Source organism: Arachis hypogaea, chromosome 7 (genome assembly GCF_003086295.3).
Source record: "Arachis hypogaea cultivar Tifrunner chromosome 7, arahy.Tifrunner.gnm2.J5K5, whole genome shotgun sequence".
Classification (NCBI taxonomy): Eukaryota; Viridiplantae; Streptophyta; class Magnoliopsida; order Fabales; family Fabaceae; genus Arachis; species Arachis hypogaea.
The window spans coordinates 38074792-38146880 of record NC_092042.1 but is presented as its reverse complement, the minus strand read 5'-3'; the positions used below and the strand labels follow the sequence as shown (position 1 = coordinate 38146880).

Sequence of the window (72089 nt, the reverse complement as noted above, 5' to 3'; positions counted from 1 at the left end):
CATAGCTCAATAGCCAGCCAACTTTAGGATATAAATCAGACATACAACAGCTGATATTTCAATTAACTTGCCTCTATGCTGATGATTGGAAGCCTCAGTCCAAAAGAATTAAACATGGCTTTACAGCCAGCTAGGCTTCAATATGCTTCAAGAAACACTAGAATTCATTCTTAAAAATTTAGAATAATTTTCGAAAACAGATGAGAAAAAAAATTTTGAAAGACTTTTTTTTGAAAAAATTTTTGAAGATAAAACAGAAAGAAAATTACCTAATCTGAGCAACAAGATGAACCGTCAGTTGTCCAAACTCAAACAATCCCCGGTAACGGCGCCAAAAACTTGATAGGCAAAATTGTGATTTCTGATAATGGCATTCATGTTCGTTCTCTCCCTGGTAATGGCGCCAAAAACTTGGTGCATGATACCATGGTCCAAACATGACTTCACAACTTCGCACAACTAACCAGCAAGTGCACTAGATCGTCCAAGTAATAAACCTTACGTGAGTATGGGTCGATCCCACAGAGATTGTTGGCATGAAGCAAGCTATGGTCATCTTGTAAATCTCAGTTAGGCAGATAATAAATGATTACGGAGTTTTCGAATAATAATAATAAACAAACAGAAAATAAAGATAGAAATACTTATGTAGATCATCGATGGGAATTTCAGATAGGCGTATGAAGATGCTATGCTCCTTCTGAATCTCTGCTTTCCTACTGCCTTCATCCAATCATTCTTACTCCTTTCCATGGCAAGCTGTATGTAAGGCATCACTGTTGTCAATGGCTACTTCCCATCCTCTCAGTGAAAAAGGTCTAAATGCTTTGTCACGGCACGGCTAATCATCTGTCAGTTCTCGATCATATCGGAATAGAATCCATTAATTCTTTTGCGTTTGTCATCACGCCCAACAATCGCGAGTTTGAAGCTCGTCACAGTCATTCAATCCCTGAATCCTACTCGGAATACCACAGACAAGGTTTAGACTTTCTGGATTCTCATGAATGCTGCCATCAATTCTAGTTTATACCACGAAGATTCTGATTAAGGAATCCAAGAGATATGCATTCGGTCTAAGGTAGAACGGAGGTGGTTGTTAGTCACGCGTTCATAGGTGAGAATGATGATGAGTGTCACGGATCATCACATTCATCATGGTGAAGTGCAACGAATATCTTAGAACAGGAATAAACTGAATTGAATAGAAAATAGTAGTAATTGCATTAAAACTTGAGGTATAGCAGAGCTCCAAACCCTTAATCTATGGTGTGTAGAAACTCCACCGTTGAAAATACTTAAGTGATGGTCCAGGCATGGCCGAATGGCCAACCCCCAAAACGTGATCAATAGTCTCCTAAGATGAATAATGGAGTAAAACCGAGACCAAAGATGTCTAATACAATAGTAAAATGTCCTATTTATAGGGGTGGGCATGGTTTGGATTTTTAAAATTTCAAACTGGATCCACTTCAGAACCAGTTTTATGGTTCAGAAAACCAAACCAGAACTGGATTGAAGAGCGAAATCGGTTCTAAACCAGCTTGAAAAAATAAAAACCGATTCTAAACTGGTTTAAAAATTTAAATCCGGTTTTATTTATAGACTGGTTTTAAATCCGATTTTACTTGGAAACCGGTTTTAAATCCGGTTTTTTTTAATCCAAATTTAAAATTCGATTTTTTTTTATAAAATCCAGTTTTAAAACCAGATTTTTTAACCAAAAATCCAATTTTAAAACCAGTTTTTGAAAATCCAGTTTTAAAACCAGTTTCTTCAACCAAAAATTCAATTTTAAAACTAGTTTTTAAAAATTCAATTTTTAAACCTGATATTTTAACAAAAAATCCACTTTTAAAACAAGTTTTTAGAAATTTAATTTTTAAACCATAATTTTTTTAAAAAATAAAATTAATACTTAAGTCATTTTAAAGTGTATAGGTTAATTACAACTAGAATTTGGTTCTTTATAAATCTAATGACAATAGCTAATCTATATAACATTTAATCATTCTCAAGACATCAAAAAAATACCACCAAAAAATCTCTCTAACCAAATACTACTACTATGCATGCCACCTTCATCTATCTCTATAAAACACTTTAATTTGAGCCTTCTTAATACTTCTAATTTATTTATATTTTGTGGCTGCACCTAATACACATGCACCCACCTAGCTAGGCTTATTATATATATCTGGGTTATTGCTGTATCGTGTATATATAATCTGGGATGTTGCTGTATCGTGTATATATAATTTCACTCAAGTAGTGCTACTGCTACATACTCTACAATTTTATATCTATAAATTACAATACTAGCCCAATTAGGATAGTTTCAATGAACTAAATAATTTACTGCATTGCTTCATCAATGGGCTACAGATCCAGATTCACAGAGAAGTTCTCATTGAAAATCCAAAATCTCTTTTCTGTGTTGTATCTTTGGCAAAATTTTATGAAAAACAATTTGCAAATCAAGGTTCAGGTTCATCAGGGACTGCAACAACAAACTGCTCAACAACAACCACTTTTGATTTTCATGTTCAGCCACAGCAACAACAAGAAGACTCAACAGAATCTATAGAGCAAATAGAATTTCAAATCTCAGATCTAGAAATCCAATCAAAAGAAAGAAAATTATAGAATAAAATGGAAAAAGAAACATTAGCATTTTGAAGGGTTGTTCACTTCCACCAGAAGGCAAAGATATGATAACCTAAACAAGATTCCAACGAAGGTCATGGAAGAAATGAACAGAAGGCTAATCTCTGAGGTCTCAGAAGAGGAAATAAGGAAAGTAATTTTCAGTTTGGGGGAGAGTTATGGAATCAAAAATCCCATAATTAATCCCAACATGCACTTCACTAATTTCATTGAATAAATTGGTTAACTAACCACAGCCAACACATTCACTAAATCACTGTCCTAAACCTCAAAACAGCAGAACAAGACAGCAGCAGTATTTCCTATCAACAAAATTAAGGTGGGGACTAGTGAAAGCAAGCACTCCTAAGTCCTAAGATCTTAAGTTGTTTCCATTGCCTATATTATTTGCTACTTGCTAGAGCGAGAGATTCAAGGCAGTAAATAATGATAAGAAAAAGAAGGCCAAGGCAGAACACAGTTAATGATTTTTCAGAACAAAATTCTATTTACAACAAAAATTAGAACAACAAAGCCAGAAACATGTATAAGATATGTTAGTTTTCTTCAACTAAATAATGATTTTTCATATGATTGCTAATTGAACCATAATTAATACACTTCTTACTAAAGTTCTTGAATCAATGTCAACATTTGAAATGTTCTTACTATCCCTCTTATGCAGCATTGTTCAAATTCATCATTCATCCCTGCAACTTCAACTACTAGTCTATCTAATTCTAATTTCTATAAGAGATTAGGAGATTGGTTGTTGGTTTATATATATATATATATATATATATATATATATATATATATATATATATATATATATAAACCAAGTAGCACAATACATATAGCACAAGCACAATATATAGAGATTAGGAGATTGGTTGTTGGCTTAAATCAGTAAGTAGATTTTTTATGAAATCAAGTTTTAGGGGGGTTCAATTTGAAATTCATACACCGTATATAAGCAACTAGCGCTATATATATATATACTGTATATATTATGGTACATGCATGAACCAACAAAATAATAAATGAGCATGGCAATCAGTTCATCAAGGATTCAACAAAATAGAACAAATAAGTATACTGATGAAGGAACAAAACAGAACAAATCAACAAAATAGAAAAAACCTAAATAAAACTCAGAACTCAGAACCAAGGGCAAGGAGGAGGCCTACCTCAATTGATGAGCATGAGCTCCGGCGAGCCACCAACGAAAGAAGAAAAGAACCGAAAAAGAGAGAAGATAGAGTCGCGAATGGGAGGTTGAGGCAGAGAGACAGAGTCTCGAATCAAAGTACCAGTAAAGGGTAGAAGAATGCGACCTATTATGGGACATACAATGCATTACAGACGTATGATCATTACGCTTCAACCGGGTTATTCTATTCCACCTCTTAGAAAGAAATGAACTTAAATCAAAATACTTAATAGCATGGCGATACATTTATACAAAACTTCTACCCCGAGCACACGCAATGGAGTCGTAGACAGTCAAGACTGAATACTCGAAGAGGTAGAGGCCGACGAACCACCGGCGAGCTCCGATGAGAGGCAGAGAGGAAGAAATGTTGACAGTGGCGAAGAGTGGATTTGGTTTTGTTGAATGGATTTGTCAAAGAGAGGAAGAAATTAGGGTTTTTTTGGATCTGGATCTTAATTTGGATCTGGATCTAGATCCGGATTTAAAACCATTTAAATGGATTGGATCAAAAACCAAATTATAAAATAAATGTAATTTGGTTTGGATATTTTTTTTTGGTTTAAAATTGGTTTTTTTTTAATGGTTTGGTTTAGATTTGGTCTAAAATCCAAAATTTGGATTTTTTTGCCCACCCCTACCTATTTATACTAGACTAGCTACTAGGGTTTACAGAAGTAAGTAATTGATGCAGAAACCCACTTCCAGAGCCCACTTGGTGTGTGCTTGGGCTGAGCTTGAGCTTTACACGTGCAGAGGCTTCTTTTGGAGTTGAACGCCAAGTTGTTACGTGTTTTTGGTGTTCAACTCTGGTTCGTGACGTGTTTCTGGCGTTTGATTCCAGAATGCAACATGGAACTGGCGTTGAGCGCCAGTTTACATCGTCTAATCTCAAATAAAATATGGACTATTATATATTCCTGGAAAGCTCTGGATGTCTACTTTTCAACGCCGTTAAGAACGCGCCATTTGGAGTTCTGTAGCTCCAGAAAATCCATTTCGAGTGTAGGAAGGTCAGAATCCAACAGCATCAGTGATAAACCCCGTTTTGACGGTTTATCTTGCATTGATTTTAAGAGATTTTAATACCTTTTACCCTCATTTATTCAATGAATTAGCATAGTTTTGTGATTGTCTCCTTATTTGTGCTTATATGTGAAAACATGCTTTCTAGACCTTAAAGTAGCTAAATTTAATTCACCTTTGATTCCACTAGATGCCTTGATATGTTTGTTAGTGATTTCAGATTGAAAAGGCTAGGAATGGATCGAAGGAGTGAAGAGGAAAGCATGCAAAGTGGAGAAATTATGAAAAGTCAAAGAAGTTGAACTCGCCCATGGACGCACGCGCGCACCTTGCGAATCACCCCATGGACGCATACGCGTGCTGTGCGCATACGCGTCGATGATGGTTTATGATTTTTTAATGAAAACGTGACCAACGAATTCTCAAGGGTTGTGGGGCCCAATCCCAACCAACTTTGGTGCCAAAGATGCTATTTAAAGCCAAGGATTAAAGAGCAAAAGGAGATTAGTTCATTTTCACTCATTAGGATTAGTTTTAGAAGTAGTTTTTAGAGAGAGAAGCTCTCACCTCTCTCTAGAATTAGGATTAGGATTAGGATTAGGTTAGTTTTTAGATCTAGATTCTCATTCATTCATTCCTCTACTTCTACTCTTCAATTTCTTGTTGTTAGATTCATTCTTCTTCTATTCTTTTGTTGTAGTTTCCTTTATGTTGTTTCTATGTTTTGTTGTAGATCTACTTTTGTTCTTTCTATTCTCTTTCAATTCAATTAGAGGTAATTCATAATAATTGTATTCATTTGATTTGTTGTTGTTAATTCTTTGCAATTAGTTGTTGTTAGATTTCATTCTTGTTATCAATTTACTATGCTTTTCTTTTGTGTCTTCCAAGTGTTTGATGAAATGCTTGGTTTGGTTTTAGTGTAGCTTTTGTTCCTCTTGGCTTTGGAAGAGTAATTAGTGACTCTTGAGTTACCTAATTCCTTTGTTGATTGATAATTAGAAGTTGCTAATTGATTTGAATGCCTCTAAAGCTAGTCTTTCCTTTAGGAGTTGATTAGGACTTGAGGAATTAAATTGATTCATCCACTTGACTTTCCTCCATGGTTAGAGGTTAACTAAGTGGGAGTAATGGACAATTTGTCATCACAATTGAGGAGGATAACTAGGATAGGACTTCTAGTTCTCATATCTTGCCAAGAGCTTTGTTAGTTGTTAGTTTATTTTCTTTGCCATTTCTATTTCTTGTCTAAAATCTCAAAAAACCCCAAAATAACTCATAACCAATAACAAGACACTTTATTGTAATTCCTAGGGAGAACGACCCGAGGTTTGAATACTTTGGTTTATAAATTTTAGGGGTTTGTTTTAGTGACAAACAACTTTTTGTATGAAAGGATTATTGTTTGGTTCAGAAACTATACTTTACAACGAGAATTCATTAGTGAAATTCTAAACCGTCAAAAATCCAATCATCAAAATGGCGCCGTTGCCGGGGATCGAACCCGGGTCACCCGCGTGACAGGCGGGAATAGTCACCACTATCCAATCATCCATCAAGAGGTTGCCTAATCAAGGAAAAGGATTCAAATTACATGGTGGCCAAATCATGTAATTCAAGAAGAGTTACGAACTCGAAGGCAATTCCCATCACTTGGTATTTTTCAAAAGGTAAGCATGAAAAACTCAAAACCAAGTAGCAAAATATAACCTCAATTAAAGAGTCCAACAGAGATTATAAACATAATGATGTTAAGAGAACATCCCTGTTTAGTACTCAGCAGCAATTAATGGTAAACAAGAATATCAATCCAACACTTACAATGGAAAAAAAAAAGAAAATGAAATGAAAACTAACTATCAACTAAATGACTAACTAATTAGTTAACTAAAATAAATGGTTATCAATGGTTATCAATTTGGTTCCACACCAAACATTGCTCTTGAATTTTGAGCTTGCAACCGTCATGAGCTTAGAATGATGTTTCCAACCACTACACAACTCTCCTATACTTTTAACTCCACAAAGAGCTCTAAGTTGACCATCATTTTCAATTAAACCATATTCAAGTGAGAAAGTAAAGCTTAAGGATAAGAATTTTACCCACTTGAATGTTGTGTTGGATGGTGACTTGGGGAGGGAGACCTCCCCACACTTAGACAATGCAAGGTCTACTTCTTTAGGCTCTTTTTTAGTTATTTTCACCTCTTCACAAGCTTCTTCAATTTCAACCTTTTCCCCTTTTTCACTTGGCTTGGTGTTGTCTTCAAGAACTTCATCTTGCCCAATGGGAGATGAGTCAATTTTGGATAGGAATTCATTGATGAATGAATCCATCTCTTGATCAACCTCTTCATATTCTTCAATTTCAATATACACCATGCTAACTTTTTCCTCTTGGAAGCTCTCCTCCAATTCACTCTCTTTTTCATTGCTCACCAAGGGTATGGGAGGTTGTGCACATTCTTTTATAATTTCAACTTCATGTCCAATGAGAGAGGATTCCATTGTAGAGAGAAATTCATCCATGATTGAATCAATCTCTTGATAAGCCTCTTCCAAGTCTCCAACGATGATATGCCTTGGAGGTTGTGCACCCTCCTCAACATCGATATCAAGCTTCTTGGAAGAGTCCTCCATGATGCTACATTCCCATGGACTTTCAACATCTCCCAAATCTTCAACCACTTCTTCTTTTTCTTCAATGATCATAGGCTCCTCCAAATGTTCTAACACAAAATTTGACTCCTCCTTCTCCACCAAAATTTCCAATTTCTCCTTCATGCTTTGCTCTTCTTTTGACTTTTCACATGTGGTCACGGAAATACCTTGAGTATTTAAACATTGGTGGGCTAAAGTGTGCACCACCTTGGTCAAATTGGTCACAAACTCAAGTGTATCCCGCTTCATGGCTTCTTGTCCTTGGAGTAACAAAGTCTATTGGGGTTTGGGGTGAGTAAGAAGGTTCATTATTTTGGAGAGAGGGTTCATAGTAGGAAGGTGGTTCTTCTTGGTAAGGGTATGGAGATGGTGAGTGTTGAGGTGGTTCATGGTAGTAATCTTGATAGGGTTGTGGTGATTCTAAAGGTTCTTGCTCATAATGGTCATAAGAATATGGTATGGGTGATTGGTCATATGATGGATATGGATCATAGGGCGGTGTTTGGTAATGAAAGGCTTGTGAGAATGGTTGAGGGCTATGTTGAGGTTCATGTTGAGGATGAGATTCATAGGCATATGATGGTGGTTGTTGAGTGTCACAAAAAGAGTCATCATAGCCGTTAAATTGACATGCATTAGGATGGGAATTATACCTATAAATATCCGGAGGTTGTTGCCAATAGGAGTGATCAATTCCTTGAGGCTCCTCCCATCTTTGTTGGTTCCATCCATGGTACATGTTGCCATTAAAGTCCACATTTCCTACAACACAATTAGAACCAAACTTAAAGCCAAAGTGAGAATTCATAATGAGAGAACAAAATAAAACTAACAAAAATTAAAAAACAAACAAAAGATAAACCTATTCACAATATTCACATATGTATAATAACCAATAACATAACACCATTGCAAATCCCCGGCAACGGCGCCATTTTGATGATTGGATTTTTGACGGTTTAGAATTTCACTAATGAATTCTCGTTGTAAAGTATAGTTTCTAAACCAAACAATAATCCTTTCATACAAAAAGTTGTTTGTCACTAAAACAAACCCCTAAAATTTATAAACTGAAGTATTCAAACCTCGGGTCGTTCTCTCTAGGAATTACAATAAAGTGTCTTGTTATTGGTTATGAGTTATTTTGGGGTTTTTTAAGATTTTAGACAAGAAATAGAAATGGCAAAGAAAATAAACTAACAACTAACAAAGCTCTTGGCAAGATATGAGAACTAGAAGTCCTATCCTAGTTATCCTCCTCAATTGTGATGACAAATTGTCCATTACTCCCACTTAGTTAACCTCTAACCATGGAGGAAAGTCAAGTGGATGAATCAATTTGATTCCTCAAGTCCTAATCAACTCCTAAAGGAAAGACTAGCTTTAGAGGCATTCAAATCAATCAACAACTTCTAATTATCAATCAATAAAGGAATTAGATAACTCAAGAGTCACTAATTACTCTTCCAAAGCCAAGAGGAACAAAAGCTACACTAAAACCAAACCAAGTATTTCATCAAACACTTGGAAGGCACAAAAGAAAAGCATAGTAAATTGATAACAAGAATGAAATCTAACAACAACTAATTGCAAAGAATTAACAACAACAAATCAAATGAACACAATTATTATGAATTACCTCTAATTGAATTGAAAGAGAATAGAAAGAACAAAAGTAGATCTACAACAAAACATAGAAACAACATAAAGGAAATTACAACAAAAGAATAGAAGAATAATGAATCTAACAACAAGAAATTGAAGAGTAGAAGTAGAGGAATGAATGAATGAGAATTTAGATCTAAGAACTAACCTAATCCTAATCCTAATCCTAATTCTAGAGAGAGGTGAGAGCTTCTCTCTCTAGAAACTACTTCTAAAACTAATCCTAATGAGTGAAAATGAACTAATCTTCCTTTGCTCTTTAATCCTTGGCTTTAAATAGCATCTTTGGCACCAAAGTTGGTTGGGATTAGGCCCCACAACCCTTGAGAATTCGTTGGTCACGTTTTCATTAAAAAATCATAAACCAGCATCGACGCGTACGCACACAGCACGCGTATGCGTCCATGGGGTGATTCGCAAGGTGCGCGCAAGCGCCAGGTGCGCGCGCGTCCATGGGCGAGTTCAACTTCTTTGACTTTTCATGATTTCTCCACTTTGCATGCTTTCCTCTTCACTCCTTTGATCCATTCCTAGCCTTTTCAATCTGAAATCACTAACAAACATATTAAGGCATCTAGTGGAATCAAAGGTGAATTAAATTTAGCTACTTTAAGGTCTAGAAAGCATGTTTTCACATATAAGCACAAATAAGGAGACAATCACAAAACTATGCTAATTCATTGAATAAATGAGGGTAAAAGGTATTAAAATCTCTTAAAATCAATGCAAGATAAACCGTCAAAACGGGGTTTATCAACCTCCCCACACTTAAACCAAGCATTTCCTCATGCTTAAACCAAGAATGAAGTTAAGGGTATGGCATTTATTCAATGGAACTAACTAAATGCAATCTACCTATATGCAACTATCTAAATGAATGCAATTGCTTGGTCAAAATAAACCAATTCCCAAGAAGCATATATGCACAAGGGCTAAGGATTAGCAAGTCTAATCCACAGTTGAATTGAGCTATTAAATATTTTTACAAACTTGCATGAAAAGTGATGATTGTAGGTGGAAACATGTAGTCGAGCAACGAACCCTCACCGGATGTGTTTGCACTCTATTCGCTCAAGTGTTTAAGGTTCATTCTCTCAATTCTCTCCTAATCATGCTTTCTAAGATTTGTTTTTCTTCTAACAATCAACAAATATTTCATGCATACATACATATATCATGAGGTCTTTTCTTTGGTTGTAATGGGGCTAGGGTCAAGGTAGGATGCATATTTGGTTAAGTGAGCTTGAAATTTGAATCTTTGATAGGCTTAAACTTCCCACCTCACCTATGACATCCTATCCAATTTCAAAGCTAACCTAACTACCTATTTCTCACTTTTTCACATACTCATGCAATTTCTTTTCATTTCACAACACATATGCATTGATCTTATTGAGCTTCGCTTTGGGACATTTTGTCCCCTTTTTATTACTTTTCTTTTTCTTCTTTTTCTTTCTTTTTCTATATATTTTTTTTCTTTTCCATATTATTTTTTTCTTTTCTTTTTCTTTTGTTTTTCTCATTTTTTTCTTTCTATATACAAGAACATCAACGCATAAGGTTTTACATTTGATCAATACATGAGTATGTACCCAATTCCCAATATTTCCAATAATAATACAAAACTACCCTTTTATTCACCCAATGTCCCAAGATTCCCACACTTGAATGATACTCACACACACTAGCCTAAGCCAATCAAAGATCCAAATTAAGGACATTTATTATTTTTTGCTTTAAGGCTTGTAATGTGCTAAATTAAGAACAAAGTGGGTTAATCGTAGGCTCAAATTTGGCTAACAAAGGAAGATAAAAGGTAAAGCCATTTGGGTAAGTGAGCTAATGAAGTAATGGCCTCAATCATATAAATGCATGAATACACAAAATAATGGACATAAAGAATCAAACAAATAAAAGATTACAATCATAGAAAGAGAATAATGCACACAAGAAGGAAAAATAAGTGGTTATAAGATGTAACCACACCATTAGGCTCAAATCTCACTTGCTTGTGTTCTTAGCTCAAAACATGATCCACAAGATATATAATTCAAGCAAGTTCTATGAAAAGTTTTCACTCAAATCAATTGGTGCCCTATAGATAGAAATCCTTGAAAAATTTCATTATTTTGACTAAGCTTATTGTGTTTACATATGCAAAAATTAAGAAAATGCAAGTAAAAAAAATCCTAAAATCCTAGAATGAAATGCAAAAGTGTTGGGATTAGAAATTTGTCACCCAAAATCGCCGACCGGTCGGACGACCTCCCCACACTTAAAAGTTTGCACCGTCCTCGGTGCACTCAAAGATGAGCGAGGGGGTACGGCGACTCTCCGGATTGCTACCTTCAGCTGGTAGGTCAACCGGTGCTACGTGTTCTTAGTCTTGCTTCCGTATTGCTTGTAGTGCTTTGTCATGAAAAACAAAAATATAACACCATAAGATGAGAAGATACAAAAGCAAGGAAGCATACAATGTTGGAATGAGGTAAATCACTAGAAATGAGTGAGTGAATTAGTGTGACATTAATGACAAATAAGTGTGTGAATTCTAAATTAAGCACCTTTTAGAACACACATTAGCATAAAAGCTATGTCACAAAAGAAACATGCACTTTACTTATCCTAGTGTGCTTGAGATGCTTTAAGTAAACTTGTAAGGTAAAACAAGCATTAAAGAAGCATGAAAGCATTCAAGTAAAACATATATGGATGCATATGATCATAAAATACAATACATTAAGGTAAATACACAACATCATCCATCAATCAACAGTCCTTTGTCAGCCTTCTATCAGAGTTTTTCTCAGGTACCTCAATTTCAGCCAGAAATTACCTAAAATTGCAGAAAAAACACACAAACTCATAGTAAAGTCTAGAAATATAAATTTAGCATAAAAACTAATGAAAACATCCCTAAAAGTAGCTAGATCCTACTAAAAACTAGCTAAAAATAGTGCCAAAAAGCGTATAAATTATCCGCTCATCACATATACAACAATATGTCGACATATCAATTCATTCAACCATTCAACAATTCTCATCATTAATCACTAATCATCAACAATTTACATAGTTTAACTTATCCTACGGTCATCTAGCCTAAGTTTTCACGCGACATTATATATTATTTACTAGAAACAAAAACCATACCTTGGCCGATTCTACCCTAAGCTCAAAACCACTAAAGTTCAAGCTTTAAGATTTTCAATCAACTCTAATAAATTCCAACAACCAAAGGTTTGTTCCAAGAGCTCCAATTTGATATTTCAACTCCAATTCAATACAATATCAATCTAATTCATATAATTCCTCAAGATTAGTACTAAGGCACATAAAATTGGATAAACCACAATGATTTAGAGTTTTTTTACCTTATCCATTGATGATTGGAGTAAAAGTTAACAATTATCCAATGTTAGATTGCACTTAAACTACCAAAATTATCAAAATCACTCAAAACTCAAACCAAATTTGTGGAAAAAGGGTGAATAGAAAACTGAGCATAAGATTCAAGGATACTCATTACTTTGTTTAAATAGAATTGAAGAGGACTCCGATACGAACGTGTGGCAAAAAACGATTCGTTAATCGGAGCTCCGGATTGAAAAGTTATAAGGATTTGAATATTTGGGGAAAAGGATTTTGTGTTTCTTCAAGCTCTCCTCTTTCTTCAATGTGAAATGCAGAATGGGAACAAAAGGATGGCTGATTGCAAGCTTATATGGGTTAGGATTCGGCCCAATATGAGTCAGGTTCAATTGGTTTAGCCTGTTGGCCCAATTTTGAGCCAAAACCTTTAAAATTAGTGTTAAAATTCGTATTTTTAATATTTCTAGTTCCCTAAACCATAAAATTTAATTTTCTAATTTCTTTGAAAAATAATTAATTTATATTCCAATTATTTATTAATTTTTTGGAGTTTACAAGGACCCTCTCTCTTGCTGCGACAGACAACTTGAGGTTGAGAATTCCCTCTCTTGTGTTATGATTATAATTGAAAAGACATTATGATTGACATTGTGAGGATGATGGTTGATCTCGTGCACGGATAGACAAGTTGAGGTTGAGGATTCTCTCTCTTGTTGCGGTGGACAAGCTTGAGATTGAGAATTCCCTCTCTTGTCACATCGGGGAGTTAGATAGAAAGTTGAGGATTCCCTTTGATTCAATTCTATATTATTAATTCGATTTTTGGTTATGATTAATATTATGTTTGATTGAAATGAGATTTAGATTGATGTGGTGAGGACGATGGCTTTATCCAACTCATGAATAGGCAAGTTGAGATTGATGATTCTCTCTATTGCTGCTATAGATAAGTTGAGGTTGAGAATTTCCTCTCATGTTATAGTGAGCAAGTGGGATTGAGGATTCCCTCTCTTATTACATTGAGAAATTAAAATGGAAAAGGTTGAGAATTTTCTTCGATTCAATTTCTGGCTGTGGTATGAACGAGTTAGTTTGAAGATTCCTTATCGTTATATCACAGTCTCTCTCTGATTGGAAGGTTGTGGATTTCGTTCGTTTTGAGAGACAATATCCGGGTTAGCTACCGGATGTGTCGGATTCTGACAGTTTAACCGACACGTGAGCTCATGGCCAGTAGGACAGATATGCATAATTTATATTTTTGTGTATTGAGTGTGCATCTTGTATTTGTCTTGTCTTGTTAAATAATTGTATCTATATGCTATTTGAACTAATTACTTTATCTGTTCTCTCTGTTTGTGTATTCTTTGGGATAAAATCTGCAATAGATTAAAAAAATATAATTCAATCAACAAGAATAAAATACTTAATTTAACATGAAGTTTAGAAAAAATTAATTAACAAGAACATATTATCAAAAATAAACAAGAATAACACAAAATTTAAAACAAAGTTTAACAAAACAAGAACAAATCCATCCAGAACAACACAAAATTAAACAAAACAAATAAAAACATACCGAGAAGAGGAAGTGGCAGCGGCGTCACCGAAAAGAGGATGTCGCAACAGGGTCACTCAGAAGAGGAGGTGGCGGACGGACTGTAACGATGAGAGTGAGTGAGTGAGATACAAATACGAAAGAGGGGTTTCTTTTTTGGGTTAGGGTTTGTGTTTGTGGGGACTGGGGTGTGTGTGCAGCGCTGCTAAGTGCTAAGGATATTATTATTATTATTATTATTATTATTATTATTATTATTATTATTATTATTTACACAATATGCGGTTCGATACGGTTGTGCATAGTAAAATCGCAAATCAAATTGAACCACAATAAAATTGATCCAAAACCAAAAGACATTTAAAATTGAACGGTTTATTTTGGTTTTTGGTTTAAATTGGTACGGTTTTTCCATTTTTTGAATCGGTTTGAATATAAATACCCCTACTAATACCGTTTAAGGTAAATAAAGAACCGACACAAATAGGTCAAACTCGATAAAAACCAAACCAATCGAACTATTTGTATATTGCATGTTCGTTTAGTGCTCTGCCATTCCGTAAGTCCACCGTGTTCCAGCGTTTATGATTTTGGATCTTTTTATCAAAATGAAATGAATGGAGTTCAAACCCCTTTTCTTAGGAATTCTAGCATGCATGAACAACCACCAAGCTATTATGTTTCTTATTAATATATACACAAATTATAATGCATATAGAAAATTTTCATCAAATAGTTTACTTTTTTAATTTATTTTAATTTTAATTATAAAAATACAAATTAAAAATAATTACTCTAATATAAAATAAAATTTTATATAATTATTTAGTAATAATCGAATTATAACTTGTTAATTATAATTTGTTAAAACTTGATTATTCTTAAAATTTAGTGAAGATATATATTTTAAATTTTAATTTTAAATTGAGGTAAATACCAAATCGGTACCTGAAAGATTTTGGCGCTGACAAAATGATACCTAACTTTTGTTATTAACAAAATAATCCCTAAAAAATTTTAAAATTTGACAAGCGTGTCTCCGAGCTCGCTGGAGCAAATCTCCGGCAAGCAAGATCCTGACATGGCCACCATATTTTGATGACCTGGCAAATCACCCCCCAAACCCTAATCCCTCCCTCCCATCGCAGCCCCTCTTTTCTCTCCCTCCCCATCGCAGCCCCCAACGCCACTCTCCCCTTCTCTTTTCCTCACCATCGCAGCCCCCTTCCCTCTCCTTCCTTCTCATATCATCTCATCTCATCTCATCTCATTTCTAGAACGAAGAAGAACAAAAATTTGATACCTCAAAATCTCATCCCTTCAAAGCAATCACAAACCAAAACGAGAATCTGAGAAAAAGAAGAAGAAAGAATAATGGATCTAGCACCAGAGGAGTTGCAATTCCTAAACATCCCAAAAATTTTGAGAGAATCAATCTCAATTCTAAAGAGATCACCGAGGACGTTCTACCTCATAACCCTAACCCTAATTTTTCCTCCCTCATTCGCAATCCTCGCACACTCACTCTTCACACACCCACTCCTCGCTCAGTTTCAGAACCCTTATTAGGACTCTTCCCAAGCTAACCATGAATGGACTCTTCTCCTCACAATACAGTTCTGCTACCTTCTCTTCCTCTTCGCCTTCTCTCTCATCTCCACTACCGCCGTCGTCTTCATCGTCGCTTCCCATATACCAACAAAGTTGTTTCCTTTTCCTCTAATGTCTTTGCAATTCCCAAAGTCTTCAAGCGTTTGTTCATCACTTATATCTGGGTCACACTTTTGATGTTCATCTATAATTTTGTCTTCATGATTTCCTTGGTTTTGCTTATTATAGCAATTAATATCCTTCTCTTCCTCTTTTGTTTTTTGCTGTTATTGTAGGTGTGTTTGTCATTGTGAATTTGGTGGAATTGTGAATTTGTTCATCTACTATGTTGGTGCAGAGTGTATGTGCCCCTCAAGAGCAGCATTCAAATGGAGAATCTGGATGTATGATCAAAGAGAAAGAAATTTGGGGGGTTTGTAACTAAATTTTTTTTCTTCTTTTTTTAATGTAATTGATGGAATAGTATAATACATTTGGAAAGAAATACAAATGGTATTGGTAGATTGTAATTTGAATTGTGATATTGTGTTTTATTATGCGTGCTTCTATTTGTATCTTTATATGATCTACGATGAAAAGGAGAGGGAAGAAGGCTACGATGGGGAGGGAAAGGGAAGGGAGAGTGTGTGTTGAGGGGCTGCGATGGGAAGGGAGAGGAAAAGGGGCTGCGATGGGGAGGGAGGGGGAGGGGGTTGCGTTGGGTAGGGGGTGGGCTGCGATAGAGAAGGAGATGGAGGGGGAGTCTGCGTTGGGGAGAGAAGGATTAGGGTTTAGGGATGGTTTGCCAGGTCACCAAAATACAGTGGCCATGTCAGCATTGTGCTTGCCGGAGATTTGCTCCGGCGAGATTGGGGACACGCTTGTCAAATTTTAAAATCTTTTAAGGACTATTTTGTCAATAACAAAAGTCAGATACCATTTTGTCAGCGCCAAAATCTTTCGGATACCGATTTGGTATTTACCTCTTTTAAATTTTTAAATATTTTATATTTTTATTTACGTAAAACCGAATTAACTTATTCAATTAGTAACCTACCAGTTGAACTAATAAACTAATAAACTAATAGTTTAATTGATTTAATTACTAATTTAGTTATGACAACTATGCCAAAATCTAAACTCATAAATGAAAAAAAAATATTACATATAACATTTAGTCTTACACACATATATAGAAATTAATATCAATGTATATGCTATTAATATATATACATATATAATTTATTAATATAAATATTATATAAATATTAATTATGTATGATTAATAATTATATTAGAATAATTAATAATTAGTATGAATACAATTATTAACAATTAGTAAAGAAGTTACTTTTTTAATTTTTGAGAAAAAAAAAAGGCATGCATATTGACAACAAAACACGTCGCCTATTTATAACAATGATATTATGCTATTTGCTATTAAGGTCGTTGGGCTTTTCTAGAAAGTTTTACTTCTTAAAAAAAATTAAGACAAGACTTTCCCATCATATTTGATTATTGAAGGCGTGTGCAACTGATAAAACTCCTCAGTTGTATCGTTGAAGTCTTCTCGTATTTCCTTTTGAGTTTTGACTCTTCCTCCCTTGGCGGCACCCTTCTTCTTCTTCTTCTTCTTCACTTTCTTCTCTGTTTCCTCTTCCATTTCACGCGTTCTTCTACGACCCTTACCATCGTTTTATTAAAGCCAGAAACGAAAAGCTGATCCCTCTGTTCTCCTCCGCAATCAATCAATCAATCGCGCGCTTTTCCCCCAATTTCCTGTTCCGAGGGTTTTTCACTTTCAATTCAATTGAATCCCTAAAAAGGTCTTGTCTTTGACCGATTCCGATTCTCATTCGGGAAATGTCATCTTCGAGCGCAGCGGCTTTTGGATCCGCTGATTCCACAGCTGCAAGAAGAAACACCAAGCGACCTAAGTGTAGTTTTACTCTTCTCTTTCCTCAATCTTCGTTTTACTTCTTTCCTTTTACCCATTTTCAGCTAAATTTTCAGTGACACTTGTTTTTTTATTTCCTTGTTGAAATTGTTGGTTTATCATGCAAATATATCTTTTTTTTTGTTATAAAATAAGAAGAAAATTTTGGGGTTTTTTAAATTGTGTACGTTGGGTAGGGAATGGATACTGGGTTAGTGGGCTTTCTTGTGGTTGCGGTTCATTTCTGAAGGGTTTGTATGTGTTGTTTGGTGGTTTTCCTGTGTTAAAATTTAGTTCAAAATAATACCTACAGAGTTAGTTATCTCTTGTAGTAGTTGTTTCTATGAAATTTAATGGTTTATATGAAGGTGATAAATTTTGATGCACTGTCATCCATCAAACCTTATACTGTTATATGAGGGAGAGGCAAATCCTTAGGCTGATATGGCAATATATGATCAAATGTTTGTCTTTTACATTAATAGAGGATCAAAATTAAATCTAAACAGAAATATAGACCTGATTTTTTGAAAAAGTTGTTTCCAGAGTTGGTATTTCTGTTGACTAGTGTTTTTCATGCTTGTTCGTCCTTGTTTTGGCTTAATCAAGGAGTTCTATGCAGTTTCGTAGTTGGTCTTTTCTGATTTAGTGAATTGCTTTTGTGGTTTGTCCCTTTGGGTACTGGCAGAAGACTAAACTGACAACATTTCTCTGTGGAAATTTAATATCTTACAGATTCGAAGTTTACGCAGCAAGAACTTCCTGCTTGCAAGCCGATTCTTACGCCACGAGCTGTAAGACTACCTGTTTCGTGTTTACACATTGCTAGCCTCATGATTATATGTGTAAATGTACATGCATCTCAAGCCACTATTTATTTTGTAGAAACTTAATTTAAGCTCTCCCCTGCAGGTTATTTCCGTATTCTTGCTTGTTAGTGTTGTATTTGTTCCAGTTGGAGTTGCTTCGCTACTTGCTTCACGAAAGGTTTGATTGAATGATATAATGTTTTTAATGTATTCTGAAGTTGTATCTTCATGGTACTTACCTTCCTTTCCTTGGATTTATTAGGTTGTTGAAATTATTCATAGGTATGATGCAGAGTGCATACCGCAGTCAAATTCTTCAGACAAGGTAGCCTACATTCAGAATCCTTCTGCAGATAAAACATGCAACATAACACTAAATGTAAGTCTCCATGACACCAATTTGTCTTATTCATTTCTTATTATTATTGTTTGTATGTTCCCATTATTGATAATTAACTGAGTTCTTATCATGCTGATATCATCTTTCTTAAACTTTGCTCTTATAAAAGGTTCACAAGCATATGAAATCACCTATTCATGTTTACTACCAGCTTGACAACTTCTACCAGAATCATCGTCGGTAATATTAATAATCATTTTTCCTTTATGCTTATTGCTCATATCTTGGTTTGTTTTCAAGTATTATCTGTGCCACAGGTCACATATGCAATTGTAGGAACTATGGGTAGCATTTTGGTCATTGTCAAATAGCAATACAATTTAAACATTTACTTCATACTAATAGAATTTAGTTGTCTGCCCTAAGTTATAAGAGGTATAAGTCTACATGTGCACAATAAAGTTATAATGAAAGAACAAATGGTTTGACAACTGGTATGAAGTTCATGTACCAGCTATATTCTTTGTCACCAAAGAAATTATTCTTTAATTAGAAAAAAAAGGTACATGCTATTATTTAACTGACTGAAATATTCTTTTACGGTAAGAAAGTGTTATCATAGATTGTTTGATTGTAACTTGGATTCTGTTATCCATCTCTTGGAACTTTGGAGAACTATTGGAGATAACATATAATTTTTCATATGGGATGGGATTTTAGGAGGGATTGCTACTTGTACCTTCATATTTCATGCATTCATCTTATCTCTTCATTTGTTTCTGTTTGGTTTTTTTGTCTCGGTGGTTAATTTTATTTAATGCATACAGTTTATTATGCAGGATTGTTTATTACAAATAATTATCATGTTTCTCTATAATTCAGGTATGTTAAGAGCCGAAATGATGAGCAGTTGAGAGATAGCGAGAAATGGGACTCAACAAGTGGTTGTAAGCCGGAAGATATGGCAAATGGAAAGCCAATTGTACCTTGTGGTCTTATAGCTTGGAGTTTATTCAATGACACATACATCTTCTCCCGTAACAACAAAAATTTGACAGTGAACAAGAAAGGCATTTCCTGGAAGAGTGATAGGGATCATAAATTTGGAAAAGATGTTTTTCCTAAAAATTTCCAGAATGGTTCTATTATTGGTGGTGCACGGCTCAATGATTCCATACCAGTAAGTATTTATGTGAAGTCATGTTTCGATTGAATTAAGCATACACACACTCAAATACAAACACAAACATGCACATATTATCCATGTAATATAGAGGCTGTTTTGAACTTTTGATGGGTTTTGAGTTATGGCATTGTCTATCACTGCATGTGCTTTTGTGTTAAACTTGCATCTTTACTTTTGCATCCACAAAGAGGATTGTCTTTGATAAATATTTCTCTCCAAAATATATAAATTGAGTTCCATAAGCATTTATAATTAATATTTATACATATTACATTCACTTTAAAACTACACATCAACTGCTGTAAACCACCAAAACATTTATTGTCTCTGAATTTAAGTTTATTTTTTCAACAAATAAATTAAAGAGAAAATTCCCAAAAATGGTCTTTAAGGAACTTTGCATTGGACTAATTTGTCTTTTTATTTTTATTAGGGACAAATATGTTTGATTCTTAAAAGTTTAGGGATTAACTCCTGTCGTTTTTTCAGGCGCTTATTTGTCCAATGCAAAATTCTTTTAAGGATCATTCTGGGGTTTACTCTAAATAATAATTGATTTTAAAATTTACACAACTTTTTAAAAAAATTATGGATAGTATATTGATGATACAATTACAACTAATTTACTGTTAATATTAGTTCTACCAATCCTGCTATTCCACAATTTTTAATTTATTTCGTTAAAATCGAACAAGGTTTAATACAAATTTGGTAAATTATAACCACGAAATATGCAATAAGCCGCTGAAGAGGTTGAATATAGTTATAATATTTGCAGTTATATTGTTCTGTTGTTATCCTTAAAATTGTATCACTTGAGTAACGCAACCCCATATATAGTTGTATACATTGTAGATTGTCGTTGGAGTTGTGTTGCCACACCGCTCAAATCTGTATTTCAGACTTAATATACTTCTCTTTCATTTCAGTAACTATTATATTCTAATTGTCATCTTATGTAAGTTTGCTGTTAGCAATAACTATCAGTGCATGTATGAGATATATGGCTCACCCTTGTTCTTTTATGAGCAGCTGAGTCAGCAGGAGGATCTTATTGTTTGGATGCGAACTGCTGCACTTCCAACTTTCAGGAAGTTGTATGGCAAGATAGAGGTGGATCTGAATGAAGGTGATACAATTAGTGTGATACTGAAAAATAACTACAACACTTACAGCTTTAGTGGCAAGAAAAAGCTTGTACTGTCAACCACCGGTTGGTTGGGTGGGAAGAATGACTTCCTTGGCATTGCTTATCTCACTGTTGGAGGATTGTGCTTCTTTTTGGCTATGGCCTTCACCATTATCTACTTTGTCAAGCCAAGGTAATATTTGAATTTCTCAGCTGCTTTTAGCCATGGAATTAAAGTTACTTTCAAGAAAGGGTTGTTTATGGGGTGACATGGGCTTTCTTATTTTCTTGCTTGATTTCTTACACATGTTTTCGCCAAAATGATGTTAGATGCATCTGATCATTGCATGCGATAGTGTTTCACAAATCCCTGGTAATGCATTTGTCTAGTGGCTCCCTACTGACAGATGCAGAATATTACTATTAGGTTTTAGCATTCAACTTCAACCACTTTCTTCTAATACTGTAACTGGTGAATACATGGAACCTATATAATGTTTTAGTGACTTGTATGGTAAGGTGTTGCAAATTTTCTGCACTTTCTATTTTCTTCTATGGGAATAAGACCTCTGACTTGTGGAAAGAAAGGAAGAAAAATTCATCATTTCCAGTCCGCAGAAGGAAAAACCTCGTGATTAGTGATGAAAAAACACTGTTTAAAAGTTGTATTAATTAAAAAGTCGTCCGGTCTATTAAAATGCCCTGACAATTTTGCACGATTAATTCCTTGTTCAGTTGTTTCATCTACTTGGGTATGTATCCGTTGTACAAGTCAAAATTCATACCCGTTAGCTTTTTAGTTATTTATTAGATTAGATAAATTAAAGTGCAGTTTTAATTTTTGAATGTTGACCCTAACCTATGTATCTGCATATGTAGGCAACTTGGAGATCCATCGTATTTGTCATGGAATAGGAACCCAGGAGGGCACTGAGATTAAAGAACTAGTTATGCCGAATGATGCTTTGTTTTCATCCAAGAATGCAAAGATTTGTTATTAATACTGTAGTGCTTGTAATTTTTGTACATCTGTTACTAATTAATAGTGCAGCACTTGTTGAGTTAGGTATTGGTGCCACTCAAACTGAAGCCAAAATGTGTTATTTTATTATTTTATTTGTGGTGGTGTGTATCAAAATTGAAATATCATGCTCCCTAGCTAAATAGGGTCCAATATACTTGCTAGTTGATTTGCGTACAACTATACTTTACACCTGGCCGTCTAGGTCATATTGCTCTACTAGCGTTTTTTCGAAGAGTTCCTACCCCGTTTCGGTCAATGTTTGACTTTTGTCAAATTTTTTTTATTTTTTTTTAATTCGTTGTGAGAGTTTTTTTATGGAACTGTTGAGGTTTAGGAAAATCTTTGACAGTTTAAAACTTTAAAGGGATGTGTCAAACTTATTCTCTTGAAATTGTGTTTATATATGAAATAAAAAATTAATTTCATCTGATGAAAAGTAAGTTGAAATTTTGTCGGATTGGAGGATTGTTAGTCTAATGGATATAGTTGGTGGATTAGCTTTAGCACGTAAGGAGGGTATAACAGTTGAGATTCTTGTTAAAAAAGTTTAATAAGTTCTTAGGAGTTTATTGGGGTATATTTAAAGAATTTGGTTCCTCTAAATTGTGAATTTTTACTTTAGAAGGTAAAGTATAATCTTCTATTATTGAATGGTTTCTCTTTTATATTTACTTTTGGTCCCACTTATGAAATAGATGGTGAAAGATCACACTTTATTCTCTAAAGTGAAATTTAAAATTTAGAGAATCCAAATCCATGTTTAAATAGTTTGGATGGGATTCGATCTATCCAATATATAGAACTTTTTTCTTTTGTACGTTATCTTGGAAAGGTTGTAATTATGGGTGATTTTAATGCTATAATGAGTTTCGATAAGAAGGAATGAGGGGGGATTAAAATCAGCTTCATCTATTTCTGAATTTATGAATTTTATTGATGGTGGTGGATTGAAAGACTTGGGTATGATTGGGAGAAAGTTTACTTGAACTAATAGGCAATGAGGGCAGGATAAGATTAAGGAGCGACTTGACCGTACACTTGCAAACGGTAAGCGGATGGATTATTTTCCGCGGGTCTTGCTGTCTTGGCTTGCAGAAAATGATTCAGATCATGGGTCTATCCTCCTTGATACAAATCCGGAATCTAAACAGAGGTTTAAGTTTTAGGGGAGGTACGGGTAATTATCACTAAAGCTTGGAAGAAATGGGTGGATGGTTCAACAATGTTTGTTTTGGCTCAAAAATTAAAGTATTGTGGGCACCGTATTGTTCAATGGCAGCAACATAACAAATTTAATTCGAAGAAGAACATTGATGAACTCACATCTCAGCTTGAAATCCTCAAAGAGGAGGATATTACAGGAGGAGAACAGATTCAAGTCTTGGAAAATAAACTTGAGGATGCTTACTCTAGGGTAGAAAACTATTAGAAGTAGAAATCTCGTGTAAAGTGACTAAAAGAAGGGGACAAAAATACAAATTTCTTTCACTAATCATTCCAATCCAGAATGTAGAGAAATAAAATTTAGAAACTGAAAAAGAATGATGCTGCCATCCATGAGAAAATTGCACAAGTAGCTAAAACATACTTCAAGGATATCTTCATATTAATTGACCAAGCTAATGTAGCACATGCATTTGAAGATTTTGAAACTAAAAATTCAGCAACCATGAACAGAAAATTAACTAGACCGGTTAGTTTTGATGAGGTAAAACGTGCGATCTTTAGTGTTCACCCTCAGAGCGCTCCTGGTAATGATGGATTTATGACTAAATTCTTTCAATTCTATTGGAGTTTAATAGGGGAGAACGTTTTCAAGGTTGTCTGCAGTTTCTTTATCAGTGATAGACTACTCAAGAGCTTAAACCATACACAAATTTGTCTCATTCCTAAAATTCCTGATGCAAAGGATATGACACAGGTTAGACCCATCAACCTTTCCTCAATTGTGTATAAAATTATTTCTAAAGTACTAGTCCATCGGTTATAAGAATTTATGACTTCGTTGATTAGCCCTAATCAGAGTGCCTCTATTAAGGGTAGATTGATTTTAGACAATGTCTTAATCACTCATGAATTTATGCACTATCTAAAGACAAAGAAGAAGGGTCTATCGACTAAAATGGCTATTCAATTGGAATGAGCAAAGCCTATGATCATATTGAGTGGCATTTTTTTTGGTTCATTTTGGAGAAACTGGGATTTGAATTTAGGTGGATTGGTTGGATACAACAGGTGGTGACTATAATTTCTTACTCTGTCGTTGTTGAAGGTCAACCTTTTGGCTTTTTTAAACCAAATAGAAGTATCCATAAAGGAGACCCTCTATCTCCCTATTTTTTTCTTTTCTGTGCAAAAGAATTATTCTTTTTGCTAAACAAGGCAGAGAAAAACGGTCTCATTGAAGGTATTCAGATCAACTGAAGATGTCCTACTATTAATCATTTATTGTTTGCGGATGACTCAATATTTTTTTGCAAAGCATCAGAAAATAGTTGTGAAAATATTCTCAGTTTTCTTCAGTCATACGAGGGATTCAGTGACCAAAAAGTTAATTTGCATAAATAAGCTCTATTCTTTAGTAATAATACTTCTCCCGCTGCTCGATTACAACTGGCTTGAAAATTGAAAATTATTCATATTAGTGCACATGATAAATATTTGGGTCTTTCATCTACAGTCCAAAAATAAAAAAATGCCACATTTAGAGAAATAAAGGACAAGGTGAGGAAGCAAGTTGAAGAGTGGTAAAGAAAACTTCTCTCCTATGCAGGCATTCTAATAAAAACTATTGGGGAGGCTATCCCAATTTATTCATTATCATGTTTTCGTCTTCCTGACACTTTAATTAGGGAGATTCACAACATACTCTTCCAATTTTGGTGGGGTCAAAAAGGTATAGAGCGAAAAATGGCATGGATTTTGGGATACTATGACAAGACCGAAATTAGAAGGTGGACTAGGTTTTAAGGACTTAAGAGCTCGGAATTTGGCGCTATAGCAAAAGCTAGGGGTGAACACAGATCGGATCGGATATAGCCAAAACTTCAATCCGATCCGCACTAAATCATCGGATCGGATATCAGATATATCCGCAAAACACAAAAATATTTTTAAAATCTTATTTTTATTAAAAAATATCAATTCTATTCTTTTAAATATGTTTACTTTTAAAATAATATTAAATATACTTTTCTTAAATAATAAATTAAAATAATACAATATATATGATAATTATTAGCTGAAATAAAATATAAAAAGAATATTTTACTTAGTTATTTCTTTCTTTTTGCGGATATGCAGATACCTACACAAAATCCTCAATCCGATCCGATTACTGTGCAGATCGAATCTGATCCAATCCGATAGCCTTGCGGATCGGATCCATATTCGTAATTTTCGGATTGGATTCGGATAAACATCACGGATATGCAGATTGGATCCGATCCATGAACACTCCTAAGCAAAACAATGTTGGAAAGTTGTCTCTCAGCCACAATTACTCCTATCTAAACTCCTTAAAGGTAAATATTTTCGATACAGTTCTAGAATGAATGCAGATATCGAAGCAGTACCTTTGTGGGGGTGGCGTAGTATATTGGAAGGGGCGTAAGGTTGTTGAAAAAGGGATGATTTGGTGAGTTGGTACTAGGTCCAGTATTCAAATCTTCAACGATCCTTACCTTGCTCCTCCACATCCTTGTGTTGTCCCTCCATCTGAAACTTCCAATATGCAAAATTAACCACTATTAATAGTCAAGAACTTAATACTTTCTAATAGTTTGTGGAATCAAACTTTAATTAGAAGCATTTTTTCTAAAGATACTAGTAAGCATGGGCTAGCAACAACAATTGGGGGTAGAGAAGATAGAATTTATTGGACCCTTAAGAAAATTGATTTGTATAAAGTGAGTATTGGGTACCGTATGACTTATAAGTTCTCACATCTTCTCATTGAATTTTGTCCAGAGACTATGAGATAACTAACTCTGTGGTAGAACTGTGGTAATTGAAAATCTCAGCAAATATTAAAATTTTTCTCTTAAGGGACTTCGATGAAAAGTTTCCAGTGCTACAAAAGTTTTATGATCGCATCATATCGATTCAACCCACATGTCGAAGATGCTTATAATTCCGAGAACAATCAATCATTGCATCTTCCAAGGTGAGAAATCAAAGGAGATTTGGTCAAAAATGGGTTTACTAACTGCTAGAAGGGGCATCGAAGACTTGAATTTTTATGTTGAGTGAAACTTGAGAATGGGAGTTTTGCGTATCCAACCTAATAGAAAATTATTGAAAATCTTTTGACAAGAGTTCTAAAATTTGTATCATTTTGATGTTGGCCAATTCTATAGAATTTTTCATTTGATGTTTACTGTTATATTTTTAAATTTAAAATTAATTATTTAACTTTTTTTAACAATTAACCAGTAACTTATATGACTTGTAATAGAACTTATGCTTGATAGAAACATTATTATCATCCTATATAGTTGACGGATGAGATAAAGCCGAAGCTGAGTTCGTTCATTAGATAAAGACGAAAAATGGCAAAAAAGAAAGCATTCATTCCCCTTTGATATCTTACGGTTACTAATTGGTGGAATACTAAGCAACCTGAAATTTCATAGAATTCAAGGAACTATTCCTCTTGGATGAAATGCTAAAGGAATACCCGGAACTACGTTCACAAAATCTTCGTACCAAAATATACAAAGAAACCATCCAATTGATCACGACGCACAACGAGGATCGTATCCATGCAATTTTGCATTTCTCGACAAACATACTTAGTTTTGTTATTCTAAGTGGTTATTCCAATCTGGATAATCAAGAACTTCTTATTCTTAACTCATGGGTTAACATATCAAACACCTTAACTCATGGGTTAACATATCAAACACCATTGATGTTTTGGGTTACCAAACTTGTTTCTAGCTGGATTCTTCTTGATTCTTCCTAAGAAGAAGAATAATCTAGGAGATATATATATATGATCTGTTTTAAGCAAAATTTTGAATATTAGAGAACAAAAATATAATCTGCTTGGTGTTTGAAGAATTTGAATTTCTATACCATGTGTCCATGTACTACTACTTATCAATTTTAGCACTAGTATGACTTTCTTAATTTCGAGCAAGTTGTTTTCTATTAATCTAAATAAAACCAAAAAATAATAAAAGAAGCTATGGTTTCAAATTCATTAAAATCACAGACCAAAACTTAGATTCGAAGAAAATATATAAAATATAAGAACATCTGAATGCATAAGCCTGAGAGAATTCGAGGGCCAATGCCAGAATCTCAGCTCCAAATCGTTATCGGCAACGTACAGCACCGAAATCGCCACAGAAGTAGGCGAATCAGAGACTCTAATTTGTTGCCTTATGCTGTCTTCTTCTTCCTAACCTCCTCAGTCTATATTAACATACAAAATAAACAAGAAAAAAAAAGTTCCAAGATTAAAGAAAAGAAGCTAATGATAAATAGGCTCAGAAAGTGATAGATGGCATCGAAAAGCTCAAATTGGCTTTCAGAGTTTGATGGTACATGAATTTAATCATCACAGCCTCATAATTGCAATTCATATCAGAAAACCTAATAGATGGAACTAAAAGTTATAAGAGACGATTGACAAAAAATGAAAGAGCAGGGATTCGCTTGAAATCAGAATAACTGAAGATGAGTAATAACCCATAGAACGAGGGGGATTAAATAGGTGAAGAGGTGGGTAGCTGCGTAGGAATCAAAAGGAAACCATGAGCGAAACCCTAGTTTTAAGTTGTTGGCTGAAATTACGATTTTATCCTATTAACATTTGGGCCTGAAAGTCCATACGGTATTAACGGATCTTTCATTAACAAAAACAATAAAATAGAGTAAATAAAAAAAAATATTGGCAACCAATTTGGATTGGTCGAATAGTCAGCTCACTCGTCCACTTAAGAACCAATAAATAATACTTCTCATTTTTCATCATTCATTCAAGAGTCAACATTCATAAATTCCAACTTCAAATATGCATTGTTCATTCATACATTCAGAAAACAAAAACAATGCAACCACATCAAAATAATTGACTATTCTTATTATATAACTAAAAGTTTATGTATCTCTCAAGTCTTTTTCAATTAAATATTTTTCTTTTAAGTAAGGTGAGAGATATATGAAACATTTTATAGCCTTAAGACATAGATGATCATGCAACAAGAACAAGAAAACATACAATAAAACATAATAGAAAACAGAAAAATAACATAAGAAAGGGAATTAAGAGAACGAATCTACCTTAGTGATGGCGGCTACTACTCCTCCTTGGGGATCCAATGTAGTACTTGATCTCTTCAATGTCACGCCCTTGTCTCTGTTGTTCTTCCCTCATGGCCCTTTGATCTTCTCTCATGGCCCTTTGGTCTTCTCTTATTTCATTGAGGATGTTGGAATGCTCTTGATGCTTCAACCTCAATTGCTCAATATTAGTGTTTAATTCTCCAAGAGAATTATGCAATTGATCCCAATAATTTTGAGGAGAAAAATGCATCCCTTGAGGTATCTCAGGGATCTCATGTTGAGGCGGTTGCACAGGCTCTTGTGCATGCTTTCTAGTTTGCTCCATCCTTTTCTTAGTGGTGGGCTTGTCCTCCTCAATGAAGATGTCTCCTTTTATGACAATTTTAGCTGAATTACATAGGTGACATATGAGATGAGGAAAAGCTAGACTTGTTTTGGTGGAAGGATTCTCATCTATCTTGTACAGTTCTTGAGGAATCACCTCATGTACTTCCACCCCACTTCCAATCATGATGCAATGGATCATGATGGCTCGTTCTATGGTCACTTCTGACCGATTGCTAGTAAGGATGATGGAGCGTTGGATGAACTCCAACCATCCTCTAGCCACGGGCTTGAGGTCAACCCTTCTCAGTTGAATGGGCTTGCCTTGTGAATCCCTTTTCCACTATGCTCCCTCCACACAGATGTCTGAGAGCACTTGATCTAATCTTTGAACAAAGTTGACTCTTCTAGAGTAAGGATGTGGGTCTCCTTACATTAAAGGTAAGTTGAACGCCAACCTCACACTTTCCGAGCTATAATCTAAGATTTTCCCTCAGGCATGGTGCTCCAATTCTTAGGATTTGGATTCACACTAATGTCATAGTTTTTTGTGACCCATGCATTAGCATAGAACTCTTGCACCATTAAGATCCCAACTTCTTGAATGGGGTTGGTTAGGACTTCCCAACCTCTTCTTTGGATCTCTCTTCGGATCTTTGGATACTCATTCTTCTTGAGCCTAAAAGGGACCTCAGGGATCACCTTCTTCTCTTCCACTACTTCATAGAAGTGGTCTTGGTGGGCTTTAGTGATGAATCTCTCTATCTCTCAGGATTCAGAGGTGGCAGCTATGGCCTTTCCTTTCTTTTTCTAGAGGATTCTCCAACCTTGGGTGCCATAAGTGGTAATGGAAAGCAAAAAACAACGCTTTTCCCACACCAAACTTAAAAGCTTTGCTCGTCATCGAGCAAAAATAAACAGAGTAGAAGAAGAAGAAAATAGAAGGAGATAGAGGAAGAAAGCAATTCAGCCAAGGGGGCTTTAGAGTGTATGAAGTGTGTGTGTATGAAGGGTTAGTAAAAGGGGGTATTTATAAGAGTGGGCTAGGTTAGGTTTCGGTCATGGGTGCGTTAAATGGGAGGAAAATTTGATTTTGAAGTGGGTGGGGGTTCATGGTAGTTATGATGGTTTTGGGAAAGTGATATGGATATGATTGGCCTATGGTTTATAAGGAAGAATGTATGGGGAAGTGTGAAAGTAAGAAGAAAGAAGTGGGATAGGTAAAGATACTATGGGACCCACTAGTCCTGAGAGGCTAGAGAATTCAAATTCCCTGCCCTCAGCATGGGCGTTGAACGCCCAGCACTTGCCTATGGCTGGCGTTTAATGCCAGCAAGGCTGCCATTTGGGGCGTTGAACGCCCTGGCTCTACCCATCGCTGGCGTTTAATGATGAGCAGATAATTTATACGCTTTTTGGTATTGTTTTTAGGTAGTTTTTAGTAGGATCTAGCTACTTTTTGGGATATTTTTATTAGTTTTTATGCAAAATTCACATTTCTGGACTTTACTATGAGTTTGTCTATTTTTCTGTGATTTCAGGTATTTTCTGGTTGAAATTGAGGGACTTGAGCAAAAATCTGACTTAAGCTGAAAAAGGACTGCTGATGTTGTTGGATTCTGACCTCCCTGCACTCGAAATGGATTTCTAGAGCTACAAAACTCCAAATGGCGCGCTCGCAACTGCTTTGGAAAGTAGACATCTAGGGCTTTCCAGCAGTATATAATGGTTCATACTTTGTTCGAGCTTAGACAACGCAAACTGACGTTCAACTCCAGTTCCATGCTGCATTCTGGAGTAAAACGCCAGAAACACGTCACAAACCAGAGTTAAATGCCAAAAATACATTACAACTTGGCGTTTAACCCCAAGAGAAGCCTCTGCACATGTAAAGCTCAAGCTTAGCCCAAGCACACACCAAAGTGGGCCCCAGAAGTGGACTTCTGCACTTAGACTTATTTCTGTAAACCCTAGTAACTAGTCTAGTATAAATAGGACTTTTTACTATTGTAATTTCATCTTGGAATATATCTTGGTATCTATCTTTGGACGTTTAGTTCTTAAACTTTGGAGGCTGTCATTCGGCCATGCCTGGACCTTGATCACTTATGTATTTTCAACAGTGGAGTTTTTACACACCATATATCAAGGGTGTGGAGCTCTAATGTACCTCGAGTTTTAATGCAATTACTACTATTTTCTATTCAATTCAGCTTATTCCTGTTCTCAGATATTTGTTGCACTTCAACCTGATGGATGTGATGATCCGTGACACTCATCATCATCCATCTTTATGAACGCGTGCCTGACAACCACTCCCGTTCTATCTTAGATCGAGCGTGTATCTCTTGGATTCCTTAATCAGAATCTTCGTGGTATAAGCTAGAACACTTTGGTGGCCATTCTTGAGAATCCAGAAAATCTAAACCTTATCCGTGGTATTCCGAGTAGGATTCAGGGATTGAATGACTGTGACGAGCTTCAAACTCGCGATTGTTGGGCGTAGTGATAGACGCAAAAGAATTAATGGATTCCGTCATGATCGAGAATCGATAGATGATTAGCCGTGCTGTGACAAGAGCATTTGGACCATTTTCACTGAGAGGATGGGAAGTAGCCATTAACAACGGTGACACCTTACATACAGCTTGCCATAGAAAGGAGTAAGAATGATTGCATGATGGTAGTAGGAAAGTAGAGATTTAGAAGGAACACAGCATCTTCATGCACTTATCTGAAATTCCTACCAATGAGTTATATAATTATCTATATCTTTATTTTATGCTTTATTTATCTTTATTTTCAAAAACTGCATAACCATTTATTATCCGTCTAACTGAGACTTACAAGATGACCATAGCTTGCTTCATACCAACAATCTCCGTGGGATCGACCCTTACTCACGTAAGGTTTATTACTTGGACGACCCAGTGCACTTGCTGGTTAGTTGTGCGAAGTTGTGAAGAATGTGAGTGAACCATAGTAGTGTGCACCAAGTTTCTGGAGCCATTGCTAAGAATTGTTCAAGTTATGAAAAGTGTAAATCACAATTTTGCCTATCAAGTTTTTGGCGCCATTGCCGGAGATTGTTTGAGTTTGGACAACTGACTGTTCATCTTGTTCTTGACAAGTCTTCTTGTTTGATCTTTAAATTTTCTTGTTTTGTGTTTTTTGTTGTTTTTCATATGCATTTTTGCATTCATAGTGTCTAAGCATTAAAAATTTCTAAGTTTGGTGTCTTGCATGTCTTTTTTTTCTTGAAAATCTTTCAAAAATAGGTCTTGATGTTCATCTTGATCTTCAAAGTGTTCTTGGTGTTCATCTTGACATTCATAGTATTCTTGCATACATCATGTGTTTTGATTCATAATTTTCATGTTGTGAGTCATTTTTGTGTTTTTCTCTCTCATCATTAAAAATTCAAAAAAAAATAAAAAAATTATCTTTTCCTTATTTCTCTCATAAATTTCAAAAATTTGAGTTGACTTAGTCAAAAATTTTTAGAACTTAGCTATTTCTTATAAGTCAAGTCAAATTTTCAATTTTAAAAATCTTATCTTTTCAAAATCTTTTTCATTTTTCTTTTATGATTTTTGAAAATTTGAAAACATTTTTCAAAATCTTTTCTTTTCTTTATTTCAAAATTTCGAAAACTTTACTAACAATTAATGTGATTGATTCAAAAATTTGAAATTTGTTACTTTCTTGTTAAGAAAGGTTCAATCTTTAAATTCTAGAGTCATATCTTTTAGTTTCTTGTTTGTCAAGTAATCAATTTTAATTGTAAAAATCAAATCTTTTCCAAAATATCTTTTTCAATCATATCTTTTTCAAAATTGATTTCAAAAATCTTTTCTAACTTCGTATCTTCTCAAAATTGATTTTCAAAATCTTTTTCAACTAACTGATTGACTTTTTGTTTGTTTCTTATCTTTTTCGAAACCACCTAACTACTTTTCTCTCTCTAATTTTCGAAAACTCCTCTCCTTTTTTCAAAAAAATTCTTTTAATTAACTAATTATTTCAAATTTTAATTTTAATTTTAATTCTTCTCTTAATTTTTGAAAATCACTAATTTTTCAAAAATAATTTTCAAATTCTCTCTCTCATCTTCTTCTATTTATTCATTCAATTACTAACACTCCTCTTCATCTCAAAATTTGAACCCTCTCTTCCCCTCTGTGTTCGAATTTTTCTCTTCTCCTTCTTCTATTCTTTTATTCTTATACTCACATAAAGAAATCTCTCTACTGTGGTAAAGAGGATCCTTATTATTATTTTCTGTTCCCTTCTTTTTCATATGAGCAAGAGCAAGGACAAGAATATTCTTGTTGAAGCAGATCTTGAACCTGAAAGGACTCTGAAGAGGAAACTCAGAGAAGCTAAATTATAATAATCCAAAGATAACCTTACAGAAATTTTTGAAAAGGAAGAGGAGATGGCAGCCAAAAATAATGACAACAACAATAACGCAAGGAGGATGCTTGGTGATTATACTACACCCACTTCCAAGTTTGATGGAAGAAGCATCTCAATCCCTGCCATTGGAGCAAACAATTTTGAGCTGAAACCTCAACTAGTTGCTCTAATACAACAGAACTGCAAGTTCCACGGACTTCCATCAGAAGATCCCTACCAGTTTTTAACTGAGTTCTTGCAGATCTGTGAGACTGTTAAGACTAATGGAGTAGATCCTGAAGTCTACAGGCTCATGCTTTTCCCATTTGCTGTAAGAGACAAAGCTAGAACATGGTTGGACTCACAACCTAAAGATAGCATGGACTCTTGGGATAAGCTGGTCACGGCCTTCTTGGCTAAGTTCTTTCCTCCTCAAAAGCTGAGCAAGCTTAGAGTGGATGTTCAAACCTTCAAACAAAAAGATGGTGAATCCCTCTATGAAGCTTGGGAAAGATACAAGCAGATGACCAAAAAGTGTCCTTCTGACATGCTTTCAGAGTGGACCATTTTAGATATATTCTATTATGGTCTATCTGAGTTCTCTAAGATATCACTAGGCCATTCTACAGGTGGATCCATTCACCTAAAGAAAATGCCTGCAGAAGCTCAAGAACTCATTGACATGGTTGCAAATAACCAATTCATGTACACTTCTAAGAGAAATTCTGTGAGTAATGGGACACCTCAGAGGAAGGGAGTTCTTGAAATTGATGCTCTGAATGCCATATTGGCTCAGAACAAAATGTAGACTCAGCAAGTAAAAATGATTTCTCAAAGTCTGAATGGATGGCAAAATGCATCCAACAGTACTAAAGAGGCATCTTCTGAAGAAGAAGCTTATGATCCTGAGAACCCTGCAATGGCAGAGGTGAATTACATGGGTGAACCCTATGAGAACACCTATAATTCTTCATGGAGAAATCATCTAAACTTCTCATGAAAGTATCAACAAAAGCCCCAACAAGGCTTTAATAATGGTGGAAGAAACAGGTTTAGCAATAACAAGCCTTTTCCATCATCTTCTCAGTAACAGACAGAGCATTCTGAGCAGAGCTCCTCTAGCTTAGCAAACATAGTCTCTGATCTGTCTAAGGCCACTTTAAGTTTCATGAGTGAAACAAGATCATCCATCAGAAATTTAGAGGCACAAGGGGGCCAGCTGAGTAAGAAAATCACTGAAACTCATCCTAGTACTCTTCCAAGCAATACTGAAGAGAATCCAAAAAGAGAGTGCAAGGTCATTGACATAATCAAAATGGTCGAACCTAGAAAGAAAGGGGAGGACGTGAATTCCAATGAGGAAGACCTCATGGGACGTATCCCAAACAAGAAGGAGTTCCCTATTGAGGACCTAAAAGAATATGAGGCTCATATAGAGACCATAGAGATCCCTTTAAACCTCCTTCTGCCATTCATGAGCTCTGAAAACTATTCTTCCTCTGAAGAGGATGAAGATGTAACTGGAGAGCAAGTTGCTCAATATATAGGAGCTATCATGAAGCTGAATGCCAAGTTGTTTGGTAATGAGACTTGGGAAGATGCACCTCCCTTGCTCATTAGTGAACTAGATACATGGGTTCAGCAAACTTTACCTCAAAAGAAATAAGATCCTGGTAAATTCTTAATACCATGTACCATAGGCACCATGACCTTTGAGAAGGCTTTATGTGACCTGGGGTCAGGCATAAATCTTATGCCACTCTTTGTAATGGAGAAACTTGGGATCTTTGAGGTACAGGATGCCACATTCTCATTAGAGATGGCAGACAAGTCAATAAGGCAAGCTTATGGATTGGTAGAGGACGTGTTAGTGAAGGTTAAAGGCCTTTACATCCCTGCTGATTTCATAATCTTAGACACTATGAAGGATAAGGATGAATCCATTATCCTTGGAAGACCCTTCCTAGCCATAGCAGGAGCTGTGATTGATGTTGACAGAGAAGAGCTAGTCCTTCAATTGAATAGGGACTACCTGGTGTTTAAAGCTCAAGGATCTTCCTCTGCAACCATGGAGAGGAAGCATGAAAAGTTTCTCTCAATACAGAGTCAAACAGAGCCCCCACAATCAAACTCTAAGTTTGGTGTTGGGAGGCCACAACTAAAATCTAAGTTTGGTATTGAACCCCCATATTCAAATTCTAAGTTTGGTGTTGGGAGGTCCCAAAAATGCTCTGATGATTTGTGAGGCTCCATGAGAGCACACTATCAAGCTATTGACATTAAAAAAGCGCTTATTGAGAGGCAACCCAAATTTTTATTTATCTATATTTTTATTGTTCTTTTATGTTTTATTTGGTTCATGATCATGTGGAGTCACAAATCAATTCCTAAAATTAAAAATAGAATAAAAAACAGCAGAAGAAACAGCACACCCTGGAGGAAGAGCTTACTGGCATTTAAACGCCAGTAAGGAACATCTGGCTGGCGTTCAACGCCAGAACAAAGCATGAATCTAGCGTTGAACGCCAGAAATAAGCAGCAGTCTGGCGTTTAAACGCCAAGATTACACCCTAAGGAGAGCTGGCGTTAAACTCCAGAAACAAGCATGGAACTGGTGTTTAACGCCAGAAACATGCTACAGATTGGCATTGAACGCCCAAAACAAGCATAGAGCTAGCGTTGAACGCCAGAAACAAGCATCAATCTGGCGTTGAACGCCAGGATTGCATGCAGAGGGCATTTTACACGTCTCATTGGTGTAGGGATGATAAATCCTTGACACCTCAGGATTTGTGGACCCCACAGGATCATCTCAGGATCAGTGGACCCCACAGGATCCCTACTTATCTTAACTCACCTTCTCTCTTCTTCACATAATCCAATAACACTCTTCCCCATCACCTCTTCACCACTCACATCCATCCACTATTCCCCATAAACCCCACCTACCTTCAAATTCAAAATCACTTTTCCCACTCAAACCCACCCTAATGACCGAACCTACTACCCTCTCCCTCCACTATATAAACCCCTCTATCCTTCTTCATTTTCACACATCACAACCCTCTCTTCTCCCCTTTGGCCTAATACACACCCATCTCCCTTTCCTTCATATCTTCTTCTTTTTATTCCATTCTTTCTTTTCTTTGCTCGAGGGCGAGCAACATTCTAAGTTTGGTGTGGTAAAAGCATAGATTTTTTTGTTTTTCCATAACCATATATGGCACCTAAGGCCGAAGAAACCTCTAGAAAGAGGAAAGGGAAGACAAAAGCTTCTACCTCCGAGTCATGGGAGATGGAGAGATTCATCTCAAAGGTCCATCAAGACCACTTCTATGAAGTTGTGGCCAAGAAGAAGATGATCCCTGAGGGCCCTTTCATGCTCAAGAAAAATGAGTATCCGGAGATCCGACATGAGATCCAAAGAAGAGGTTGGAAAGTTCTGACCAACCCCATTCAACAAGTCGGAATCTTAATGGTTCAAGAGTTCTATGCCAATGCATGGATCACTAGGAACCATGATCAAAGTATGAACCCGAATCCAAAGAATTATCTTACAATGGTTTGGAGAAAATACTTAGATTTCAGTTCGAAAAATGTAAGGTTGGTGTTTAACTTGCCTATGATGCAAGAAGATGCACGCCCCTACACTAGAAGGGTCAACTTTGATCAAAGGTTGGACCAAGTCCTTATGGACATATGTGTGGAAGGAGCTCAGTGGAAAAGAGACTCAAAAGGCAAGCCAGTTCAATTGAGAAGACTAGACCTTAAGCCTGTGGCTAGAGGATGGTTGGAATTCATCCAACGCTCCATCATCCCCACTAGCAACTGATCCGAAGTAACTGTGGATCAGGCCATCATGATTGGAGAGGAAGTAGAAGTTCATGAAGTCATCTCTCTAAAACTCTACAAAGTAGCCAAAAAGCCCTCCACCTTGGCAAGGCTAGCTTTTCCTCATCTCATTTGCCATCTATGCTACTCAGCTAGAGTTGTCATAGAAGGAGTCATCCTCATTGAAGAGGACAAGCCCATCACTAAGAAGAGGATGAAGCAAACAAGAGAGGCCATCCATGGATCTCAAGAGACACATGAGGAAGCTCATCATCAAGAAATTCCTGAGATGCCTCAAGGGATGCACTTTCCTTAAAAGAAGGGTGGAACACCAAGAGTACTCCATCATTCTCTATGAGATTAGAGAAGATCAAAGAGCTATGAAGGAGGAGCAACAAAGGCAAGAAAGAGACATAGAGGAGCTCAAGAACACCATTGGTCCTTCAAGGAGAAGGAGCCACCATCACTAAGGTGGACTCATTCCTTAACTTCCTTGTTCTTATCTCTCTGTTTTTCGGTTTATGAGCTTCATGTTTGTCTATGTTTGTATCTTTGTTACATGATCATTAGTGTCTAATGTCTATGTCTTAAGGCTATGAATAATTCCATGAATCTTTCACCTTTCTTAAATGAAAAATGTTTTTAATACAAAAGAACAAGAAGTACATGAGTTTCGAATTCATCCTTGAAATTAGTTTAATTATATTGATGTGGTGACAATACTTTTTGTTTTCTGAATGAATGCTTGAACATTGCATATTTTTTATCTTGTTGTTTCTGAATGTTAAAATTGTTGGCTCTTGAAAGAATGATGAAAAAGAGAAATGTTATTGATGATCTGAAAAATCATAAAAATTGATTCTTGAAACAAGAAAAAGTAGTGAATAACAAAAGCTTGCAAAAAAAAAGTGGCAAAAATATATATATATTTAAAAGAAAAAGAAAAAGCAAGCAGAAAAAGCCAATAGCCCTTAAAACCAAGAGGCAAGGGTAAAAAGGATCCAAGGCTTTGAGCATCAATGGATAGGAGGGCCCAAGGAAATAAAATCCAGGCCTAAGTGAAAAGCTTGAGACTGAGTGGTTAAAGTCGTGATCCAAAGTAAAAAGAGTGTGCTTAAGAGCTCTGGACACCTCTAACTGGGGACTTTAGCAAAGCTGAGTCACAATCTGAAAATGTTCACCTAGTCATGTGTTTGTGGCATTTATGTATCCGGTGGTAATACTGGAAAATAAAGTACTTAGGGCCACGGCCAAGACTCATAAAAGTAGTTGTGTTCAAGAATCAACATACTTAACTAGGAGAATCAATAACACTATCTGAAATTCTAAGTTCTTATAGATGCCAATCATTCTAAACTTCAAAGGATAAAGTGAGATGCCAAAACTATTTAGAAGCAAAAAGCTACAAGTCCTGCTCATCTAATTAGAACTAATCTTCAATGATATTTTGAGATTTATAGTATATTCTCTTTTTTATCCTATTTGATTTTCAGTTGCTTGGGGACAAGTATCAATTTAAGTTTGGTGTTGTGATGAATGGATAATTTATACGCTTTTTGGCATTGTTTTTAGGTAGTTTTTAGTAGGATCTTGCTACTTTTAGGGATTTTTTATTAGTTTTTATGCAAAATTCACATTTCTTAACTTTACTATGAGTTTGTGTGTTTTTCTATGATTTCAGGTATTTTCTGGCTGAAATTGAGGGACCTGAGCAAAAATCTGATTTAGGCTAAAAAAGGACTGCTGATGTTGTTGGATTCTGACCTCCCTGCACTTGAAATGAATTTTCTGGAGCTACAGAACTTCAAATGGTGTGCTCGCAACTGCGTTAGAAAGTAGACATCTAGGGCTTTTCAGCAATATATAATGGTCCATACTTTGTTCGAGCTTAGACGATGCAAACTGGCGTTCAACGCCAGTTCCATGCTGCATTCTAGAGTAAAACACTAGAAACACGTCACAAACCATAGGTAAACGCCAAAAACACGTTACAACTTGGCGTTTAACCCCAAGAGAAGCCTCTACATGTGTAAAGCTCAAGGTCAGCCCAAGCACACACCAAAGTGGGCCCCGAAAGTGGACTTCTACACTTAGACTTATTTCTATAAACCCTAGTAACTAGTCTAGTATAATAGGACTTTTTACTATTGTAATTTCATCTTGGAATATATCTTGGTATCTATCTTTGGACATTTAGTTCTTAGACTTTGGGGGCTGGCCATTCGGCCATGCCTGGACCTTGATCACTTATGTATTTTCAACGGTGGAGTTTCTACACACCATAGATCAAGGGTGTGGAGCTCTGCTGTACCTCGAGTTTTAATGCAATTACTACTATTTTCTATTCAATTCAACTTATTCCTATTCTAAGATATTCGCTGCACTTCAACTTGATGGATATGATGATCCATGACACTCATCATCATTTGTCCTTATGAACGCGTGCCTGACAATGACTCCCGTTCTATCTTAGATCGAGCGTGTATCTCTTGGATTCCTAATCAGAATCTTCGTGGTATAAGGTAGAACCCTTTGGCGGCCATTCTTGAGAATCCGGAAAGTCTAAACCTTGTCCGTGGTATTTCGAATAGGATTCAGGGATTGAATGACTGTGACGGACTTCAAACTTGCGATTGTTGGGCGTAGTGACAGACGCAACAGAATCAATGGATTCTATTCTGACATGATTGAGAACCGACAGATGATTAGCCGTGATGTGGCAAGAGCATTTGGACCATTTTCACTGAGAGGATGGGAAGTAGCCATTGACAATGGTGACGCCCTACATACAGCTTGCCATGGAAAGGAGTAAGAATGATTGGATGAAAGCAGTAGGAAAGCAGAGATTCAGAAGGAACACAGCATCTTCATGCACTTATCTAAAATTCCTACCAATGAATTACATAAGTATCTCTATCTTTATTTTATGCTTTATTGATCTTTATTTTCGAAAACTCCCTAACCATTTATTGATCTTTATTGTAACTGAGACTTACAAGATGACCATAGCTTGCTTCATACCAACAATCTCCATGGGATTGACCCTTACTCACGTAAGGTTTATTACTTGGACGACCCAGTGCACTTGCTGGTTAGTTGTGTGAAGTTGTGAAGAATGTGAGTGAACCATAGTAGTGTGCACCAAGTTTCTGGAGCCATTGCTAAGAATTGTTCAAGTTATGAAAAGTGTAAATCACAATTTTGCGTTTCATTCAATGCCAGCAAGGCTGCCATTTTGGGCATTGAACCCACAGGGTCTGCCCCTGGCTTGTATTCAACGCCAGCAATACACTCCATCCAGAGTGTTCTATTTTCAATGCTGAACCTTTCTGTCTCTGTTCTGACTACTGCACATGATCATGAACCTAAAGAAATAATTAAAGAAAAATAAACTTAATGAATTTAAAAAATAGAAATAACTAAATAGGGTTAGGTTGCCTCCCAACAAGCGCTTCTTTAACATCACTAGATTGACAGTTAGCTCCTTACGGAGATCAATATGGGCTCCGAATTTTGCCCCTTACAGTGAACTTTCTTCCTGTCTTCTCTTGGATGAGCTCTACATGCTCTAGAGACAGGACACGACTCACTGTATGTGGTTGACGTGGCGAAAAACTACCGATTAAGAGTTTATAGAGGAAAAGGGTTGCAAGTATAGCTCTTAACCAATGAAGATTCCATGTATCAATTTAAAAGAGTTGTCACGAAATTTAGAAATAAAATACTGGGAGTATGAGTCCCAGGTCGTCTCCCAAGGAGTTGCAGAGAGAATGCTAATTTATTAATTAGGGGTTTTCAAGAGAGTTGAGTTGAATAATGAGCAATTAAATAGTTGTAAATTAAAGAAATAAAAACTAAGAATGATTATTAATATTCTAAATAAAGGGCCTTGACTGGGAGAATGATCAATTGGAAGTTCTATCCTTGTTGGGATCTCTTAGGTGTAGTATCAAAAAGGTTGTTGTTTTCACTTAGTTAACCCTTACTAAATAAAGAGAAGTCAACTGATTGAGCTAACTCTTATTCACAAATCCTAGTCCTCTCCCTTGGGAAGGTCTAGCATTAGTAAATATAGAACTAGCCAACAACTTCAAGTTTAATCTTCAGCTAAGTCTTCCAACTCAAGTGTCTCGTTTTAATCAACCCCCATGTCAAGTAGGGAATCTACTCCATTGACATGAATATAATACTCAGAAAAATATAAGAAGAAGATATAATAAATTAAATAAAATAGAGACTGAAAATTTAATTAAAAATAAAAGTAATCCTCTGTATCAACAATCCATGAAAATAATCCAACTACCACTTTAAGCAAGAATTAAGAATATGGAATAAATAAAAGAGCAAGTAAGGAAACAAACTAGAATAGTATCTTCAATGGAGGTGATGACTCTTCATATCCAAAGCAAAAAGTTTAGAACTAATAAACTATGAATGTAAAGAGAACCTAGAGGAAGAGTAGTTCCTATCTAGATTCAGATCTTAAAATCCTAAAACTATCCTAATGAGAATGTGTGTTGATGTGTGTTGAGTCTTTGCACGTTCCCTGGCTTTATTCTGTGTTTCTGGGCCAAAAACTGGGTCAAAACGCGGCCCAAAATTGCCCCAGCATTTTCTGTTATTTCTGCAGATCGCGCAGGTCACGCGTACGCGTCGATCACGCGTACGTGTCATTCAGCAATTTTCCTTGTCACACATACGCGTCGTCCACGTGAACGCGTCATTCGTGCAGACTCCAATCCGCGCGTATGCATCAGGCACGCGCACGCGTCGCTGTGACTTTCTCCATTCCGCATGCTCGCGTGAGCCATGCGCACGGGTTGATGCTCGTTGGTCATCTCCTTAGTTTCTTGTGTTCCTTCCATTTTTGCAAGCTTCCTCTCCATTTTCTAAGTCATTCCTGCCCTGTAAAGCCTGAAACACTTAACACATGGATCACATCATCGAATGGTATAAAGGGGAATTGAAATACACAAATTGAAGATCTTTAGGAAGCAAGTTTCCAACCATAGATCAAGACTAGGAAGGGATTGTAAAACCATGCAAATCATATGAATAAGTGGGTAAAGACTTGATGAAACCACTCAATTAAACACAAGATAAACCATAAAATAGTGGTTTATCAGTGGTATGACTGGCTTCTTGGTGAAGACAACTCTCATGCCAGGTGAGAGGCCTTCAGTTGGGACTTTCTTGTCCCTCCAGCCTTTAGGCACTTTCTTCTTTGTACCTTTGTGCTCAAAGCTTATTAATGGCTACCCAACACCAAACTTAGAATTGGTATTTGGGGTCTTAGTAAAGCTCTACACTGAAAGAGATGGTTGGAACATTAAGTATTGCATAGTTATCTCTCTGTTCTTAGAGGGATAGTTAGGGTGAGGCATATTGAACAAGATGTGATCCTTCCCTAGTTGTAAAATTAGTTTTCCCTTAGCTACATCAATGATAGAATTGGCAGTGGTTAGGAAAGGTCTTCCAAGGATGATTGATTCATCTTCATCTTCTCCAGTGTCTAAGATAATAAACTTTACAGGGATGTAAAGGTTTTCAACCCTTCACCAAGACATCCTCTACTAAGCCATATGCTTTCTTCATTGATTTGTCTGCCATCTCTGGTGAGATATTTGCAGCTTGTACCTCAAAGATTTCTGGCTTCTCCATTACAGAGAGTGGCATGAGATTTATACTTGACCCTAGGTCACACAGAGCCTTCTCAAAGGTTATGGTGCCTATGGTGCAAGGAATTAGGAAGCATCCAGGGTCTGGAAGCTTCTGAGGTAGCTTCACCCGAGCCAAAGCATTGAGTTCTTTGGTAAGCATTGGAGGTTCTTCTTCCAAAGGTTTTGTATCAAATAACTTGGTATTTAGCTTCATGAGAGCTGCTAGGTACCAAGCAACTTACTCTTCCCTAGTATCCTCATCCTCATCAGAGGATGAGTATTCATCAGAACTCCTGCACTGTTGGAGTGCATGCAAGGGAACCTCTATGGTCTCTATATGAGCCTTGGCTTACTTTAGTTCTTGGATAGGGATTTGTTGCATGGGTATTGAGCACTCAGATGGTGTGCCATTAATGGCGTTCAACGCCAGCACTGGTGGCTCTTTGGGCGTTGAACGCCCATCATGTATACCTTTATCAGCGTTCAAAGCCAGTTCCCTTACCATTTTGGGCGTTGAACGCCCAGTAGAGCTGTCCTTGCTGGCATTCAACGCCAGAGCCCCTACTAGTTTAGGCGTTGAACACCCAGTGATATGCTCTTCACTGGCGTTTAACGCCTGGCTCTTGGCCATTTTGGGCGTTGAACTCCCAATGAGATCTTTCTCACTGGCATTCAATGCCATCTCAATCTCTCTAGATTCGACCTTAGCCTATGTGGTGATGGCCTTGCACTCTTCTCTTGGGTTCACTTTAGTGTTACTAGGAAGAGTGTCAGGAGGAGTCTCAGGGATCCTCTTGCTTAGCTGACCAACTTGTACCTCCAAATTTCTGATGGAGGACCTTGTTTCAGTTATGAAAATTTGAGTGGTCTTAGACAGGTTGGAGACTATAGTGACTTAGTTAGAGAGGCTCTGCTTAGGGGTCTCCATATGCCCTTGAGAAGATGGGAATGGTGGTCTGTTGTTGAACCTGTTTTGGTTCCTTCTACCTTGATTATTGTTGAAACTTTGCTGAGGTTTCTGTTGATCCTTCTATGAAAGATTATGATGATTTCTCCATGAGCGATTGTAGGTGTTTCCAAAGGGTTCTCCCATGTAATTCACTTCTTCCATGGTGGGTTGATTAGGATCATAAGCTTCTTCTTCAGATGAAGCTTCGTGAGTGCTACTAGCTGCAACTTGATTCCAGTCAAATGCTGAGAGATCATGTTGACCTGTTGGGTCAAGATCTTGTTTTGAGCCAATATAGCATTCAGAGTGTCTACTTCAAGAACTTCTTTTTTTTTATTTGCCCCATTATTTCCTGGGTTTATTTTAGAAGTGTACATGAATTGGTTGTTAGCGACAATCTCAATGAGTTCTCTTGCCTATTCAGGCATTTTCTTCAGGTGGAGTAATCCACCAGCAGAATTGTCCAGTGATATTTTGGACATCTCAAACAGACCATTATAGAAAATTCCTAGGATAGACCATTCTAAGAGTATGTCAGGAGGACATCTCCTGATCAGTTACTTGTATATTTCTCAAGCTTTATAGAGGGATTCACCTTCTTTTTATCTAAAGTTTTGAACTTCCACTCTGATTTTGCTCATCTTCTGAGGAGGAAAGAATTTGGCTAAGAAAGCATTGACCAATTTTTTCCAAGAGTCTAGGCTCTCTTTTGGTTGAGAATCCAACCATATTTTAGCTCTGTCTCTAACAACAACGGGAAAGAACATAAGTCTGTAGGCCTTAGGATCTACTCTATTGGTCTTAACAGTGTCACAGATTTGCAAGAATTCTGACAGGAATTGATGTGGATCTTCCAGTGGAAGTCCATGGAACTTGCAATTCTTTTGTAAAAGAAAGACTAACTGAGGTTTAAGCTCAAAGTTGTTAGCTCCAATGGCAGATATAGAGATACTTCTGCCATAGAAGTCGAGGTAGACTTGATGTAAGCACCATGAACCTTTCTTGCCTCCCCTTCATGATTAGGTTCAGCTGCCATGTTTTCTGCTTCTAGTTTGAAATTTTCTGAGAGATTTCTTCCGGAATGTTGTGCTTTAGCTTGTTGCAAACGCTTTCTCTGAGTTTTCTTAGGTTCAGGATCAGGATCAAAGAGAGGTTCTTTGTCTCTGTTCCTGGTCATAAACAAGAAAGAGAAAACAAGAAAGAAGAAGAATGGGAGATCTCTGTTCAAGAATAGAGGACTCCTTATGAGATGTGAAGAAGAAAGAAGAATGAAGATTGAGAGGAGAGAAGAAGAATTCGAATATTAGAAGTAAAAAGAGAAACAAGAATTAAAATATTTTTATTTTTATTTATTTATTAAATTTGAAATTAAAGGTTAATTAACTAAAAAGATTTGAAAATTAATTGATTAATTTTGAAAAAGAAGAGAGAGAAAGAGAAGAAGAATTTTCAAAAATTAGAAGAGAGAGGAATTAGTTAGGAAGTTTTGAAAAAGAAGAAAGAGAAAACAAGTCCCTAATTAAGAAAGATTTGAAAACAAGATAAGATAGAAGATTAGAAAAGATTTGATTTTGAAAATATTTGAAAAAGTCAACAAGATAAGATAAGAATTGAAAGGATTTGAAAAGATTTTAAAATTAAAATTTAAAAGAAGATAAGATAGAAAAGGCTTTGAATTAAAAAAAAAGATAAGTTAGATAAGAAAGATAATATAAGAAAGTTAAGAAAACATAAGTTTTAAATTAAAAAGATTTGAAATCAAAATTATAAAGGTAGTTTTTAATTTAAAAAGATTTGAAATTTAAACTTTAAAAGAAAGATAAGATAAGAAAGAATCAAATTCTAAAAGAAAAGATTTTAAAAAGATAAGATTTGAAATTTGGTTTTTGAAAAATATTTGATTTTGAACTTGAGATAAGATATGATTTTGATTTTGAAATTAAAATTTGAAATTTAATTTGAAATTTTCGAAAATAATGTGAAAGAAAGATAGAAAATATATTTTTTGATTTTTGAATTTAATGAAGAAAGAGAAAAACACACAAAAGACACCAAACTTAAAATTTTTAGATATAAGGACACCTAGTATGCAAAAATTATAAAGAAAAATACCTAAAGACACCAAACTTAAGAATTTTAAGATCAAAACAAAAAGAAAAACAAGAACACTTTGAAGATCAAGAAGAGCACTAAGAACAAAATTTAAGGAATTTAAAGAAAACAAGAACATGCAAAGGACACCAAACTTGAAAATTTTAAGAACCAAAGACACAATTTTCGAAAATTATAAAGAAAAGACTCAAGAAGACACCAAACTTAAATATTGACACAAGACTTAAACAAAAAACACTATTTTTGAAAATTTTTTGAAAGAAGACTCAAGAAAGTTGAAAAAGACTCAAACAAGTACAAGAACAAAAATAAAAGACTCAAACTAAAGATAAAGATTAATGAAGAAAAGTAAAGATTTTTGAAATTTTTTTTGAAAAGAAAATAAAAGACTCAGATAAAATAAAACTAAACCTATAAAGAAAAGGAAATTAACTAATCTAAACAACATGATAATCCGTTAGTTGTCAAAACTTGAACAATTCCAGGCTTTTGGTGCGCGGAATTATACTTTGCACAACTGAACCAGCAAGTTCATTGGGTCTTCCAAGTAATACCTAAGCGAGTCAGGGTCGATTCCACGAGGATTGTGATTTGAAGCAAGCTATGGTTATCTTGTAGATCTTAGTCAGGCGGATAGAATGGTTGTTTGATTGTTTAAATGGACAAAAAGAAAATAAAAATATCGTTACTCAGTTGATGGTGAATGCAATGAATGGAAGATGGTTAAGGCTTGGAGATACTTTGTTCTTCTGGATTAATTCCAGTCTTACTGTCTTCTTCAATTGTGAATGATTTATTCTATGGCAAGCTGTATGTGATCAACGCCGGTTGAGAGGTTGCCAATGCTTCTCCAGATCTGAACCCCAGGGTTAGTGCGGATCCAATCTGATTGAGGGTGAAGCTCATGCAGTCCATTCTCCTTTGTGATCCTACTCAAAACGCCACAGACAAGATCGAATCTTCTGGATCAGGGAATGCTGCGCCTTTGATTCTAGCCTCTACCACAAGGACTCTAATCTCCCCGTACCTCGGCTGAACTGGAGTCTCGAGAAGTCCCCAACGAAGTCGTGGATTAGCCATCTAAGAGATGTATAATCAAGCTAGTAGTTCATCATTGTCTGATGAAAGACTCACTCTGAACCCATGTAGAATGAGATAACTTTGTGCCGGATCAGCGCATTCAAAAAGATGAAGAACGAAGATACATCTTAGAATAGAGAATCAGACACGAATTGAAATAGAACAGTAGTACTTTTATTGATCCATGAAACTCAGCAGAGCTCTTCCCCTCAACCTAGGAGGATTAGAAACTCATACTGATAGAGAATACAATGTGAAAAATGAAATATGGCTTGAGTGTGCGTCCTCACTTGATGAGAGGTGTAAAAGTCTTTAAATACTAAACTAATGACAAAGGATTACATTAAGAAGGGTAAAACAGACTTTTAGTGCTAAAATTTACTTCTGTGGCCCACTTGGTGAGTGTTTGGGTTGAGCTTGATTGAGATCCACGTGCTAGGAGGCCTCTAGGGCATTGAACGCTGGCTAGGGGGTCCTTTTTGGGCGTTCGATGCTGGTCTCTTCTCCCTTGGGCGTTGGACGCCAGAACAGGGTAGGAAGCTGGCGTTGAACGCCAGTTTTAGGCTTTCAATTATGAAGCAAAATATAAACTATTATAAATTTCTAGAAAGCTCTAGATGTTAGCTTTTCATAGCCATTAAGAACACTCCTTTTGAATAACTGTAGCTCTAGAAAAGCTCTTTCGAGTGCAAGGAGGTCAGATCCGGACAGCATCTGTAGTGCTTTCTTTGCCTCTGAATCAGACTTTTGCTCTAGTTTCTCAATTTCAGCTAGAAATTACTTGAAATTGCATAAAAACCCATAAACTGAAATTAGAATCCAAAAATGTAAATTTTTCACTAAAACCTATGAAAACTTAATAAAACTTGAATAAAACATACTAAAAACTATATGAAAATGATGGCAAAAAGCGTATAAAATATTCGCCCCATGAGGATCAGCCTACCTTGACAGTGAAGGCATGGGGATAAGATCTGGCCAACCAGCGTTGTGGAATGGTCGTTGTCCATGATATCTTGGAGGGTGTTGTTGCCTAAAGGGTTGATTAGATCCTCTTGGCTCCATCCATCCTTGATTGGTCTAACCTTGATGCACATTCCTGCTGTGGTTTCTATTTGCTTCAACAAAGTTAGAACCAAACTCAAAGCGAGAGGGGTGAGAATTCATATTAGTTATCAGAAATAAGGGGGAAAAGGAGAAAGCAAATAAACAAGTAAAAAAATATAATTTTTTTTTGAAAAATATTTACAATAACCAATAATAAGGCACACTTTTGCAATTCCCGGTAACGGCGCCATTTTGACGTTAAGATTTTTGCTAGTAAAGAATTTATAAAAATATTTGCGTTGTAGATATAGCTTCTAAACTAACAGAAATCCCTTCATACAAAAGTTTTGGTTGTCACTAGTAACAAACCCCTTTAAAATTGATAACCGAGTATTTAAACCTCGGGTCATCTTCTCAAGGAATTGCAGGGAGGTATGCTCTTATTATTGGTTATGAGTTTGTAAATTGGGATTTTGGAGTTTGGGCAATGGGCACAAGCATATTTAAATGACAAGTAAAATAAATTAACAATAATAAAATCTCTTGGCAAGATATAAGAACTGGAAGTCCCATCCTAGTTATCCTTATCAATTGTGATGAGAATTGGATTTTTCTCCCACTTTGTTAACCTCTAACTATGAAGGTAAGTCAAGTAGATGAATTAATTCGAATCCTCAAGTCCCAGTCTTTCCTTGGGAAAAGTTAGAGTTATTGGATCTAGAATCAATTCTTGAAGAATTCCAATTTTCAATCAACAATGAGTTTGATAACTCAAGAGTCACTAATTAATCAACCAAAGCCAAAAGGAAAAATATCTAAATTAAATTAAAAGCATTCATGTAAATAAAGCAATCAAACTACGTTTAAACATAAATTCAAATTCAATATAAAAGAGTTCATAAATTAAATTAGGAAAATAAGTAAAGGGAATATTAAACCTGGAATTCAGAAGAAAATTGTAAGTTGGAATAAAAATAAATCTTAAATCCTTTAAGAGGAATCCTAATCCTAATCCTAAGAGAGATGAGAGAACCTCTCTCTCAAAAACTACATCTAAAAATAATAAAAAGTGAATTATGAATAGCATGATCTGAAGTCTCCTTCATTCCTCCACTTTGCAGCCTTTAATCTGTGTTTTCTGGGCTTGAAATTGGGCCGGAAATAGTCAAGGATTCGCTGTTTGCGAAATCTGTCACGCTGATTTTCGCAGATGCGACGCATCCACGTGTATGACGCATTCACGTCACCTATCTGTATGGCCACTATAGCAAATTATATATCAAATCGAAGCCCCGGACGTTAGCTTTCCAACACAAGTAAAACCACGTAATTTGGACCTCTGTAGCTCAAGTTATGATCGTTTTAGTGCGAGAGGGTCAGGCTGACAGCTTTGTAGTTTCTCCAACTTCCTGTATTCCTTCCACTTTTGCATGCTTCCTTTCCATCCTCTAAGTCATTCTTGCCCTGTAATCCCTGAAATTACTTAACACACATATCAAGGCATCTAATAGTAATAAGAGAGGATTAAACATAGGGAACTTAAGGCCAAAGAAGCATGTTTTCAATCAAAGCACATAATTAGAAAGGCAAATGTAAAACCATGCAAATAGTATGAATAAGTGGGTAAATAGTTGATAAAATCCACTCAATTGAGCACAAGATAAACCATGAAATAGTGGTTTATCAAGGGTCAAACCCAACAAATAGAAAATCTGGCATCTGATGTAACTCCTAATGGACTCCTCAATGTCCAACGGCTCTGCGTCTCTGATACGACTTCGAACCCAACCCAGCTTTATATAGGATTTCGAAGAACTACTGACTTCTGGTTCACGACCAAATTTCACGATGCTTTGGCTCTGTATGAAGTTGGTATTACTATCTGTCCATCCGCTCACAAGCTCTCCATCAATGGGTAGGCCAAATATATGAGCGACATCTTCCAATATCACAGTAACCTCACCCACCGACAATACAAAGGTGTGAGTTTCTGGTCTCCACCTTTCTACCACCGCTAATAAGAGGTAAAATCCTCTTATCACTCCAATCCTAAAAACGTGGTAATATCCCGTTGAGCGTAAGTAGTTTTCGACCATCGGATTCTATGTTTATGGCGGATCCAGTTTACGAACAATCAAATTTCTATTAGGCTGGTTCCACAAAAATATATTTATTAATTTAAATAAATAATTATTCTGACAAACAATAAATCGACATCAATATAAATATTGTTATAAATATTCACATATTTATTATAATATTTATTTATTAAAATATTTAACAGATATTAGCATATTTATTTTCAAAAAAATATTTATTTATTTATTAATATTCAAATTATTTATTAAACATACAGAAAAATAATAATTCCATTCTAAGAAAAACAATAAAAAATTATATATTAACATTTATTTCTTTAAATATTGTAAATAAATATTTATACTTACACTTCTTTTTTTAAATAAATAAATATAAATAATTTTTTCCCGAAATTAAATAAAATATTTAATAATATTTATTTATCAAAATATTTATTTTTTCAATATTTAATAACAATATATTTTATAAATATTTACATATTTATTTTCAAAAAATCAAAATATTTATTTATTTATTAGTATATTCATAACAAAAATTATAAAATATATATTCTATTATAGTATTTTTATAACAGAAAATTAATCCCATTATAACAAAAAAATTATATATTCATGTTTATATAAAATAGAATATAATTATATTTTACAAATAATAATTTTATTCTAAAATATTCATAAAAATGAACCAGTGGCCATATTTTCTGTTCAACACTATCATCCTTCTTTGTCATGCCAGACCTCTGTTCTGCCACAAGCTTTACCAGTGGCCTCATCGCACCGGCGCTCACTGCCCGCTCTTTGTTCTTTGAGCTCAGCTTGGATAGCTAGTGTTGTTCTTCTCGCGGCTGGTGCCATTCATCAGCAGCAACACGAGTGTATGAGAGATTTGATCAAGAGCAAGAACACCCAACTTATCCACACCTTACATCCTACTCTACCCAAGTGCCGTAACATCCTCCCGCTCCCAAAGTTGAATGCGTACAGCTTTTTAGTTCACCATAGAAGGAAGGTAGTTCATTCCTTCAATTAGGAATAATAATGTTGGAGGAGAGGGTAAGGATACGAACAATTGATTGGGATTTTAATTTTTTTATTTTTTATCCTTTTTCAGGGACTTTTTTATTACTTTCAGCTAAGTAATCTGTGTTTCTCTTTTTTGTTCTTATAATATTTGGAATGGAGATATTGCAGGGAAATGGTGATTAATTCGGAGGGAGAGGGGGCTAAGTAACTTTTTTTTCTTTTATTATTTTTCCAATTAACAGGAAACTTTGATTGATGTAAATAATGGTTAATTTTAGATATTGTTAATAATTATGATGATGTTTTTTTTTTTTTTGTCACGTTTATAACTTTGTTGAGATTTTTTCAGTGTAATTCTATGGCTACTATATGTTATTTTTTTAACATGAAATGAAATTTACAAGTTCTCCTTTGCACCTTTTATGAGGATAAGAGAGGGAGAGAAGGTTAAGAAAGAGTGAAGGTGCATTGAAGAGTGAATGTTACGGGAGTGAGAAGAGTGAAAAGAGTGAAGGTTACGGGAGTGAGAAGAGTGAGGGTTTTCTCAGATTTTGCAAAATAAAATTTTCAATCAAGATCACACCAAATGAAGAAGAAGACGACACTAGGGTTAGAATGGTAAAATTAACCTTTAGAACCATGCCGAAGTGTATCTTATCAGTGGTTTGCAACTGTGTTTATTACATTGAAGAGCATCTTTGACCGTAAAAAGGAGTTGCAACAATTGGTTGTAGATTCAATTTTTACTGATCACAAATTAGGAAGGAGTGCTACTGGTAGAGCTGTGAGTGCTATTGTTCTGGATGCCAAATTTTAGGACGATTGCTTTACTGTATGTAAACTTGTGAGCCCTCTGATTTACTTGCTGAGGGTTGTTGATGCTGATGACCCCCCATCTTTAGGATATGTTTATGAAGGAATGCTAAGGGCAGAAGATGCAATTAAGGAGATGTTTAGGCAATCTAAGACTGCATATCAGCCGTACATAGATATTATCAACTCAAGATGGGACAAGCATTTGAAGAAAGATCTTCATGCGGCAGCTTACTTCTTGAATCCTAAATTCTTTTTTAATGAAAATTATAAAGAAACACCTGATGTTATGCGAGGTTTGCTTGATCTTGTTACCTTGTATTGCAAGTGTAACAATTTGGATTCAGTTCAGGCAATGAAAGAAATACATTTATATAGAGATCGGAAGGAAAGTTTTGATAGACAAGAAGTTATTCCAGCTGCATCTGAACTTAAGCCTGGTAAGAATATGGTTGAATATTTGTTTAATCAATAGTAACTTGTTTTATGCTCCTATGTTCTTAATTAATATCTTATAATATGTTATGGTTTTATAATTGGTAGATGAATGGTGGAGGTTATTCGGAGGCTCTGCTCCATGTCTACAAAAGATAGCTGTTCGCATTCTTAGCCAAGCATCTGCTTCTTCTGAGTGTGAGAGAAATTGGAGCCTTTTTGACCAGATTCATACAAAAAGAAGAAATAGATTGGAGCATGATAGACTGAATGACATTGTTTATGTTACCTAATTTGCGTCTTAAATCCAGGTAATATATGTTTCATGAAATACTATATTGTTTCATTTGTAATCTTTATCATAATAAATTTATAAATTATTAAATCTCCATATATTGTATTTAACTTTTTAGGAAGAAAAAAGAAAAAAGAAAGCAAAAGACACAACATGATCCAATTGATTATGAAAGTATCAGTCAAGTTGACTTTTGGGTGACTGAAGAGGTTGTAGAGAAAGAGCCTGATCTTCCTAGTAATGTGGATGACTTATTGCGTGAGTATAGTATATTTAGTTTCTAATGATTTATTAGAATGTTGTTAATTTATAATATAATGATAACATTTCTATTTTATTAGGTGAAATTGATGCTGATTTATATCAAAGTGGCGGTGGTAGTAGTGGTCTTTATGCTGCATCTCTTTCTTCTGCTGATCAGGGTGGGAATGAATGTGAAGATCATCCCACCGAAGCAGATTTGCAACAAGTTCTTGCGGATTTTGATAATTGATAAACCATGATGTTGGGATTTAATATTTACATATGCTTTTATTACTATTTAACTTTTGAGTTTGGATTTTGATAAGATCATATGTATTTGGTTGATGATATTTTATGTAGTGTTTTTAATTTCGAAGATATTTTAAGATTTGTATCAGACTATAATTATATTTTAGGATGTATATTTATAATTTCTTTATTAGTCTACTCTAAAACGGTTTTTCCGGTTGAACCACCAGTTGAACCGGTTAGACTAGTGAACCAGTGAACCAGTGACTAGAGCGGTTTGATGACCGGTCCGATTTTCTAAACCTTGCTTATCACGTAAGACATCTAATAAATAGTGTCACCTGAAAACTAGCGTCTAGTCGAATTGTCAAATAGGGTTAAACTTTGATGGTTATCAAATTAGTTTAAATCTTTAAGTGGTCAATCTTATTAGGATCTAAAATTTTTATGGTTAGAAATTGTTTTTTAATCTAAAACAAAAGATGGAAGAAATTCTATGACCAAAAAAAAAAAAGAAAACACAAAAAGAAATTCATAATGAATACAATATTGTGAAAATATGTTAGAAATAAATAATAAAAATAAATATTTATATATGAGAGATATATATTGATAATATTTTCAGAATATAACACTTAGTAATTTATGAAAATAAATATTATATTATATAAAATTAGCCACAAGAATCTTACAAAAACTAAACATAAAAACTAGTAAAGCTATGTGGTTAATGGCTAGTTCTCTTATACTTGTTGTAGCGTGTTGAAATGGGTTAAGTATGATTTTAGTTTTTTAAATGTAAGCTAAAATTTTTTTTTGTCTCTAATCTTTTTATACATACAAGATCATTTCTAAAACTTAACGTAATTTTAAAATCATATTTTTAGACAGTTTAATTTTTTAAATAACAAAAATACTCTTTCTCTCTCTTCTTTTCTCACTATCACCACCACATCCACTTTCACTCAATCACCATCTACAACTTCTACTAACCAATCCACCAAAATCCTTTTCATGTTTGCAGTTACATCTTTCTGAATCCTCTCAAGGTAATCAATCCTCGGTCTTCTATTCTTCTCCAACTGAAAAAAAAATCAACGCTCATCAGAATCAGTACAAGACCCACCCCAAAAATACCTACATAAAATATTAAAAGGTGCAATTTTTTTTAGACTAGAATTTACCTCCATCTTTCGAAGGTACACATAGATATAAGAGGCAACAGGGTCAATATTGAGCTTGTCATTTTCATCATCAAGCACATTTTCTTTCTCCTTCTCTACCTTAACCTTCACAGCCTTGATATTCTTGTCGGTGAAAAAAGATTTCTTGGCCTTGGCATTGTTGAGGCATTTGGATTTTGGTTTTTGAGTATTCAAATTTTTAGTAAAAAAAATTGGTAAGTTCATCCCCATCCACTACCACTCATATTAAATATAGTAATGATAATTAAATGTAAAAAATTACAATATATGCTTATTGAATGTTTGAATATATTTTTTTTAGTAAAAGAAAAATTTAATTAAGAAAGTAACAAATATAAAACAATATTAAATTAAATGGATGAAAATATTATTCGAGTTTTCAAACATGATTCAAGAAATTATAATTGCTTACCACTTCAAAGGTTAAAACTTTGGATCTAATAACACCAATACTAATTGAATCTCTTAATTCTTTGTCTTAAAAAATTAATTTAAAAATCAATAAATTATAAAATAATATTAAATTAAATTGATAAAAAATTAGGCAAATAACCGAAACCCATTAGTCCAACATGCTATAATATTTTTCCTTAATGTAAGTGATACAGATTGAATAAAATTTACTACTTGCAAAGTCTATTATACTGAATAGAAAATAAAAAGCTTGTTGGATATATTACGGCCTTAGATACACTTTAATGCTATTGTAAAGACATTAACGTTTACTCAACTTCTTGAGTTAAGATCAAGTTAGTCTAATCTTCAATATTTAGCAAAAAAACTAAGAACACAAGAGAAAAGGAAGCTTTGGTGGAAAGAACACGTTATTACTCAAGTATTTGTTACAAATGACTCACCTATGACTCATACACACACTGAAACTCTAACTCTTACCTCCTATTTATAGCCATCCATCTCTTTAATGAATGGATAGAATTAAATCTAATCAACGGTCTAAATTAATCATTCAGAACCTTCATTACAAATATCTATCTGATGAGCGGATATTTTATACGCTTTTTGATGCTATTTTCCTAGTATTTTTAGTATATTTTGTTAAGTTTTATTGTGTTTTAGTAGGTTTCAGTGCAAAATTCACTTTTTGGATACTATTTTGAGCTTTTTGTATTTTTCCTATGATTTTAGGTGATTTTTGGGTGAATTCGGTAAGTTTTGGCAAAGCCTGATTCAGAGACAAAGAAAGGAGTGTAGATGCTGTCAAATCCTGACCTCCTCCATGCATTCAAACAAGCATGTTTGGAGCTATAGAGGTCCAATTGATGAGCTTTCAACGGTATTGGAAAGCTAACTTCCAGGGCCTTCCAGTAATATATAATAGTTTATACTTTTTTTTGGAAATGATTGCCCAAACTGGGTGTTGAATGCCCAAACTACCCCTTTTCTAGCGTTCAACGCCCCAAAAGGACTGAAGCCAGCGTTGAACGCCCAAGACTGGCGTTCAATGACACCAAGGGAGCATCAAGGCAGCGTGGACACCCCGTAGTGGGCGTTTAATGCCCACTCATCTAAGTTAGACACCAGCTCAGTGATGGAGTGGCCTAGAGCGGGTTTGAAATTTCACAAAATAGAATATCTCTGTTGCAAGTATAATCCAAACCCAACAATTGACCAATATCAAACTTTAATTCAAGGATGTCACAATCAATACAAAATAATCGGGAGTTTTAAGTCTCGGGTCGTCTTCCCTAGGAGTTGCAATGAAATGCTCAATCATTGGCAATGAAAAAATGGAGATTTTGATGGCAACAAACAAGAAATGTGAATGATAAGAAAGTAAATAAACATGTAAGAGACTGAATAAAAGCAATTAAAGCAATAAAAAAGGGAATTCAAATACTAAAAATACCTCTTGGCAAGGATTGAGATTCAAGGCTTCCTATCATAGCCTTTGACCACAAGCATAGTAATTATGAAGAATTAATCCCAATTAGTTAACCCTAATATCGAGGATAAGTCAAAAGGGCATAATTGATTTTAATCCACAAGTCATAGCTAACTTACTAATTACCTTAGTAAGAAGCTAGCGTTAGTGGAAATCAAACCAACTAACAATCCTAATCACAAATAGTCTCGGACATCAATGACTAAAGGTCATCTAAGTCTTCAACCACAAGCCAAGAGTGCTAAAATCTACTCTAAAATTCAACCAAGCATTTTATCAAACATTTGGAAGGTACAAAATAAAAGTATGGTAAAATGGCAAGAAATATAAATTCTACAATTACCAATTACAAGAAAACAATAATAATAACTAAATTAAACAATAAGAAATATAAACATGAATTGTATTAATTAAAATTAAAAGTAACAAAGTGTCATAAGCATAGAGGAACAAAATAAAGGAAATAACAAGTAGAATTAAAGAACAAAGGTGCAAGAACAATAAATGGCAAGGAAAAACTAAATGAAAACAAGAATTAAACCTAAATCTAGGAGAGATCTAACCTAATCTACCCTAATTCTAGAGAGAAGAGAGAGCTTCTCTCTCTAGAATATAACCTAAAGCGTGTTTCTAAACTAGCCCTAATTGCTCTCCCTTGTTCCTTCTTGATTTTGGCCTCAAATAGTTCAGAAAGGATTTTGGCCTGGAAGGGCTCACAAATCGCCCCCAGCGTTTGGCCTTTAATGAGGTCACATGACCAATGTCACGCGTGCGCGTGGGCGATGTGTGCGCGTCACTGATAGATTTCCTCTTCACATGTACACTTGGATGACGCATGCGCGTGGCCTTGAATCCTCTAAATGCTCATTTCTTCATGAATTCTCCACTTTGCATGCTTTTTCTTCACTTCTTCTATCGAATCCTTTTCTGATAAACCCTGAGATCACTCAACAAATATATCAACATCTTGAATGGAATGCAAATGGACTAAAATTAATCAAATTAAGCACAAAAGAGCATATTTTCACAATCAATCATAATTTAGGAGGAGAACTCAAAAGCATGCTATTTACGGGAATAAATGTAGGTTTACATGATGAAATCCACTCAATTTCAACAAAAAATTATCATCAAATATGGATTCATCAATTCTCCTACACTTAAACACTAGCATGTCCTCTTGCTAATCACAACCAAAGGAGAAGGATTAAAAGGGCAAGCAATTTATTCAATGCAACTACCTACAGGCATACAACTATGCTAAATATTAACTACCTATATCTATATTATGGTTTCCTATTGAGTTTGGCAAAAACAAACAATGGACTTCCAATCAATCCAAAATAGATCATTAAGGCTAAAGCAAGAAAATATAGCAATATGATCAATGTCTAAAGATTTGATTTGAAGCTTTCAAAATTAATTTCAACAACTTGCAAGAAAACACACGATAAGGGATGGAAACATAGAATTGAGCAATTGAACCCCCTCACCGGATGTGTATACACTATAATCGCTCAGTGTTTAGGGCTTAATCACTCAATTCTCCTTTAATCATGTTTTCTAGGATTTTCTAGTCATCTAACAATCAACAAATACTTAATGTATGAATGAAAATATCATGAAGTCTTTGGAGGGTTGTAATGAGGCTAAGGTAAGGGTAGGATTAATATGGTTAAGTGGACTTAGTAAATTGGATCTTTGATTAGCTCAAGCATCCCACTTAATTCTATATTAACCTATGTACACAAAAGAAAACAACCTAACATCATATTTATCCTTTTTCTCACATTCACCCATGCATTTTCTTTCTAATTCACACACATATGCATTCTTTATTTTCATTCTTATTATCATTTCTTTTCTTTTCCCTTTTTTTTCAAAAAGTATATACACCAAAATTTTTTTTCTTATATTGTCAAGAAGAGATGCATATGTTTTAAGTAATAAATGCATGAGTGTTTTTCCATTTTTTTAAATTTTTACAATGAAACCTAATGTCAACTTCTTACCAATGTTTCTCCACAAATTCCCTCTCACACTTGAGTAACACACACTCTTTAACCCAAACTAATCAAAGATACAATTCATGAACATTAATGGTTTTTCACTTAGGGAGAATGATGTGCTTAATATTATAACAAAAGGAAAATTAAAGGCTCAAAAGTGATTTACAAAGGTAGATGTAAGGGTTGGTTATATGGGTTAAATGAGTTCAATTTCAAAAACGGCCTCAATCATAATAGATGCATTCAAAACACCAAATATAAGACATAAAGATTCAAGCAAATCTAAGATCACAATCATAAAGGAGTATATCACACAAGAACAAAATTTGTGGTTGAAAATGTGCAACCGTCTATTAAGGTTCAAATCTCACTTTGTGTGTTGTTCAAACTCTTTTCTATGTTCCATAAGAAGAATACTTCAAGCAAGTTGAAAAATAAGTTTTCAAATCTGATCAATGGAATGCCCTAAAAGAGATTTTTTGAAAATTCCTTGTTGTTTTTAACAATTATTTCCTATGCCATGCAACATGCAAATTCAAATATTTACTACTATAGAACTATAAGCAAGCTAAGATATATACAAGCAAACTAAGCAAAGTGTAATAAAATGAAATTCTAAACAAATATTCACACAAAATAAAATTACCAAAACTAGAAAATAGTGCAAAGTGTCAAGAAAGAGAAATTTATGCCCCAAAAATTACAGATCCTCTTCCACACTTAAATGTTGCATGGTCCACCGTGCATGCACACATTCCAGGGGTGAAAAACACTGAGGCTCCACCTTCCGCTTGTGGGCATTGGGACTCAAGCTGCTGAATAAAACAAATAAACAAGAAGAATTGAGGAAGAGTTCATATGAGTGTGGTATGATAAACGATAATGTGTGTATTCTAAGTGTGTACAGTCTATAACACACACATTGACCGGATAAAATGGTATCTACACAATCAAAAGAAATAGCATGTTCCTTAATTAAGTAGCCTAGGTTGCAAGGAAAGATAAGCAAAAATTAAGACAAAAACAAACCTAGGTAACCACAACTAAACTGAAGTAAACTTTGAGATATTGTTGAAATTGTACAAGTGAAAGTGCAAAATAAATAATAAAATGGCACAACAAACAATAACCAATTCCATGATGAAAAGAAAAATACTTGGTCATCCTTAAACATAATGAAATAGTCACATGGTAAAGGTACTTGTTGCAAAAAGTGACAAGTTTGATAAGAATCAAGTTAAGTCACTCAAACAAATGCAAAGCATTAAAAACAAACAAGTGCCTTATTATGTGATTATATTGATATGAAAATCATGATGAACAAGTAATTCAATCCAGTTCACTAAAGTAAAAGTGCATAATTCATGGTTAAGATGCCAAATAAGGATATAGTCAAACGCATATGGTAGCTACAACATATGAATTAAACTCACAATTCACTAGGCAATTAAACAAAGACTTAATGCTTAGTGAAAATATTTGTCAGATTTTAAACAAGAAGCAACCCAATAAACATGAAGCAAACACTTGCAACTTATTTAATTAACAAACAACTAAACCAAAACTAATGTAATTACTAAAATCAAAATGAAATGCAAATAAAACTAACTAGGATAGGTAGAAAATAAGGTAAAAGGGAGAGAAGAGAGGGGTGGAGGGGGTAGAAGTGTGTTAGGGCTTAATTCAAAGTGCAATAAAAATTTTGCCCAAAACAACACTTGTGCGTACACACAAACATGTCTGCGTATGCAGACAATGTGGAAAACAGAAGGTGTGTGCTCGCACAAGGGTGTGCAAACGCTTTGAATAGAGAGAGAGAATAAAGAAGTGTGCGTACGCACAGAACACTCTTTTTTATTTTATTTTATTTTTACTTGGAAAAGAGTCATGTGTGCGTGCGCACGCACAAAAGCAAAAAGTGGCAGGGGTTCATATGCACAGAGCGTGCCAGCGCTCCCAGCAGAGGGAGTATAAGGGAGTGTGCATACGCATGCAATACGCAAAAAATGGTTCGCGTGCGTACGCACAAGCGGGTGCGCACACACAACGAGTAGGAAAATTAGGGGAGTGCCCACGCATAAGTCGTGCGAGCACTCCCAACAGAGGACACGCAGGCTATTGTGCGCACGCACAGGAAGGTGCGCACGCACAGATCGCGAAATATAGAGATTGTGTGCATATGCGATGCGCGGAATTAAACTTCGCACAACTGAACCAGTAAGTGCACTGGGTCGTCCGAGTAATATCTGAGGTGAGTCAGGGTCGATCCCATGGAGATTGTCGGCTTGGATCAAACAGTGGTTATTTTGTAAATCTTAGTCAGGCGGACAGAAAAGTTGTTTGATTGTTTAAACGCATAAGAGTAAAATAAAGATAACGTTACTCAGTGGTTGTGAATTCAATGATAAGAAGATGGTTAAGGCTTCAGAGACGCTTTGTTCTTCTGGATTAATGCTTTCTTACTGTCTACTCCAACTGTGAATGATTTCTTCTATAGTAGGCTGTATGTGATCACCGCCGATTTGAGCGGCTGCCAATCTTCCTCTAGCTTGAACACCAGGCTTAGTGCGCATCCAGTCTGAATAAGGGTGACGCTCCCGCAGTTCATTCCCTTGGTGATCCTACTCAAAATGCCACAGACAAGGTCGAATCTTCTGGATCAGAGAATGCTGCGCCTTTGGTTCTAGCCTTTACCACAAAGACCCTAATCTCACCATACCTCGGCTGAACTAATGTCTCGAGAAGTCCCCAACAAAGTCGTGGATTAGCCGTCTAAGAGATGTATCCTCAAGCTAGTGGTTCAATAATATCCGATGAAAGACACTCACTGAACCCATGTAGAATAGAGATAACTTGTGACGGTTTAACTCATTCATAAGGTTGAAGAATGAAGATACAACTTAAGAGAGAATCAAACACAAATTGAGATAGAACAATAGTACTTTTATTAATCCATAAAACTCAGTAGAGCTCCTAACCTTAACCTAGGAGGTTTAGTGACTTATGTTGATAGAAAATACAATATGAAACACAAAAGTGGGCAAGAGTTCTCTATCAAGGGTGAACTCTTGTCTATATATACTAATCTAATAACTAAGGATTACAGAAATATGATAGGCTTAGGCTTGTAGTGCGAAAATACACTTATGGGGCCCACTTGGTGAGTGTTTGGACTGAGCCAAGGGTGTCTCCACGTGTCGGTAGGCTTCTTGGGCATTGAACACCTTCTTGGGATACCTTTTTGAGCATTGGATGCCAACAGCTCCCTTTTAGGCGTTGATGAGCAGATATTTTATACGCATTTTGGCATCATTTTCATATAGTTTTTAGTATGTTCGGTTAAGTTTTATTAAGTTTTCATAGGTTTTAGTGTAAAATTCATATTTTTGGATTCTACTTTGAGTTTATGTTTTTTTAGGCAATTTCAGGTATTTTTTGGCTGAAATTGAGGAGATGGAGCAAAAGTCTAATTCAGAGACAGAGAAAGCATTGCAGATGCAGTCCAGATTTGACCTTCTTGCACTCGAAAGAGCTGTTTTGGAGCTACATAAGTCCAAATTGAGTGTTCTCAACGGCTATGAAAAGCTAACATCCAGAGCTTTCCTAAAATATATAATAGTTTATACTTTGCTTCGAAATTGAAGGCCCAAAACTGGCGTCCAATGCCAGCCTCCTGCCCTATTCTGGTGTCTAGCGCCCACAAAGAGGAAACCAGCATCCAAATGCCCAAGAAGGACCCCCTAGCCAGTATTCAATGCCCTAGAGGCCTCCTAGCATGTGGATCTCATAAAAGCTCAGCCCAAACACTCACCAAGTGGGCCCCAGAAGTGAATTTTAGCACTGAAAGACGGTTTTACCCTTTTTTATGTAATCTTTAGTCATTAGCTTAGTATTTAAAGAAATTTTACACAATCTTCTAGAGGAGATCTGCCATATATTCATTTTTCACATTGTATTCTCTATCAGTATGAGTTTCTAAACCTCCTAGGTTGAGGGGAGGAGCCCTGCTGAGTTTTTTGGATCAATAAAAGTATTACTGTTTCTTTTCAATCCGTGTTTGATTCAATGCTAAGATGTATCTTCGTTCTTCAACTTGATGAATGGGATGACCCATGACAATCATCTTCATTCTTCATTCTAATATCGTGTGCATGACAACCACCCGTGTTCTTCATGTGTTTGTGTGAATACGTAACTGGAAAGCATTGAACCACTAGCTTGATTATATATCTCTTAGATAGCTAATCCACGACTTCATTTGGGACTTCTCGAGACATCAATTCAGCCGAGGTATGGGGAGATTAAGGTCTATGTGGTAGAGGCTAGAACCCAAAGTCACAGCATTCTCTGTTCCGGAAGATTCGACCTTGTCTGTGGCGTTTTGCGTAGGATCATTAAGGAGAATGAATTGCAGGAGCTTCACCTTCAATCAGAATGGATCCACACTAACCCTGGGGTTTAAATTTGGAGGAGCATTGGCGACCTCTCAACCGACATCAATCTTATACAGCTTGCCATAGAAGAAATCATTCACAGTTGAAGAAGACAATAAGACCAGAGTTAATCCAGAAGGACAAAGCATCTCCAAGCCTTAACCATCTTCTTATCATTCTAAACATATCAACCTAGTTAAGATCTCTCTATTTTCTTTCATATAATTAAACAACTTACCTACATCTCCTATTCGCCTGACTAAGATCTACAAGATAACCATAGCTTGCTTCAAACCATAATCCTCGTGGGATTGACCCTGACTCGCTCAGATATTACTTGGACAACCCAGTGTACTTGCTGGTGCAGTTGTATGAAGTGTGAGGATTCGTTCACTAAGTTTTTCGTGCCATTGCTGGGGATTGTTCTAGTTTGGACAACTAACGGATTATCTTGTTGCTTAGATTAGGTATTCTTTATGTTTTATTTTCTCTTTTGTTTATGTCTTTTGTTTTCTTTTCAAAAAAGTTTTAAAACCTTTTCTGTTTTTGGCTATGTATTATTCTTTTGATTTTCTTACTTTGAGTTTTACCTATTTCTTGTGTTCTTTTTCAAAATTTTTTCAAAAATATTTTCTTTTCTTTATTATTCTTGTTTGAGTCTTTAATTCTTGTTCTTCGTAAAATTTTCGAATTTCTTAGTGTCTTTTTCCAAAAATTTTCAAAAAAGGTGTCTTTTGTTTGAGTCTTGTGTCAATCCTTAAGTTTGATGTCTCTTTATATTTCTCCTTTTCAAAATTTCAAAAATGATATGCTTTGATTTCAAAAATTTTTAAGTTTGGTGTCCCTTAGTCACTTTGGTTTTCATATCTTTTAACTTGTTCTTGGTTTTTCTTTCTTCATATTCGAATTATTCTTGGTTATTTTTCTTGTTTGATTTCAAAATTTTTAAGTTTGGTGTCTCTTTGTGTTTTCTTGCTTATTTTTGAAATATTTGAATCCTTGATCCTAAAAATTTTAAGTTTGGTGTCTCTTTGGTGTTTCTTGATTTTTCTCTCCTTTAATTTTTCAAAAAAATTTGTTCTTGAGTGTTCTTTCTCGGTATTTAAGTTGTTCTTGTTTCTTTTCTTGTTTTGATCTAAAAAGTTTTAAGTTTGGTATCTTTTGGAGTTTTTCCTTTCAATTTTCAAAAATTTAGAGTCTTAGATCTAAAAATTTTAGGTTTGGTGTCTTTTGGTTGTTTTTCTCTTTCTTCATTAATTCAAAAAATCCAAGAAATATCTTTTCTATCTTTATTTAAAAATTATTTTCAAAAATTTCAAGCAAATATTCAAAATTTAATTTCAAAATCATTATCTTATTTTATCTTAATTTCAAAAATCAAATTTCAAATCTTATCCTTTTATCTAATCATATCTTTATTTTAATTTGATTCTTTCTTATCTCATCTTTCTTTTAAATTTAAAATTCAAAACTTTTTCAAATCTTTATCTTATCTTTTGTTATCTTTCATTAAATTTCAAATCATTATCTTATCTTATCTTAATTTTAAATTTCAAAATCAAATCTTTTCAAAAATTCAAATTGCAAATCTTTTGTTCTTCAACTTCTTTTCAAATCCTTTCTATCTTATCTTCTTCTAAATTTTAAAATTATATCTTTTTCAAATCTTTTCAATTCTTATCTTATCTTGTTGATTTTTCTAAATATTTTTAAAATGAAATCTTTTCTAATTTTCCAAATATTTTCAAATATTTCTTAATTAGTTACTTGTTCTCTCTCTTCTTTTTCAAAACTTACTAACTAATTCCTCTCTCTTCTAATTTTTGAAATTTCTTAATTATTTCTTTTATTTTCAAATTAGTTTTCCATTTTTATTTTATTTATTTATTTAATTTTTGAAAAAAATTAATTTTAAAAAAATTCCATCTTTCTCCTTCTACCTCCATTCTTCTTGTTTTCTCAAGATATCTTATTGGAAGTGCTCTATACTCTGATATAGAGATACACACCTTCCCACTTCCTTGTTTTCTGACTAAGTGTACATGTATAGGAAGAGTTCAACATGAACCCGAATGGGGATGAATAGTTCAGAAGAACTTTGGGGTCTTATACAGCCTTTATTTCTAATTTCTATGGAAGCAGCATTAGCATACCTCCTATTGGAGTAGCTAACTTTAAGCTCAACCCAAAGTTAATCATTCTAGTGTAGAAAAACTATCAATTTCATGGACTTCCACAAGAAGAGCCTATAGAATTCATTGCAGAATTTCTGCAATTAGCTGACACATTATACATTGAGGAAGTAGACCAGTATGTCTACAGATTGATGCTTTTCCCCTTTGCTGTTAAAGACCAGGAAAATAGGTGGTTAGATAACCTATCCAAGTCTAGCTTGAAAACATGGAACCAGCTAGTGGACAAGTTTTTGAATCAATACTTTCCTCCATGGAAGCTGACCCAGTTGAGACTGGACATCCAAGGCTTCAAACAAGGAGATAATGAATTCCTTTATAATGCTTGGATGAGATACAAGATGATGCTAAGAAAATGCCCTACTGAAATGTTTTCAGAATGAGTAAAGTTAGACATCTTCTATTACGGACTCATAGATATGGCTAGGATGTCCTTAGACCATTCTGCTGGTAGTTCAATCCACATGAGAAAGACAATTGAGGAAGCTCACGAGCTCATTGAGATAGTTGCCAGTAATTAGCATCTGTACTCAACTGTTGAGACTTCAATGAAAAGAGAGGTTAAGACAGTATTCACTGAGTCAGACCCTCCAGGGCAAAGTGAGTCGTTAACCCAGCAACTGCACTCCCTTGCCCAACAAATATTGAAATTGCAAGAGATATTGCAAGAAGCCCGAGCCTCTAACAAGAATATAGAGGCACAGTTGAGTCAAGCTAGACAGAACTTGTCTGAACAGATAAGAGAAGAGTTCCAAGCTCTTCAATTAGGGAGTACCCTGAACACACAGCCTCAAAACAGTAAGAGGCATGGAAAGGAAGAAATGGCAGTAGATGAATAAGTTGCAGCCCAGGGTACGATTAGGGGCAATGAACACCCAGAAAGGGATGGTAGTCAGGTCGTTCAACGCCCAGAAGGGGGTAGCCCAGGCATTGAATGCCATCCCAAGGGAGACCAAACACGTGTAAGTGCTGGAAAAACCTCTCCTAAGCAGGTTGGTGGCCCTTCTTTAGGCACTATGGACACTCACCCTGCACCACTCATGGCCCTTGAGTACAAGGCCAAATTACCATACCCTCAAAGACTCCAGAAAGCAAAAAAGGATAGGCAATTTGCCAAATTTTTTGAAACTTTTAAGAAGCTGAAGATCGAAATTCCTTTTGCAGAGGCTCTTGAACAAATACCTTCATATGCTAAGTTCATGAAGGAATACTGAACAACAAGAGGAATTGGAGGGAAGTAGAGATAGTAGCTCTTACTAAGGAGTGCAATACAGTCATTCAGAGAAACCTTCCTCAGAAACTATAGAGACACCCTAACACTCTTCTCAGAGACACATAAGTGAATCCAAGAGAAGAGTGTCTGGCCCTCATTAGTACCAAGGAGGCTGAGCCTTAGATGATACACATTGTTAAGGAACTAAATAAAGAAGGTACTCAAGAAGAGGCTGGGAGCACATTGTTGCACGCCCCTCTTATGGAAAGAAAGCTTGAAGTACCACACCTTCAGATGCCCCAAAAGGAGACCAAGGATGAGCAATGCTCATAATCCTTGGATGGCTTTGAAAGGATGCAAATTAATATTCATTTTGTGAAGTTGTGGAACAATGGTCTCTATCTACTGAAAGGAACCTCTCTGATGTTGAGAGAGGCGAATTAGTGATGAGGTTACAGAAGGATTACAAGGTTATCAAGGTCCTTCAACCTCCACTACCCCCTGACAAAGGAGGTACTCCCATGCAGAGTACAATACTGGAGCCTCCTCCCCTGGTGAAAACTCATACAATTTTCCCAAACATCAAACTTATATTTGGTATTGGGCAGTGATGCATGAAAACTTGTCTCTCAACAAATTTTCCTTCGACAAGTATATCAAATTATCGTCAAGTAAAACTCACTATAGAGTGAGGTCGAATCCCACAAGGATTGATTGGTCAAGCAACTTTAGTTAGAAGAATATGCTAGTTGAGCTAAACAGAATTTAGATTGAGATGCAGAAATTTAAATGACTAGAAAGTAAATAGCAGAAATTAAAGTGCAGAATCTTAAATGGGGAATTGGGTAATGCTCATAAAAGTAAATGGCAGAAATTAAAGAGAATGGGTAAGATCAGAAATGGGGGAATAATTGGGTTTAGGAGATGTTGCAATTCTCTGGATCAAGTTCATTCTCATCTCTTCCTCAATCAATGCATTCATTGATCTCCTTGGCAATCTTAAGTGATTGAATCCCAATTCCTTGGTAATCCAATCTCTCAAATCTTGATCAATAGCCAATTCCTTGGTCAAATGCTCATGAGAAGAGATGAAGTATGGTCACTGATTATACCACATACATTTCCCAATTCAAGTATTGAGGGGATTATAGTCACATATCCATCCCAACCCAAATTGGTCCAGCATGAGAAAGCAATTCTAGCATGATCTCTTCATTCCTCTTCCAAGGTTCCGAAGAGATCCAATTATGGAGAGTTTCTTTTCCAAGATAACTAACCAATTGAATTAAGATTGAAAGCTTTCTAGTAAAATCAAGAGAAAAGATAGAAGAAGAAGAATGAAAACTAATATTGATCCATCAAAATTACAGCAGAGCTCCCTAACCCAATGAAAGGGGTTTAGTTGTTCATAGCTCTAGGAATCAAAAATGGCAGAAAAGAATAATCCATGCTAGAAGTACAGAAAAGTAAATATGCAGAGAGTAGTTCTCCCAGGTGCAAAAGTCCCTTTCTAGTTCAAAACTACTCCTATATATACTACTCTTCATGATCTTCTAGTGAGTTCTTCGAGTCTTGGATGTGGGCTTTGGACCTTGAGTTGAAGCAATCCTCATCTTTAGTGGGCTCAGCTTGCAGAGAAATATGAATTAGGCTTGGGCATTTAGTAAGATTAATCGTGGAATACATTTATGGGTGTGAGAACGTTAGTGGCATTTACCTTTTCCACTAACGTTCCACCTTTATATGTCCACGTTATTCTCAACGTTAGAAGTCTTAACGTGACTTCTAACGTTCCTTCTCAATTCTTGGCCAACGTTAATGGGACTCACTTTTCCCATTAACGTTGGCTTGTGCCCCTTTTCGCAAACGTTAATGGGAATCACTTTTCCCATTAACGTTGCTTGCCTTTTGCCTCCTACGTTAGGTCTTACGTTAGCTTAGCTAACGTAGCTCTTAACGTGGGCACCTGTCACCTTCGAGAGTGTTAGTGACACTCACCTTTGTCACTAACGCTCTAATTGCCTTAATCCCCTACGTTAGAACCCATGTTAACTAAGTTAACGTGACTTTTAACGTAGTAATGAAGCCATCTTCCAACGTTAGTGACAAAAGTGAGTGTCACTAACGTTGGTTCTTTGAACCCCACTCCACATTAACTTTCACGTTAACAATATTAATGTGAGAGTTAACGTAGGCAATGAAAATGATCCAACGTTAGTGACAAAAGTGAGTGTCACTAACGTTGGCAGTGTTGATCCTTGTCCACGTTAGAGTTCACGTTAACGTAGTTAACGTGACTCTTAACGTGGGGCATTGCCTAGTTTCTCAATGTTAGTGGTGTTCACTTTTACCACTAGCGTTGAGGAGGAACATTATTGGAGTTCACGTTTCTCATTAACGTGGAGTCCTCCTTTCCTTCTACGTTAAGTACCACGTTAACTTAGTTAACGTGGCTCTTAACGTAGGCTATGAAGTGGCTTTGCAGGCGTTATTGGTGATCACTTTTCTCATTAACGTTGCAAGCCAATTGCCATCCCACGTTAGTAGTGACGTTAACTAAGTTAACGTGAATGCTAACATGATTCTTCCATGCTTCATTTGTCCTGAAATCAAGCAATTAAAGTGCATCAAATCTCTAGCCAAAATCATGAGATCATGCATCATTAAAATATCATGTAATTCTGGCAAAAATCTCATGAAATCCTGCAAAATACACAATAGTTGCTTGAATGAAGGTGTAAGTGTATTTTCACCCAAAACTTGCCTTGTTTACTAGGAAAATGCATGAAACTACCCTAAAATAGTAAAGAAAAGGTCAGTGAATCTGGCCTAGATGCCCTGACATCAGGCAGTCATCACCCACCAAGGAGGAAGGTCCCAAGAGGAAAATGCATAGGGGATGGAGAAAAAATACAAGCCCTACCCTAACAAGAAAGGAGAATCAAGCTCATCACACTAAAAGAAAGCTTGTTAGGAGGAATTCAAATTTGAGGGTACTAATCTTCTCCTCTTCTCCCGTGGATTCATTTCTGTTAACTAATTAGAAAAAGAGGAAGAAAGTCAGCAATCGAGTGTCAAGCTAATAACATTAAAGAAGCGCTTGTTGGGAGGCAACCCAACCTTGAGTAAAGTATTTTTGTTCTTATTTCTTTTATTTATTTCCATTTGAGTTTATTTTAGTTTATTTTTAGAGATTTCCCTTGCTTTTTAATGTTTGTGATAATGTGCAGTAGTCAAAACAGAGAACAGAAAGGTTCAGCAATGAAAATAGAACACTTTGGATGGAGTGTCTTGCTGGCGTTGAATGCCAGCTAGGGAGCACTGGTTGGGCGTTCAACGCCCAAATTGGCATGCTTGCTGGTATTAAATGCCAACCAGGGAGCCAGGCTGGGCGTTCAATACAACAACTAGGAGGAAAGCTGGCGTTGAACGCCAGCTATGGTGTAGTAGCTGGGCGTTCAACACCCATATAGAGGGCAGGGAATTCAATTGCCCTGGCTTCTCAGGACCAGTAGGTCCCACAGAATCTCCATCTACACCACCCTCTTCTACTCTATTTTTCTCTATTGTTCATATTTGCTCGAGTACGAGCAAAACGCTTAAGTTTGGTGTTGCAAAAGCTTTTCTTTTTGACTTCTACCACTCCTAAGTATGTCAACAAAGACTGGTGAAACCTCAAGGAAGAGGAAGGAAAAGGAACTTTCTTTCACTTTCCTCACCTCATTTGTCACCTATGCAATTCAGCTGGAGTTGTCATAGAAGAGGACAAGCCCATCAGTAAAAGAAGGATGGAGCATGTTAGAGAGCCAGCACATGGACCACAGCAAGAGCATGTGGAGCCGCCTCAATAGAAATCTCTAAGATGCCTCAAGGGATGTATTTTTCTCCCAAAAATTTTTTGGGATCAACTGAATACCTCTCTGGGAGTGTGGAGCTCCAACATGGATCAATTGAGGGAAGAACAACAGAGACAAGGGCATGACATTGGAGAGATCAAGCATTACATTGGTTCCTCAAGGAGGAGTAGTAGCCACCATCACTAAGGTGGATTCATTCTCTTAATTCCCTTTTTCTTATGTTAAATTCTGTTTTCTATTATATTTTATTGTCTGTTCTCTTGTTATTGTTGCATGATCATCTATGTCTTAAGGCTAAAAAATGTTCCATATATATCTCACCTTGCTTAAAAGAAAATTTTATTTTAAAAGAATTGAGAGATACATGAATTTTGAGTTATATAATAAGAATAGTCAATTATTTTGATGTGGTGGCATTACTTTTATTTTCTCAATGTATGAATGAAGCATGCATATTTGAAGTTGGAATTTTCAAATGTAGGCTCTTGAAAGAACGATGAAAAAGGAGAAGTATTATTTGTAATCTGAAAAATCTCAAAAATTAATTCTTGAAGCAAGAAAAAGCAGCAAAAAAAAGAAAAAGGAAAAAAAGCATGTCGTAAAAAAAAGAAAAAAAAATATATGTATGCAAGCGAAAAAAAAGCGGAAAAAACCAATAGCTCTTAAAATCAAAAGGCAAGAGTAAAAAGCCAATAACCCTTTAAACCAAAAGGCAAGGGCAAAAGGATCTAAGGTTTTGAGCATCAATGGTTAGGAGGGTCTACAAGAAACAAAATCTTGGCCTAAGCGGCTCAAACAAGCTGTCCCTAACTATATGCTTGTGGTGTGAAGGTGTCAAGTGAAAAGCTTGAGATTGAGCAGTTAAAGTTGTGATCCAAAAAGAGTGTGCTTAGGAACTCTGGACACCTCTATCTGAGGATTCCAGCAAAGCTGAATCACAATCCGAAAGGGTTCACCCAGTTAAGTGTCTGTGGCATTTATGTATCCGGTGGTAATACTGGAAAACAAAGTACTTAGGGTCACAACCAAGACTCTAAAAAGTTGTATTCAAGAATAAAAAGAACTAAACTAGGAGTGTCAATAATATCATCTGGATTTTATGTTCCTAAAGATGCTAACACTTCTGAGTTTCAATGGATAGTGAGATGTCAAAACAATTCAGAAGTAAAATATTACTAAGTCATACTCATCTATTTGAAACTGAGCTTCATTGAAAACTTGTAATTTATTGTATCTTACTCTTCTTTTTATCCTACTTTGTTTTTAGTTGCTTGAGGACAAGCAACAGTTTAAGTTTGGTGTTGTGATGAGCGGATATTTTATACGCTTTTTGGCATCATTTTCATATAGGTTTTAGTATATTTTGTTTAGGTTTTGTTAAGTTTTCAGAGGTTTTAGTGTAAAATTCACATTTTTGGATTCTATTTTGAGTTTGTGTGGTTTTAGGCAATTTCAGGTATTTTCTGGCTGAAATGGAGGAGCTGGAGCAAAAGTCTGATTCAGAGGCAGAGAAAGTACTGCAAATGTTGTCTAGATCTGATCTCCTTGAACTCAAAAGAGCTTTTTTGGAGCTACAAAATTTCAAATCGAGCATTCTCAACGACTATGGAAAGCTAACATCCAGGGATTTCCTGAAATATATAATAGTCCATACTTTGTTACAGAATTGAAGGCCCAAAACTAGCGTCCAAAGCTAGCCTCCTGCTCTATTTTGGCGTCCAGCGCCCACAGGGATGAGACCTGCGTCCAAACGCCCAAGAAGGAACCCCTAGCCAGTGTTCAACGTCCTAGAGACCTCCTATCATGTGGATCTCATCAAAGCTCAGCCCAAACACTCACTAAGTGGGCCCCATAAGTGGATTTTTGCACTAAAAGACTATTTTACCCTTTCTTTTGTAATCCTTAATCATTAGCTTAGTATTTAAAGAACTTTTACATGATCGTCTAGGGGAGATCTGCCATATTTTCATTTTTTACATTGTGTTGTCTATCAGTATAAGTTTCTAAACCTCCTAGTCTGAGGGGAGGAGCCCTGCTGAGTTTTATGCATAAAAAAGTATTACTGTTTCCTTTCAATCCGTGTTTGATTCAATTCTAAGATGTATCTTCATTCTTCAACTTGATGAATGGGATGACCCATGACATTCATCTTTGTTCTTCATTCTAAGGCCATGTGCCTGACAACCACCCGTGTTCATCTTGGGTTCATGTGAATAAGTAACTGGAAAGCATTAAACCACTAGCTTGATTATACATCTCTTACACGGCTA

The 72089-nt window shown here is 35.5% G+C and overlaps 2 protein-coding genes, 1 long non-coding RNA gene and 2 other non-coding genes across 5 annotated transcripts; 3 read left to right on the top strand and 2 right to left on the bottom strand.

The window, feature by feature from the left end:
- Positions 1–17150: 17150 nt before the first annotated feature.
- On the top strand, positions 17151–22332 carry LOC112702948 (ALA-interacting subunit 3). The gene is made up of 8 exons (XM_025754188.2): positions 17151–17670; positions 18403–18461; positions 18580–18654; positions 18739–18855; positions 18986–19056; positions 19699–19996; positions 21035–21324; positions 22011–22332. Exons 1-8 carry the CDS (start codon positions 17595–17597, stop codon positions 22063–22065), a joined length of 1041 nt encoding a protein of 346 aa, XP_025609973.1. The 5' UTR covers positions 17151–17594; the 3' UTR covers positions 22066–22332.
- A 5314-nt stretch (positions 22333–27646) lies between these two features.
- On the bottom strand, positions 27647–27730 carry LOC112704343 (small nucleolar RNA snoR116). The gene has a single exon (XR_003154974.1). It is a non-coding gene; the product is annotated as a small nucleolar RNA snoR116 (small nucleolar RNA).
- A 5886-nt stretch (positions 27731–33616) lies between these two features.
- Positions 33617–33724, bottom strand: LOC112704391 (small nucleolar RNA R71). Its single transcript, XR_003155017.1, has one exon. It is a non-coding gene; the product is annotated as a small nucleolar RNA R71 (small nucleolar RNA).
- Positions 33725–50673: 16949 nt separating this feature from the next.
- On the top strand, positions 50674–52532 carry LOC112701391 (uncharacterized). The gene is made up of 2 exons (XM_029288199.2): positions 50674–52225; positions 52329–52532. Exons 1-2 carry the CDS (start codon positions 51892–51894, stop codon positions 52511–52513), a joined length of 519 nt encoding a protein of 172 aa, XP_029144032.2. The 5' UTR covers positions 50674–51891; the 3' UTR covers positions 52514–52532.
- Positions 52533–52642: 110 nt separating this feature from the next.
- On the top strand, positions 52643–53173 carry LOC112704059 (uncharacterized). Its single transcript, XR_003154753.3, has 2 exons — positions 52643–52773; positions 52857–53173. It is a non-coding gene; the product is annotated as an uncharacterized lncRNA (long non-coding RNA).
- The last annotated feature ends 18916 nt before the right edge of the window (positions 53174–72089 follow it).

Excerpts from the sequence above, each read along its gene's own strand:
- LOC112701391 (XM_029288199.2), top strand. The coding sequence starts at position 51,892 with ATGCTAAGGGCAGAAGATGCAATTAAGGAGATGTTTAGGCAATCTAAG. Across the intron at positions 52,226-52,328 it reads TGCATCTGAACTTAAGCCTG|ATGAATGGTGGAGGTTATTC; the intron begins GTAAGAATATGG and ends TATAATTGGTAG.
- LOC112702948 (XM_025754188.2), top strand. The coding sequence starts at position 17,595 with ATGTCATCTTCGAGCGCAGCGGCTTTTGGATCCGCTGATTCCACAGCT. Across the intron at positions 17,671-18,402 it reads AAACACCAAGCGACCTAAGT|ATTCGAAGTTTACGCAGCAA; the intron begins GTAGTTTTACTC and ends AATATCTTACAG. Across the intron at positions 18,462-18,579 it reads CGATTCTTACGCCACGAGCT|GTTATTTCCGTATTCTTGCT; the intron begins GTAAGACTACCT and ends TCTCCCCTGCAG.